Below are 72,089 nucleotides of genomic sequence, written 5' to 3'. Positions count from 1 at the left end.
CAGATGTGGTCTTCTCTACATCAGGGAGACCAAACATAAACTCAGGGCACAGTTTGCCAAGTATCTCAGTTGGGCCTGCAGGGGCCAACTGGACCTCCCAGTCACCAGCCATTTTAATTCCCCTTCACACTCCCTTTCCGACATGACCATCCTCGGCCTCTTCTATTGCCACAGTGAATCAGAACGCAAATTGGAGGAACAACACCTCATCTTCCACATGGGCAGCCTACAGCACAGAGGACTCAACATTGTGTTCTCCAATTTCAAATAACCTCCCTTCCCATCCCCTGACACACTTCCCAGCCCCTCCCCCTCCTTTCCATTCCTCTGACCGACCCTTCCTTCCAGCTACCAACCGGGTTCATTCCTCCCATTGACCAACCAGGTTGTATCATCTTCCTGAGTTCACCTATCCCATCTCACTACCAGCCCCCTTTATCTGCAGCTGCCCTTACACCCACTCCCAATCCTGAAGAAGGGATACACCTGAATGTTCTCCACCTCCTGATGCTGCCTGGCTTGCTGTGTTCTTCCAACCTCCTGCCTATCTACCTTGGATTCTAGCATCTGCTGTTTTTTTTGTCTCTAGCTAAGAATGTGACATGAGGACTAAAGCAATTAAATGGGAAGTGGGAGATTCTATATCACAAAGTCCAAGTTGAAAACACTGTGTGATTTCATGTGGGCACAAAGTTACTTGGAAAGTAACAGGAGTTCTTGTAAACAAATGAGGAATGTATTTATCGCTTTGATCATTGAAACTGAAATTTACATTTTACTTAAAATACCCATCACCTGCTAGGTAATATTTGAATTGCATTGAGTTTAGTTGGTCTGTTACAATGAAGTTAAAAATCACACACACTGGGTTATAGTCCAACAGGTTTGTTTTGAAGCACAGGCTTTTGAGGCGCTGCCCTTTCATCAGCCAACCCCCTAATGAAGGAGCAGTGCTCTGAAAGCTAGTGCTTTCAGAGGTGATAGACAGAGAGAAGCTGGCATGCTAGAGTGGAAAATGGAGGAGCTAGAGTTTCATGTTCGAGTTCATGTTAGTAATTTGAGATTATTTGTGAGACGACTTTCACAAATCCAACCAGGCCCTACAGGGTGTGGAGGTGTTCTTCAGTGGGTGTGCAAAACTTTACACAGCAGCCTATCCCTGAAAAGTGCCCAGTTGAGTCTTGATTTTTGTCCACCCCAGTCCATCACTGGCTCCTCCATATCACATTACAATAAAAGTTTTAAGAAATGAAACCTTACCCACTGGTTTTCTTTCCATTGGTGTCAGGGGGATTCCCTTCTCTCAAATCTGTACATTTTCCCATTGAACTTCTTCTCAAGTTCCTTGAATTGAAAGCATAGTGGTGTAGGTATGGCCAACGTGGTGCTGTATTATCCCGACAGTCATTGCAAAGTTGACTTTAGCAAATGCTGAGGCAACTCATGTGATAATACAGCTAACATTGTGCGAAGATATCATGGAATGCACTGTAGATTTTAAAGAAAATCAAGCATGCTATTTACATTCCATGTGATGGACAGTCACTGGATTATACTGACCTTGCTGCAGTTTATTGCTTTCCTGAAGCAATGCATTTTTCGCTGGTGTGCAGCAACTAAACATCTGATTCTCTGCTTCTACTAAATGCTGGACAGCACTTAACTCATTTTTGAATTCTCATTCTACCATCCCAAAGGATCTTTTGGAAACCTATGTAAAGGGACCTCCAGCTCCAGCTGCAAGTCCTAATTCAGTTAGTGACGCTCTTAGTCATCTTCACACTGATGACTGTGAGAAAGGTGATAGACAGAGAGAAGCTGGCATGCTAGAGTGAAAAATGGAGGAGCTAGAGTACGCAGCAGTGTATCCCTGAAAAGTGCCCAGCACTTTGATGAAAGTGAGCTTAAAGCAAAAGCATACCTGCCTGATGTAGACTAGGCAGGTCAAAATTAAAGGAAAGGAATGCCAAATACAGAGAAGTCACTGGAGGTGATGAATCTAATAATGAGAGAACATTCTCTGCAAGAGGCAAATTTCTTGTGAAACCTTTTATTCCTGGGAGTGGATGCACTTGAAATCAACTAAAAGATAAGAGCAATCACATTGAGCCTCCAGCCCCCTATCCCCAGGGATAAGTTCCTGTGTCACCATCCCATAGCTGCAGCTTGCTTGTCCCTCCCACCTCCCCCTTTTCCTTAGTTTCTCTGTTGGACCTAATGGACTAAACATGGCCAATCTCCTTCAGAGCATTGGTTGGATAGTCCTGGATAAGAAGTGTTGAGACTGATGCTAAACACTTCCCCTACTGCCTTAGCTCTGATCCCTGGACTGACTGCTCTGGAGCCATTGGACTGACTCTAACCCACAGCCTGGATTGACCACTATGGGAGCAATTGGACTGACTCTAACCCAAACCCTGGTTTAACCGCTACAGAGCCATTGGAATGACTATAACCCACAGCCTGGTTTAACTGCTACGGAGCCATTGGAATGACTCTAACCCAAACCCTGGATTGACTGCTCTGGAGCCATTGGACTGACTCTAACCCAAATCCTAGATTGACCGCTATGAAGCCATTGGACTGACTATAACCCACAGCCTGGTTTAACTGCTACAGAGCCATTGGACTGACTCTAACCCAAACCCTGGATTGACTGCTCTGGAGCCATTGGACTGACTCTAACCCAAACCCTGGTTTAACCGCTACGGAGCCATTGGACTGACTCTAACCCAAACCCTGGACTGACTGCTGTGGAGCCATTGGACTGAGTCTAACCCACAACCTGGATTGCAGAGGCACAGACCCCAAGATGAAGAACATTCCGACTTGACACCTGATAGTGGCCAATCCCCTGGACCAGTATCGGAGGCCGCTTTGAACTATACTGGGATCCCACTTAGTGACAGAATCCCTATGGACTTCAGTCATAAGTCTTTGACATATGGCTGTCTACATTTTTTTCCTTCATTTGTGGGATGTGGGCATCGCTGGCTGGCTGGCCAGCATTTATTGCTTGTCCACAGTTGCTCTTAGGAAGGTGGCGGTGAGCTAGTTGCTACACATGCAGCATGTTTGCCAAGTAAACTTCTCGAACGTGAGATTGGCATAAGTGTACAGCAAGATGTATGCCTCTTGACTTGCATGTGGAGGATCCTCAGAGTCTAACTTGCCCACATCTGGTGGCAGGTAGGAAGCTGCATATCAATGAGATAAAAATTACACGAATAAAGGTTTTAAACTGCAATCTTAACAGGCACCTTGCTCTAAACACAGGAAACTCAGTTAAAAAGTACAGCAAGTTGGCCATGATATCAAAATAGGTCAGGGTGGACTTCCTTGTGCAGTTCTGTAACAAATTTCATGATTGTCCTTGTCATTCAGGGCTGACCCTAACAAATTGCTCAGGAGAAAGGTCAATTTTGTAGGTGAAAAACATCAAGAATGAACTGTCAGCATTGAAATATAAGAACATAGAAAATAGGAGCAGGAGTAGGCTATTCAGCCCTTTTAGGCTGCACACCATTAATTATGATCACAGCTGACCATCCAACTCAGTACACTTTTCCCAGTTTCTCCCCATACCTTTTGATCCTTAATAACTATATCTAACCCCTTCTCAAAGGCATTTCATATTTTGGCCTCAACTGCTTTTTCTGTGGTGGAGAATCCCACCAGTTCACCACTGTGGGGTGAAGGAATTTCTCCCCTTCACAGACCTGAATAGTCTACCCCATGTCAATAGGCAGTGAACCCTGTCTTTGGACTCCCCATCGTTGGGAGCATCCTTCCTTTGTTTACCCTGTCTGGTTGTGTTAGGATTTTATAGGTTTCTATAACTCCAGTGAATACAGTCCTAACCAATTCAATCTCTCTTCATAATTCAGTTCTGTCATCCCAGGAATCAATCTGCCATCAAGAAAAACCATCCCCACAAAGTATAATGGGCACAGAAAATAATTAAGTTTGTAGCTTATCAGTGACTTTGCTGTCCAAATATCTTGAAGCAAAATGTTAAACATTTTATACAGTTTGCATTGCTGCTTCCATTTTGTTGATGCTCTTTGATTAGATTAAATTACTTACAGTGTGGAAACAGGCCCTTCGGCCCAACAAGTCCACACCAACCCGTCAAAGCGTATACCACCCAGACCCATACTCCAACATTTACCCCTTCACCTAACACTACAGACAATTTAGCATGGCCAATTCACCTAACCTGCACATTTTTGGATTGTGGGAGGAAACCGGAGCACCCGGAGGAAACCCACACAGACAATGTGCAAACTCCACACAGAGAGTCGCCTGAGGCGGGAATTGAACCCGGGTCTCTGGCGCTGTGAGGCAGCAGTGCTAACCACTGTGCCACCGTGTGTTGCTGTAGATTAAAAGTTTTCAAATATGCAAATTTAGAAATCATAAACCATTTTTATTTGAAAGTATTTCATAATGCGAATAGGTTTTTTGCAAGATATATATTTTAATTAGATGATTCATTTCTTTGTTATGGCTTTGCTAATGTATGCAAATATGAGGCTTTGATATTCCTATTTTAGTTGTCCTTTCTGTCAGAATAATACTTTTTTTTACTAATGTTATGGGACCTCGTAAGCCTGGACCTCAGCAAATTATAACCTAGCCCTGCCCAGCTTGCACGTTCACTTTTGTCAATTGTCCTGATGTCAGTGGAAAATCAGTAGAGGAAGAGTTATCCAAGAGGAAGTGAGATTACGATGAGTTTATTTGCTGGGATTCCTTGGACAAACGTGGAACTAGCTTTGTAGACTAACAAAGTGATTCATTAGATTCCTGAGTTCACTGACCTTAGGCAGGTTCATTCAATTGGTCACAGTACAACTGAGTCAAGATTAGAGTGGTGCTGGAAAAGCACAGCAGGTCAGATAGTATCTGAGGAGCAGGAAAATTTACATTTCGGGCAAGAGCCCTTCATCAGGGGCAGGTTGGAGCAGGGGTAAGGTGGGGGGAGGGGAAATGAGGAAACTGGTGAAGTCCACATTGATGCCCTGGATTGAAGGGTTCTGAGGCGGAAGATGAGGCGTTCTTCCTCCACTCATCGGGTGGTGAGGATGTGGCGATGGAGGAGGCCCTGGATCTGCAGGTCCTTGGCAGAATGGGAGGGGGAGTTGAAATGTTCGGCCACGGGGCGGTGGGGTTGATGATCTTCCCACCTATCCGCTCCACCCTCCTCTCTGACCTATCACCTTTATCCTCACCTCCATTCACTTATTGCACTATTAGCTACAACTGAGCCCGGACACTGGACTCTTAAACTGAAGTGGTAATGCCCCTTTTTCTGGAACAGGGAGCCTGGGAAGCCCACCTGCTTCTGAGGTGCATAACAACATGCCTGAGCAGGTTAATAAAAATATCTGCACATAGACACGAAGTTGGAAAGTGCACATGTGTGGACACCCACATATTTCAAGGAATGCTTCAACTGTAATGACCAACATGGTGAAAAAGTCTGCTGAGATTGAGAAGGCAGGCCTTGAGTAATTGCCTTCAGGAGATACATGGAAAAGTAAAAATTTGAGGAAAGTATCAGGTAACTCTGTTGAATTAACATCTTAGCCTGAATCGGGCACCTTGGTAACAGATGTATGGAATGTCTATTAAATAAGGTGTTCTAAAACATGCATATCTTGGAGCGGAGACATTGATTGAATGCCTCTCTTATGTGGAGCATTACACAGAGCACATTCATTGTAAACAAGCAAGCATTTTTCAGACATTTAGGAAAGGATTGCTTGTTTCAGGGTAATGGAGAGTGCAGAATATTAATATGATAACACATTGTATAGAACACAGTATAAGCCAGATTTAGCAAATGGCTTTAAAAATCACAACAATCTTTTTTTGAAATTAACATTAATATTCAACAGCCTGTGGAGGAGATCAGCTGTTCCCTCTGAACCAATGATCTTTCTCGGTTTCAGTCATCACCACAACAGACAGACATTTAACATCGTGTATTTAGAGCATCCTGTGTAAGAAATTGTTTGGAGTGTAAACTTCAATCTGTTTCAAAATAAGAAGAATATTTTTGCAGTTCCCCAGTTGCCTGGACACAGGTCAGGTAGAATATAACCGAAGTGTGGTTCAGCAATATAATTCTAAGCTGGATTTCAGGGCATTTAATACAGTATGCCCACATTAATGTTGTCATCCCTGGCTTGACGCAATCCTGCAATTTATACTTCTCCTCATCTCCAAAATCTTAATAATTACCTTTTCTTTTAAAAAAAGCGTTTGATGAAAATTTCCAAAAGCTTCAATTTTTAAAGTGCCCCCATTATAATTGTCCTCCTGAGTATTTCTGGTTGCAAAGTCCGAACAATGCAGTTTTAATTTTTGGAGACTTCAGGACAATGCTGCAGGGTTAGCAATTCCCTCTTGGCAAGGTCTTTGCACCTAGAAGTGGAAGAAGTTAGCCAATTGCTGCTGCTGACTTTGCAGATATGTAGCTGCGGCAACAGTGACTCGTTTCAAAATATGAAATACGGTGTTCAAAAGCAACAACGTTAACACGTCCACTTCAGATTCTGGTCTACTTGCACCAAAAGCAGGAGGGCTCTGTCTTTGTCTACATTGACTGAAGTTGTCCTTTATTGATATTTACAGGTGAATTAATGTCTCATGTCACTTGACCTCAAAACACTTACCTTCTCCATCATCAAGACTACTTATTTCCACCTCGATGACATCAGCTGACCCCATGATGTCTCTGCTCAACTGCTGCTAAAACCCTCAACCTTACCATTGTAACTTCTGGTCTTGATTGTAACAACATTTGATTGGACTCTCACCTTGAAACCTCCTTAAATATAAAATCATCCAAAACTCTGTCAATACTTTAATTTGATTCAATCCTTTTCATTCACAACCCCACACAGCTCTGCTTGCTGGACCACATTGGCCTTTGGGTCAGCTCGATTTTAAAATTCTAATCCTTGTTTTAAAATCACTCTATTGCCTTGTCTTGTCCCATACTTGTGACCTATTTCCAACCCTAGAATCTTTTAAAATCTCTACACTCTTGCCATTCTTGTGTCTTGCTTATCCTTGATTGCCTTTAGAACACTAGCTGCTTAATTCCAAAGCTCTAAAACCTCCTCCCTAAATCTCTCTCCTTCTCCACTTCAATTTCCTCCTTCAAGGCATGTCTTAAAACCTTCCTCTTCCATCAAATGTTTGGCCACATGTCCTTTATGTGGCTTGATGTCCATTTTCTCTCATAACTCTCCTAAGAAGTGCTTTGGAATGTTTTACTGTATTAAAGACAAAATATAAGTGCAAGTTGTTCTATGTTAGCAACAAAATTCCAAAACACTTGAGCTTTTTTCTGATATCTTGTGATTTCTACCCACAGCTGGTAATGGTGCCAATTCTTCCTCTTCAATTCATTTCAAGAAGAACTTGCACATTTTGCCTGTACTGAGTGGGATTGGAAAGGACGAGGCGGTAAGGGATTTTATCATCCTGTAGATTTTCAAACAACATATAAAAAAATTCTTTTTAAGTAAGGCAAAACATTCAATCCCCAAGCACCATCTGGAGGCTTGTAATAATTCCTATTACTAAGATGTGGATGCTTGTTCCAACTCGTGTTTACCAAAGCAGAATGTACAGCCAATATGATGAAAAATAATGAAAGGTTACAATGATTACATTCAGGACAAAGCGAAAAAAAAAGCTAGACACGCCACTCACTGAGAGAATTGAAACCTCCCATGTACTGACATGTCACCATCAATCTTGGGTTTTCTAAGTTCTGAGCAGAATCTAATTCCCTTAACAATTATTGGATAAGCGTAGCTCAAAACCCTGTCACCATCCATCCTATTTTAGCAACTGGAATGTATGTACCTTTGGAGCAAGGAAGGATGTATAATAACTTCTATTATCATGTGATGCATTTGACGTGTGGCATCTGAGTCACTGGTTTAACATGTACGTTGTAGTCTGAAGCTATAGATAGTGATGGTAGAGCTCTGATGTTATTCATCACATGGCTAACCAAGAACCCCTTCTACACATTGTTAGTGTGTGTCGGGTGCAGTTGTGAGTTAATACTTGGTTTGTTTGGTCTCATGATGTGATATATCTTCCTTGACCATTAAGACCTGGGTAAGGCTCGAACCCAGAGATTCTGGCTCAAAGGTAGAGGTGTTACCCACTGCACTACAAGCTCTGACAGCACCTAGAACAGGGTGAAGTATTACAAAGTAATTTCTCGGAAAATTATTGAAAAATATTTGACACTGGGCCACAAAAGGAGACATTAGAAAATAATTTAGCTCAATATTAAAATTCTAATCCTTGTTTTAAAGTCACTCTATTGCCTTGTCTTGTCCCATACCTGTGACCTATCTCCAACCCTAGAAACATTCGAAATCTTTGTGCTCTTGTCATTCTTGTGTCTTGCACATCCTTGATTTCCTTTAGGACACCATTGGCAGCTGTCCTTCAGCTGTTTAGCTCCAAAGCGCTAAAACCTCCTCCCTAAATCTCTCTGCTTCTCCACTTCAATCTCCTCCTTGTGATACGATACACCTTCCTTGGCCAGTAAGGTCTGGGTAAGACTTGAACCCAGAGATTCTGGCTCAGAGGTGAAGGTGTTACCCACTGCACCACAAGTTCTTACAGCAGCGAGAGCAGGTGAAGTATTCTGAAGTAGTTTCTGGGAAATTTATTGAAAAATAATTGACAATGGGCCAAAAAAGGAGACATTAGAAAATAATCCAAAAACTTGGTCAAGAAGCATCCAAAAGAGGAAGGCAGAGAGACTTTAAGGACTGAATTCTAGATCCTAGGCAGTGGAAGGCGTAATAAGAGTTCCAAGAATGAGAAGTTTCCGTTCTGAGAATAAATGTTGGGACTGTTACCCTTGGAGCGAAGAAGGCTGAGAGGAGATTTGATAGAGGTTTCCAAAATCATGAGTGGGCTGGAGAGAGTGGATAGGGAGAAACTAATCCTGTTTGTCAAAGCAAAACGCATGACAGGACACAGATGAAAAGGATGTGCAAAAGAAGCAAAAGTAAAGTGAGAAAAGCAATTTCTCACACAGCAAGTAGTTAGTGTATGCATTGCACTACTTGGAAATGTGGTGGCGACAAGGTTCAACTGAAACATCCAAGAGAGCATTGAATGATTATTTATAGAGAAATGGTATGCAGGTATATAGCAAAAAGGCAGGCAATTGGCAGTAGGTAATACAGCTGGTGTGGTCATGATGGGGCGAATGGTTCCTTTTGCCCCATAACAATTCTGTGGTTCAGTGAAGAGATCAAAAATTGGAGGACATAGGAATCTTTAGGGTTAGAGGAAATTACAGAAAAGAGGTAAAAAAAAATTTCAAGTGACATTAATCTCACTACAAAAGTTGCCCGATCATCATGAATTAACCCTAAGAATTACCAACCTCTGCAAATACAGCACAGAGGCAAGATATTTTCTGTACATTACTAAACATTGCTCACACAATGCCGAGAAGTAAAGGTCGGATTGTGAGGGACAGAGTGGTCTAGCAGAGGAGTGTATATCACTGGAGAATGTTGGGTGACGGTTTATTCTTAATTAGATGGCATCCAGCCCTTTTAGTCAATGATCCGGAATTTAGCAATCTCCCAGGTACAGCTTGGAGACTTAATCCTATTGTGTAAAGGTTGTTTCAGGGATTGAGCTGGGCGTGCCTGCATAATCATAACCCAATAATATGAAAAAGCATGGCTAATGCTGAAGCAGATTCTCACACCCAAGCATCACTTTGTCTGCAGCTGCTCTAATAATGTTGCATAGTTTCCATAAAGGAAATGCTGAACTGTGCTATCCAACAATCCTTCAGAATTAGTTATTGTGAACTTGGCCTGCTCTCACACCATGTTATCGACATATGACTAAACCATACTTGGATTTAATGAACTGGCTGCCAATCCACACCAATGTTCGGTTAATTACAACTGCTGCACCTTCTTCATTGTGGGCTGGGGGGAGTTTTTTCAACATTTCACAAAAGTATTTTCAATTGCATTTTGAAATTCTGTAACCCACTTTATTTATTTGCTTCATTAAGAGCTCTGGAAGAAATGTTATTGTCTGAAGTTAGGATATGATTCACACAGCCTGTCCTTCCCAGATGTGATTAGACAAGGCAGATGGGTTGTATCACCATTGAGTATATTATTACAGCCACCTAGAGTCTGTCCTCATCTGAATCATTACTGAGGATGGCCCGCCACACAGCCAGATTCACAGACAAGGTGGGAGATTCTGTATAGTTTAAACAGTGCTGAGACCAGACTTTACTTATGTCCCCAAATGTTTATGAATCAGAAACAAATGTATTTTCACTCTTTGTAGGAAGTGCTCATGAAAAAAAACATTAAGAACGAATGAACCAGCTGAATCAAAAGTTAGGATTTCTTTTCCATGGTTGATCAGCAGCATTTAATGTCCATCCCCAATTTACATTCAGTTGCAAAGCTGCCAGTGATACTGAGATACATTGACCTGGAATTCTCAATAAAGCAAGAAATCTACACCAACACTAAACAAATTTAACACAAAACCAGACCTGGTTACAGAGACCTCTGACATTGCTAATTCAAGCAATATATAGTCACTTTTAAAACACCTTTGAACACAGTAAAAGGTTTGAAGACACTTCAGAGACATGTAATCTGATGAACTAGAAGCTAGTAGTTATGATACAGTGCTAGGTCAGGACATGCAACTTCAAATTCCATCTGGACAACTGGGGAATTTTAATGCAGCTAATTTAATAAATACAGAATGATATACTAATCTCATTAACCATGATCATGTTGTAAATGAAACATCCATTTCAGAATGTCCTTCAGGATAGGCAATCTGTCATCCTTACCTGATCTGGCCTATATGTGACTCCAGATCCAAAGCAATGCAGTTGGCTCTTAACCAACCACTGAAACAATCTAACACACTATGCATCTGTAACTTTTGGTGCTAAACATTTAAATGAATTAAACAGGAGGGATCACCTGGCATTGACGGAGTACTAGAAATGACAAAGCCAAGCCCTGTCTGGTCGATCCTGCTGGAGGTCCTATTTGTGTCAAAATTAGGAGAACTGTCCCATAGGTTAGTCAAGCAACAACCTAACATGGTCATACACAGCACCATCGCTGGGTATGTCCTGTTCCACCAGCATGGCAAACCCACCTGAGGTGGCAATGGTGTTCAGTTGACAAGATGCCTTGGGAGTCCTCAACTTTGATTACAGATGTCATGAAGTCCCATAGCATCAGGTCAAACATGAGCAAGGAAACATCTTGTTGATTCCAAGCTCCTGTACCTCATTTGATAAAACAGCACTCATACCTCTTAGCAGAAGCACAGAGGGATAGCAAGGCAACAGGTTGCCTTGCAACCCTCAGCATCACTTTTCAAATGAGACTGCCCCTCACCAAATTTGAATAGGCATGCAGCTCCAATAACACTTATGATGCTCAGTGCCATCCATGATAAAAGCAGGTCATTTGATTGGCAAACATTCACTCCATTTGCCCCAGTGCACCGTGCCAGCAGTGTGTACCATCTACAAGATGGAGTGTAGGAACCCAATAGGGATCCTTCGACAGCACTTTCCAAGCCAACAACATCCACTATCTTAAAGGACAAGGGCAACAGATGCATGAGAACACCAATACCTTAAAGTCACCCTCCAAGCCACACACCATCCTGACTCAGAACTGTATCAATGTCCCTTTATTGTCAATGGGTCAAAATCCTGGAACTCCCCCCCTATCAGCACTGTGGGTGCACCAATCTACACCAGAAGGACTGCAATGGTTCAAGTGGCAGCTCATCAACACCTTCTAAAGCAAAATTTGGATGGACATTAAATGCCAGATTTCCTAATGATGCTGTTTCCCATTAATCAAAATAGAAATGATTTAAATAGACTGGTCACAGTTGACTGATCTGTGCCCCTGTTGAGATATGATCACTCTACATGAGGCTGCAGCATTTTAGCAGCTATGTTTCATGGTGTTCAATGTTCATTACGAGGGGGCTGGGAATGAAAACTATGAGGCTTGCAGGAATGACGGTCTCAGGGTGCAAATGGGGCAATGAGGGGGTGCCTGAAGGGTCTACTTTGGGAAATTCTGTTCAAAGTCAAGGGAGAAAAAGTCTGAGGCACATGGTCTCATTAAGATGGTCAAATGTGTGATCCACCTTCTGGATTCAGGTTGGTCACCCAACCCTGTCCTGCCTCCTTTAAAACCAGAGGTGAGTGGAGTCCGGTTGTCTTTGGGTCTTGAGGTATTTGAATGTGTATCCGGCTTGAGTCAGTTTGTGGTGGTGGTGAAGAGGGTGAAGTGGGGAGGTGGTGTTGAAATTGCCTTTTCTAGCCCTCTTTCTTTTTCTGTAGGTTCTGCCTGACTGTCTGAGTACTTTCTTGCATTCAGCGGTTTTTATTTCTCTTGTGATACTTAAGATATCTTTATAGAATCAGGTATTTAACTGAGTCTTTAAATAGGGTAAAATGTGCCATTCAATGGCGAGATCCTTACCTATTGCTCTGTGAGGCTTCTTATTTTAAAACTCACCTGCTGATCTTCTTGAAGTTATACTGCATGGCCCATTTGCACAACTGCAATGATTACTGCCTTATTCACATGGACTGTGGAACTACTACTGCAGGACTACATCAAACTTTCTAGAAATTGAAGCTTCATCTGCAAGACAATAACTGGAACAAGATCTGTACAGAGAAAACAAATCGCAAGGACTATTGATGAGGGAGTAGGCATTAAAAATTGTGTTTTCACCATTTCCTTTCAATTTATCTGTTCAATAATTATGAAAAAATTGGAAATAGGAGAATAAATAGCAGGTTGACTAAATCATCGAGTCAGGTGGTAATGAATCTGTTCACTTTCTGATTGATGTGGTGTTGGACTGGGGTGGACAATGCTAAGAATCAAACAACACCAGGTTATAGTCGAAGAGTGCAGTGTTGGAAAAGTACAGCCAATTAGGCAGCATCTGAGGAACAGGAGAGTCGACGTTTCGGGTATAAGCCCTTCTTCAGGCTTTTGCCCGAAACGTCAACTCTCCTCCTGCTCCTCCTGACGGACTGCTCCATCAGACTGTTACCTGATGAAGGAGCAGTGTTCTGAAATCTAATGCTTCCAAATAAACCTATTGGACTATAATCTGGTGTTGTGTGATTCTTAACACTTTCTGATTGGCAGAGAAGGCGGAGTACCTAGAGGAGAGCCATGTCAGATGACCAATGGTAGGGGAATGGGTGGTGTACTTAAGAGGCAGGAGGCCCCATGCTGCTGCCTTTACGACCTCACCCAAGTAGAATTGGCAACCTGTCTCCAGAAGGCATTAAGCTGAAGCAAAATTAAAGGGAGCACAGAAAATACTTGGTCTGTGAACACTATCCCTGAAAACAACACTTTGTACTTTGAGCGCAATCAATTAAACACAAAAGCTATTTTTTTTCCTCACATAGTTTGCAAACATGATATTTCCTTGGAATCTTTCACCAATAACCCTATGAAAGCTGAAATGAGGAAAACAACAGCGTAACTGTGCTTTAAAATTAACAAAACTGCTGTGCTGTGGTCATAGATAACACTGGCTTATTTGGGCCATATTGTAGAATATTGTAGCTATGGTGGATTTTTCCAGAAAGACTTTATTTGTGCATCTTGATTCTGTTAATCAGTTGAAGTAGTCATCAGTCATCTTTTTTTGCACTTTCTTGCAGAACCAAATCTGGCATCAGAACATTTGGATTGGTGCTTTTCAAATTTCTAAATTGAATTGGCAAAAGAGCCCCCATAAGTAGAAACAACTGTGCTTTTGAGTTTAACCATTTTCATGGCAATGCTCGACCAATTTGCCAAAGTTCTCTCCTTGGGTCAGGTCTACAGCTGTCTGCTAAAAAAAAAGCCCGTCCTAAATAAAATTAACAACTCGGTAAATGATTTGCTTAAAATATGACTTGAGTAACAGTCACTGTACCAATCTGGGTGTTTAAAACAGAAATCAGTGTCCGTTAGACACAAATAGTCAGGTGAACTTAAGTTTTCTCACCCTCAAAGTCACAGAACAATCCTTGAATTGAAGATGCAAGATGTAGGATTTAAATTTGGTGCACAGCAATACTCAGGTGTCTTGCATAATAAGTATCACTCAACCAACATCAATTAACTAAAAGTTTTTTGGTCTTCATCACTTTGCTCTTTGTGGGTTCTTGCTGTGCACAAATTGGCTGGGAATCTTCTAGCACAGCCAAGGAGACTATAATTCAAAAGTACTTCATTGTTTTTAAAGTATTTTGAGGTAGCCTGAGGTAAATTTCGTACATTAATCCAAGCCTTTTGTTCATATTTTCAGATAAGAACAATGAGGCAAGATGACATTCCTAATGGCATGCATACATATATACATGCATGAATTAGGAGCAGGAGGCCAGTCAGCCCCTCTGGATAGTTCTGCCATTCAATAAGATCAAGGTTGATCTGATGACTCAACATTTCCACCTACTTTTGATAACCTTGCACCCCATTTCTTGCAAATTCTTAAAACACTTAAAAACTATTCTTCCACTGAACTTACAGAGAGTGGGAGAGTTCGAAAGATTCAGAATCCCCTGTGTGAAAAAATAGTCACCTTTCTGTCTTAAATGAGCAACTTCTTATTTTGAAATAGATGTCCCTTTTGGAGAATCTCCCACAGGAAGAAACATTCTTTCCAAATCCACCCTGTCAAGACCATCTAGGATATTATATGTTTCAATCAAGTTGCCTCTAAACCTCAGTGGATACGAGCCTTACCTGAGCCAAGTTTCCTCATAAGACAACCCACCCCTTCTAGGTATTAGTCTAGCAAACCGTCTCTATTTGTGTTCTATACTTCCTTTTATAAGATGACCTGTACATACACAGTACTGCAGATAAGTCTCACCAGTGTCCTGGCTGAATGAAACATAACCTCCCTATTTTTGTATTCAATTGTCTTTATAATCATTGAATCTCTGCAGTGTGGAAGCTGATCATTCAGCCCATTGAATCCACACCAACCCCCCAAAGAGCAGCCTTCCACTCTATAAATCTATGTTGCCCCATGGCTAACCCACCTAGCCTGCATATTTGTGGACACTATGGAGCAATTTAGCATGGCCAATCCACCCTAACCTGCACGACTTTGGACTGTGGGAGGAAACCAGAGCACCTGGAGGAAACGTGCACAGACATGGGGAGAATGTGCAACCTCCACACAGACAGTCGCCTGAGGCTGGAATCGAATGTGGGTCCCTGGTGCTGTGAGACAGCAGCGCCAACCACTGAGTCACCGTGCCACCCATGTCGTAATAACTGATAACATTCTTTTCCTTTCTTAATTACTTGCTACAGCTGCATATTAATCTACTGTGATTCATACTCTCATTCAGGAATTTCTAATTATTTAGATAACCTTTTGATACTCATCATGTCAAAGTGAACCATTTCACATTTTCCCTCATTAGATTTTTATAAAAAAACAATGAAGGAGATAGAGTTGACTGTTTTAGTGGGGCATTCCGGAGTCTCGGGTGTAGACAATCAAAGGTGTGGCTGTCAAACTTGGGGAATGGAAGTTTCAAGAAGCCAAACTTCTAGGAACACAAGGACTTTGGAGGGTTGCCCAGGGGTTACAGGAAGGACTGAGGTCAGGGAAGAATTTAAGGTCAATATTGAGCACTTTATCATACTATTTAAGATGAGATTGTTGATAAAAGTTGGTAGAAATGGTAGAGGACAGAGAATAAACAAATCAGTTAGCTCCAATGAGTATCAGAAAAGAATAGGAACCATAAGCATAGCTGCAGAGACCAAATATTCAGACAGCATCAAAAACGAGACAAAAGCTTTGAGGATTGAAATGAGAATCACACAGTAACAAGATGTTACAATGTATATTAATTTAATAGAGTCTTGTGGTGACTATGGTTGTACTGCACTAATTCCAAACACAACCATACAGACCTACTCTATAATGCTGTAACAACACATCCTCAACAATCATACGAGAGGGACGAATTAGATTAATGTTAAGTAAATTTTTTTTGCCCAAAAGAGCTTGACATTGTCACTAATGAATTAGACAGGCCTTGACTTACTTTCTCAACGAGCAGAGTAAATGGACCAAATGATAGGGTTTTTTGTAATCTGAGACTTCTAGTGTGGAATGGTGCACATCTTAGAAAATGCTGGGCATGTGGCCCACAAATGTTTCATCAGCATCTGTCACACATCTGGTAGTCTGCAAAGAAGCATAATGCTAATCTAATTCACCCAACAATCCACTGGTGCGATTGAATCGCAAAGCTGTTTTACATCACCCACCCGATTTATTTTTAAATTAGTAAATTGAAATATGGTACATGGATTCATTACAACACAGAGGAAAGGCGTTCAGAGCATTGAATGTACTGGATTGTTCTCTGTAGAACAATCCAGTACCACCAGCTAATGGGAACAGCCCCATTCCATGATCTATCTTTATGTTGGCGACAATTTTTAAATTGGGTGAAATTGTCTGCAAAATAACTCTGCAGAGGCCAGTATCCAGTCACCAAGTCACCCTCTATTTACACATGCTAAGTACTTGACATTGCTCCGGTTTCCTCAGAGCCAGCACAGAGTGAACAGAACCCCTGACACTCCTGTTTATATCTGTCAGCCAGAGCTCCCTGATCAGACCAGATTAACAGCCCCAATCAGAAAATTAATAATCTATGAGGTAATAGAGTCATAGAGATGTACAGCACGGAAACAGACCCTTCACTCCCACTCGTCCATGCCAACCAGATATCCCACTCCAATCTAGTCCCACCAGCCAGGACCCAGTCCACTTCCCTCCAAACCCTTCCTATTCATGTACCCATCCAGGTGCCTTTTAAATGTTGTAGTTGTATCAGATTCTACTACTTCCTCTGGCAGCTCATTCCATACACACAATACCTGAGACGTGAAAATATTGCCCCTTAGGTCTCTTTTATATCTTTCGCCTCTCACCCTAAACTTATGCCCTCTAGTTCTGGACCTCCCCACTCCAGGGAAAAGACCTTGCCTATTTGCCCTATCTATGCCCCTCATGATTTTATAAACCTCTGTAAGGTCACCCTTCAACCTCTGACACTCCCAGGAAAACAGCCCCAGCCGATTCAACCTCGTCCTCGAGCTCAAATCCTCCAACCCTCACTTCAATCTGCATAACACCTAACTCATAAGTTCCACTTGCTGCATTGTCTAATGACAACACCAATTATAGTACCTTTTGAAGTCCAGTTGGACTTCAACTAGTAGGCTGTTTTGCGTGATTACATCATTAATTGCAATTACTAAAAGGTCTCTCAGCATCTCATTAAGGGTAAAACCAAAGTCAGATACCTCTGCCAATCATCTTAACCTCATCAAAAATCCCAACATGGATTCCCCTAGTTTTCAAACTACTGGCAAAACCATCTCAGAATTAGAGGAGGCTTGGGTTCATAGTATTCCTTAACTAAATTCATCAACTCTTGAAAGGTTTTAGTATCTGGTGCCTCAGGGAAAATTAGGCTTCTGATAAATGAAAAAGCTGTGAATCCACAAGCTGTCAGGCGAATTACTCATTGCTTTTCATCTGCCCCAATGTCATTTGCCTGAAAATAAAACATATTCTTTTCATTTACCGGACCCAGTCTTTGATGGCAGGATCAACATGTCAAGCTTTCCAAATAACAGCAATAATGCCAGAAATGCCTATCCCAACTCAAAGACAAATGTAGTGACATGGTGGCTCAGTGGTTAGCACTGCTACCTCACAGCACTGGGGTCCTAGGTTCAATTCCAACCTTGGGTGACTGTCTGTATGGAGTTTGCACATTCTCCCCATGTCTGCTGGGGTTTCCTCCCACAGTCCAAAGATGTGTATATTAGGTGAATTGGCCATGCTAAATTGACTGTAGTGTTAGGTGCATTATTCAGGGGTAAATGTAGGGGTCTGGGTGGGTTGTTCTTCAGAGGGCTGGAGTGGACCTGTTGGGCCTGTTTCCACACTGTAGGAAATCTAATCAAATCTAAAAATGTCTCCAGCAGCATGCTTTTCTCTTATTGCCACTGAAATAGTTCCACGGAGGCCAGTATCCCATCTCCATGTGAAGTCCTTGACACTGGTGCAGCTCCCTCAGAGCCAGCTCTCAGAGACAACAGAACCTCTAGCACTCCTATTTATTTTTTAACTTTTTTTTCCCTTTTTCCTTTTTTTTCTGCTAACCCCCACACTACCACCTAATTGTGGTAGTGCTTATTTTTTACCCAGCACCCATGGTGTGTGTGTGCAGGTGTGAAACACAGTGAGAGACACGAGGTGCACGAATCTTTATTCAATTTCCACCACCAGGAAGATAGGAAAACACCCGAGTGGCCAGTGACAAGCACTGCCCTTCACATCAAAGGGCAATGCTGTGTGATCAAACAGTGAAGGGAGGGCAGGGATTAAATCAAAATAGAGTTAGAGGGGGAAATAATGCACTCCACTCCCTCCGGCACCCACCTCTGAACAACTCCAGGGTGTTGGTGGACACCGCGTGCTCCTTCTCCCGGGCTCTAACGTAACCCCGGAAGAGGGGCAGGCAGTTGGCCCTAACGACCCCCTCCACGGCCTGCTGTCTGGACCTGTTGATGGCCAGTTTGGCCAGGCCCAGGAGCAGACCCACGAGGAGGTCTTCGGACCTGCCCTCCCTCCTCCGGACTGGGTGCCCGAAGATCAGGAGCGTGGGACTGAAGTGCAGTCAAAAGCAGAGGAGGAGGTTTTTAAGAAAATCAAAAAGGGAGTGCAAACGCCCACACCCAATATATACATGATCCACGGACTCCACAGCGCCACAGAACAAGCAGTTGGGCTGGGAGTCCGTGAACCATCGCAATCTGCGGTTGCAGGGGACTGCTGCGTGCAGCACCCTCCACCCCAGATCCCCGAGAGAAAGGGGGAGGACTCCCGCGTAGAGAGACCTCCACTGGGGATCCCCACCGCCCAGTGGCAAATGGGCACGCCAAGGCGTGTCCAGGCGGTGGATGAGGGAGAAGAGGTGGACGGTGTGCAGCAGCAGTCTATACAGGGCCTTCCTTTTTATATCCCTGAAAGAAACCAAATTAAAATTCCGGAGGCGGCTCAGGTTGTGGGGCACAGGCTCCCACGGGAAGTACGGGACCTTGGGGCCAATGTGAAATTCCGTCCGGGCTGGGGTGAGCGCGGACGGGATCCCACTGCACACCTGAGCGCCCTCCAACTGGTACACTACGTTGGGTCCAAGCACCGCCGTTTTAAGGCGTCGGATGGCGGTGGCCCCGTACTGGAAGTCTACCGCTGCCTTGCTCGCTATGTCCTGTGGTAGCGTTCAGCCCAGGCCCCCAGCACCCAGCACGTCCCCGACCCTGGTCGCTCTCGCCGCCACAGCCCTCCCCTGCAACAGCCACTCGTACCCATGAGTTCGGAGGTGCGGATTAACTCCTGTTTGTATCTGTCAGCCAGGGCTCCCTGTTTGGATCAGATTAACAGCCCCAGTCAGGGAACTGATATTCTATGAGGTCCACCTGGCCAACATCATTTTATTCACTGCAGTCTGAAGGGGTGATATTTGGGGTGGGTCGCATCAAGAAATTACCTACCTTTTGAATGTAGAGTAGCAAACAGACCTCGGAGTACACGTTCACCAATCATTAAATGTGTGCACAGGTGAACAATGCCATAACCCAAGCTAGTATCTATTTCAGATGCTCATTTTCTTTTTCATTTCGCCTTCACTTTCTGACACTTTGTTGGAATAGGTATTTTCCCTTTATTTCTAATTCCGGACGTCACCAAGTGAACATTTATTTCAGTATTACTCTGCACTTTTTACTTTCTATCCACTCAGGTCAATGCTGGGACGATATTCTGTTGCTGGGAAACAGTTGATCCAAGTACATTGGATCTGTGTTCCCCTATGATTAATTATTATGTTTTATAGTCTTCAATGCTTTATTCGTGTTTTTCCAGTTATGGCCTTTGTAAATTTACATTTTGTCAGATTTGGAAAAACTTCTGTAAGGTTAGGTTAGGTTATTGAGTGCTTTTAGAGATGCTAAAACTCAACTGAAAAAAAAAGGACTTGCATTTACAAACCAAATTTATGACCTCAAGATGCTTAGAGCTAATGAAGTACATTTCAAAGTAGAGTCATTTTTGTAATCTCAGCACTGCTGTCAATTCCTTCACAGCAAGCTCCTACCAACAGCAATGTGATAAATGGCCAGATTGGGACTTCTTTCACTGGAGTGTTAGAAGTTGAGAGGTGACCTTATAGAGGTTTATAAAATCATGTTGGGTCTAGAAGGCTTAATGGTAGCTGCTTGTTTCCTTAGGATGAGGTATTTCAAGACTAGGGGGCGCATATTTTAAGTGAGAGGAGAGAGATTTAAAAAAGACACGAGGGGCAAATGTTTTTACAGAGGGTGTTTCACTTCCTCAGGAGATCCTGAGGAAGTGGTGGATGTAGGCACCGGGACAACATTTAAAGGACACTTAGAAAATGTCACACTTATTCATTGGCCACTGATCAGCCCACCTGACCAGTCTGTCTGCATCATTCTCGAATCTAAGGCTATCCTTCTCATTATTTACCAAGCCACCATTTTTCATATCATCTGCGAACTTACTGATCAATCCTCCTACATTCAAGTCTAAGATGTTCATATGTAACAACGATCCAGCAATGATCCCTGCAAAACCTTACTGGACATAGGCTTCCAGTGACAAACACAGCCCTCACCCATCACACTGCTTCCTGCCACTCAGCTAATTCTGGATCCAATTAGCTAAATTTCCTTGAATCCCTTGGGCTCTTACCCTGGCTATTAATCTCTCAAATGCCTTGCTGAAGTCCCAGCAGATTGTGTTCAATCCATCGCCACACCTAGTCACCTCTTGGAAAAATTCAATCAACTTGGTAAGACATAATTTCTCCTTAACAAAATCATGCTGACTGCTTATGATTAATTCCTGTCTCTCCAAATGCAGATTAATTCTGTCCTCAGAATTGCTTCCGACTGTTTCCCCACTGTTGCTGCTAAACTGTCTGACCTACAGCTCCTTGTTTGTCCCATGGTCCCTTCTTGAAGAATGGTACCACATTGACTGTACTCCAGTCCTCTGGTACCTCTCCTGTGGCCAGAGAGGCATTGACAATTATTGCGAGCTCCCCTGTTATTTCCTCCCTTGCCTCACTCAACAACTTGCAATACATTTCATCCAGCCCTTAAACCTGCCAGACCACTCAGAGCCTTCTTTCTGAAGATACTAGCTTACTTAAATATAGTACAGTCCTTCTCCATAATTTTATGCTCACATTGTCCCCTTCACTAGGGAACGCCAACTAAAAATATTCACTTAGAAACCTACCTATGTCCTCCAGCACCAGAAACTAAATACCACTGTAGTTCTTAATGGACCCTACTCCTTTGCTAATACTTTTACCCCCAATGTACTGATAAATTAACTTAGGACTTTCCTTTATTTTATTTGCCAATATTCTTTTGGGGTTTTTTTTGCAATCCTACTTTCCTTTCTAAGTTACTGCTTGCACATTCTGTACCCCTCTGAGGCTTCTGCTATTTTGAGTCCTCAGTAGTTGACATAAGCCTCCCATTTTAGAACATAAGAACAGTAGAACTAGGAGCTGGAGTAGGCAATTTAGACCCTTGAGCCTACTCCAACTTTTGAAATGATCATGGCTGGATCTCATCTGGGCCTGGGGACTCCACTTTCCTTTCTGCTCTCCATAACCCTTCAACTAATTTAAAATGTAATTCCTCCTTAAATTTACTCAATGTCCCAGCATCCAGCACACTGTGGTAGTGAATTCTACAGCTACATGATATTTTGAGAGAAGAGGCTGAGGGGTGACCTTATATAAAATCATGTGGTTTGTAAAATCATGAGGAATGTGGATGGGGTCAATTGACAAAGTATTTTCCCTGGGGCAGGGCCGTCCAGAACTAGAGGGCATAGGTTTAAGGTGAGAGGGGAAAAATTTAAAATGAACCCAAAGGGCAACTTTTTCATGCAGAGGGTGCTGTGTGTATGGAATGAGCTGCCAGAGGAAGTGGTGGAGGTTGGTACAACAATAACTTTTAAAAGGCATCTGGATGGTTATATGAATAGGAAGGGTTTGGAGGCATTTGGGCTGGGTGCTGGCAAATGGGACTAGATTAGTTTAGGATATCTGGTGGGCCTGGATGAGTTGGATCAAAGGGTCTGTTTCTGTGCTGTACATCTCTATGACCCTATGACTAGGTAATTTCTCCCCGTCTCTGTTTTAAATCTGCCACCCCTTTATCCTAAAACTGTGACCTCTCACTCAAGATTGACCCACATGAGGAAACATTCTTTCTACATCTGCTTTGTCATTCCCTTTAGCAGCTTATATACCTTAATTAGATCACCTCTAAACTCCAGAGAGTAGGGCTGAACACTCTCTCGTACACATGCACACAAGCGCGTGGACGCACACGCGCGCACACTTACACACGTACACTCAGATTCCTCCAGACCTACACACTCACGCAGACCCTCTCTCATACACAAGCTGTCTCTCATATGCTTACACACACACACACACACACATCTAAGTTTGTGGGGTGAATTTCTCTTCACAAGGCAAACCCGTCATCTCTGGAATCAATCCAAAGAACTTCTTTGAACTGCCTCCAGATTTCTCTTGATATAACGTTGTGTATCCATTGATATCCAGGATTCATTAGATTTGTTACTCTCATCTTTTGTCTTTGTTGGAAAATGTTGGCCCTATACTCTCCCTTTTTCCTGCTTGAATAAGTCCCACTGCACTAACACAGATTTACTTAGAAGTGTCTGCTCCCAGTCTCGCTCCTGATGCTGCCTAACTTGCTGTGTTCTTCCAGCCTCCTGCCTGTCTACTTTGGATTCCAGCATCTGCAGTATTTTTGTCTCTAACCCTGTCGACTCTGGCCAAATCATACCTGATCTTATTAAAACTGGCTTTCCCTCGTTTTAGAACTTTGATTTCAGGCCCATCCTTGTCTTTTTCGATAGCCGTTTTCAATCCAATGGTGTTACGATCAATGTCTGCCAAGTAATTCCCCACAGATCCTTTAACCACTTGCCTGGCTTCAATGCCTAAAATTAAGTCCAGGATCACCCCCTCACTTACAGGGCCTTCCAAATAATTGCTTAAAAAGCTCGCCTCAATGCATTTTAAGAATTCATTCCCTCTAAACCTTTCACACTTTGACAATTCCAATTAATGTTGGAAAGTTGAAATCTCCTACTACCCTGTTACTTTTACAAGTCTCTGGATTTTGTCTCCATATCTATTCTTCTATTCCTTTTGAACTGTTCAGCATCTGTAGTAGACTCCGAGCAATGTGATTGCTCTTTTTTAGTTTTTACGTTCTACCCATGCAACATCAATTAAGGAGCCGTCTAAGATATTATTCCTCCTTACTGCTCAGTATCCATGGGGGTGGCCTCAACCAGGACCTTGGATTCATCAGGTGACCACACTACGCTATACACTCTCTCACACACATGCACACATGCGCGTGGACGCAGACGCGCGCACACTTACACACATACACTCAGATTCCTCCAGACCTACACACTCATGCAGACCCTCGCTCATACACAAGCTGCCTCTCATATGCTTACACACACATCCCCTACACTCACACCCTCTCACAGACTTATACCCCATTACACACACACACACACACACACATATCTAAGTTTGTGGGGTGAATTTGTACTTGCAGAATTACACTGTATTTTGCTCAAAAACTGCATAAATCCATGTAAGTTTCTGTAACTCCCACTTTAGAAATAGAATCAGTCTGACCTAACATTGGGACACAGACAGATTTTAACTTCGCACCTTCAATGCATTATCTGAGCTGAGATGACATTTATTGTTAAAAGCTATCTTGAGAATGTAACTTTAAAAAAGTTCTGGGATTTACATATGAAGAAACCAAAACTAACATAGTCATTTGAAAAGATGAAAGACATAAGCTAAATTTTTTTAAAATATTACATTCCGTGATACTGCAATCCTATTGCTATAAAGTCTGTGTTTTCTGATTCTGCCCCACAATCATCTAGTGAAGAAGCAGTGCTTCGAAAGCTAGTGATTCCAAATAAACCTATTGGACTATAACCTGATGTTGTGTGATTTTTAACTTTCTCCTTACTGCTGTAGTTGATTCACAGACCAATATGGCAAAAGTGAGGACTGCAGATGCTGGAAACCAGAGTTTAGAACAAAGTGGTGCTGGAAAAGCACAGCAGGTCAGGCAGCATCCGAGGAGCAGGAAAATCGATGTTTTGGGCAAAAGCCCTTCATCAGGAATATTCCTAATGAAGGGCTTTTGCCCGAAACATCGATTTTCCTGCTCCTCGGATGCTGCCTGACATGCTGTGCTTTTCCAGCGCCATTCTGATCTAAACTCACAGGCCACTACGTCTTAACACCTCCTGCTTTACCTCCTTCCCTGTCTCACCTGAAGACCCTGTATCCTAGAATGCTGAGCTGCCAATCTTACCTCTCTTTCCACCATGTCTCAGTGACAGCATTAACAATATCTAATGTCAGTTAAGGGATGAATATTGGCCATGGCACTGGGGAAAACTTCCATATTTTCTTATAAATAATGCTACAAGATCTTTCCATCCCCCGGAGGACAGCCAAGATCTCAATTTTAATGCCTCCTCTGAAAGATGGTACCTCTGACAATACAGCATTCTTTCAGTATTCTAAGGAGCTTGGAGCCTTGTGGAGTGGGCCAATGAACTCACAACTAAGAGGCAAGCATGCTACCAACTGAGCCATGATTAACACTAGTATACTTTCAGCACTTATGGAAGGTAGTGATGAGATGCTCTAAGCCTTCTATACATCAAGGGAATCTCTTGATATGCAGTAGACAGGAGATCTTTCCACACAGTGTTAGGTGCAGGCAGTGAGTTATTGCTTATTAATTTATGCTTTCAGCACTTAGACCACAGACCTCTTTGAAAGCTTTTGTTCCTGAAATAATTGCACAGAGGCCAGTATCCCATCACCAAGTCATCCCTTACTTACATGAGCACAGTACACAGACTTCAACAGTTTCCTCATTTCCCCTTCCCCTGCCTCACCCTAGTTCCAAACTTCCAGCTCAGCACTGTCCCCATGACTTGTCCGGACTTGTCCTGCCTGCCTATCTCCTTTTCCACCTATCCACTCCACCCTCTCCTCCTTGACCTATCACCTTCATCCCCTCCCCCACTCACCCATTTTACTCTATGCTACTTTCTCCCCACCCCCACCCTCCTCTAGCTTATCTCTCCACGCTTCAGGCTCACTGCCTTTATTCCTGATGAAGGCTTTTGCCCGAAACGTCAATTTCGCTGCTCCTTGGATGCTGCCTGAACTGCTGTGCTCTTCCAGCACCACTAATCCAGTACATAGACTCTGACAAGCTATCTCAGTGCTAGTCCCAACAGTGACCATAAAGCCATAAGACATACGAGCAAATATTAGGCCATTCAGCCCATCAAATCTGCTTGGTCATTCAATCATGGCTGATAGATTTTCAACCCAATTTTCCCTCTTTATTCCCATAACTTTGGTCCTCTTGGCAATCAAGAATTTTGTTTTAAATGTACTCAATGACCTGGCCTCCACAGCCTGTTGTGACAATGAATTCCAGATTCACCACTCTCTGGCTGAAGAAGTTTCTCCTTATCTCCCTTCTAAAGGGTCTTCCCTTTACTATAAGGCTGTGCCCTCGGTTCCTCATCTCTCCTGCCAACGGAACCATCTTCGCAACATCTAATCTGTGCAGGCCATTCAGTATTCTGAAAGTTTCAAGCAGATTCTCCACCTCATCCGTCTAAACTTCATCAAGCATTGTCCCAGAGACCTCAAACATTCCTCAAATGTTAAGCATTTCATTCCTGGGATTATTCTCATGATCCACCTCTGGATCTGCTCCAGGGCCAGTACATTCTTCCTGAGATATGGGGCCCAAAATTGCTCACAATATCCTAAATGTGGTCTGACCAGAGTCTTATAAAGCCTCAGAAGTACATCCCTGCTTTTATATTCTAGTCCTCTCGAGGTGAAGTACAACATTGCATTTGACTTCCTAACTACTGAATCAACTTGCAAGTTAACCTTAAGAGAAACCTGGACTAGGATTCCCAAGTCCCTTTCCACTTAAGTTTTCTGAATTTTCTCCCCATTAAGAAAATATTCCATGCCTCTATTTATCCTACCAAAGTGCATGACCCCACACTTTCCCAATTTGTTCTCCATTTACCACTTCTTTGTCCACTCTCTGAACATATCCAAATCTTTCTGCAGCCTCCCTGCCTTCTCAATACTATCTGCCCCTCCACCTATCTTTGTATCACCTGCAAACTTAGCCAGAGTGCCCTCAGTTCCTTCATCCAGATCGTTAATGAATAAAGTGGAAGTTGTGATCCCAACACTGACCCTCGTGGAACACCACTAGTCACCAGTTTCCATCCTGAGAAAGACCCTTTTATCCCCACTCTCTGCCTTCTCCCAGACAGCCAAGCTTCTATCTATGCTTATATCTTGCCTCTCACACTATATGCTCTTATCTTACTTAGCAGCCTCCTATTACCTTAAAGAATTCTAACAGATTTGTCCAGGATGACCAACCTGTTAGAATTGATGAAACCATGCTAACTTTACCTATTTTACTATGCACTTCCAAATATTCAGAAATCTCATCCTTCACAATGGACTCTCAAATCTCACCCACGACCGAGGTTAGGCTAATCAGTTTGTGATTTCCCATCTTTTGCTTACTCCTTTCTTAAACGGGGTTGGGGATGGTGAGGGTGGGAGAGGGGATGGGGGTTTACTGGCAATTTTCCAGTCTCCCTCACTCCAGTGATTCCTGAAAGCCTCCACTATCTCTTCAGCTATCTCCTTTGAACTCTAGGGTGGAGCCCATCTGGTCTGGGTGATTTATCCATTTTCAGAGTGAGGGAGCTCTCTGAGATGACTGCTCATATCTGACAGCCAGAGGTACCTGATTGGTCTCAGGTTAACAGCCCCAATCAGGGATCTCCTACTTGACAAGATTGGCTTGGCCAACATTGTTCCAATCCCTACATTTTCCTTTCAATGCATAGAATGAATGTTCACTCAGCTAAAAGTCCATTGAGCTGCTTGTTTTTGTATTCACATTTCAAGTTGGCAAGTTTCTCAAGTTCCTGACAGCTTTCTTTTGACTGTTGGCTTGCTTTTGTTGCTTCTCATTGTAAACACCCTCATGAAGGATAGAACTGACAAAGTGCATTTACACAGCTACCACTCAGTAAACATCATAAACAAGGAAAAATATATCTGAGGCTGCAAGTGCATTTGTAAACCTGTTGTGCATTAAAGAGTTCAGGGTCTAAGCTGCTGATGGCACAGCGACAAATACATGTTATATTATAGTTGCCAACTATTTTCCTTCTAAAATCAGTACTCCTTGCAGAATTTGGTAGAAAACAGGGCAAGGAAATATATTTAGAATGGAATTTTTTGACAAGAGCTTATTTTCATACGAATTCTAACAACTAAAGCCTAAATGTCATGCTTCAACATTTTGGAACACAACGTGGTAATTTTTTGGGATTATGCCCATAGTTTTCTAACTGCTAAGCTTCCTGCCAAGTAGGGGTGCCGAACCAAGAAGACCAAGTGCCCAAGTCAGTTGCCCTTTCGTTGAGATTTTAATACAGCATTTCTTTATGTTGGGAACTTGAAAGCCTGTTCCATTGCACCAACTGAGATGTATGAAACATTCAATGAACTTGCCTGATATTAGAGCTCTCTCAGAGGTAAATGTTAGTACCTGAGCCTCAGATTCAAGAAAATGGAGCATTAAAACATCAATGGAACTTCCTCCAAGGATGTCTATCTGCCAGTCTGATTTCCTGCTCCTTGTGTATGTATCATGAGTTTTGGTAGAAGACTGAGAAACTACAGAATATTTGTTTAGACATGGCGGGGTCTGACAAGTGACTTTCCTGTGGGTCAGGACCTTAATTACCTTCGAATCACATTTGACTGACGTACATGAGCTTTCACTATGCTCACATTGCAAATTGCTTTCCTGACGCCCTGAGGGATGAACGTCTCTGTGACCCTTTAGACGCTGATTAAATAAATGTAATGCTAATAGGGTTATAAGACAAAAAAACTGGAACTGGAGCTGGAAATGTTCCCAGTCAATTCAGCCCATGCAGCACACAGCCTTGACCAACTCGTTTAAAATGAAACTTGTCTCTAGACTGTTCATAATTAAGCCTGTCCTAAATGTGCAAATTGGTTAGAGAGAGTAAATAACTCCCATCTGTGGATAAATAACTCCCATTCATGTATACCATGAATGAACCTGACTGGTTCACCTGCATATTGTATGTGCTGGCAGAATTATACACTATACAAATACTTTAAATCAACACATGAAGATTTTTTTCACCATTTGTAACGTGTGAACCTCTTGAAACCAAACTTTTAGACTTTATTGTGAGTAAAATAAATGATCAGAGCAAAACATCTAATGGGGGGGCAGCGAAACCTGACAAATGAATGAAGAAGATGTATTTACATACTGCTTTTCAACGACCTTAGAAAATTCCGCATGCTTTTCAGCCAACATAATACATTTAAAGTGGACTCACTGTTGCAATGTATAAACACAACAACCAACTAATGCAGAGGAATCTCCAGAAACAGTAGAGTGGTAATGATCCAGACTCTTTGTTTCTGGACCCATGAAATCCCTTAAAGTCCTCCTGACAGGGTGGATGGGACTTTGGTTTAACATTATCTGGAAGGCAACATACTTAACCATGTTGCATTTCCTCAGTACTGCACTGGGATCTTCAGCCCAGGTTATGTACTCAAATGTTCTGAAATGGAGCTTGAACCCATGACCTTCTAACCCCAGGTATTGACTGCACTGAATCATTTTCTATCTTTCTGCCCCACATTCTGACTGTCTAGGATGAGAAATTGGGGGGAATCTGTAGATGTGAGAACATGTCTGTGATGGAGTAATGTGAAGATGAGCTTAGTTGCTACCTGACTGATTGGATGATGGTACTATTACTCATAGGATTAGCAGCTACTCAATGAGGTCCAAGCTGACACAACACGTCTGTTAATTTTAAAGAGTTGAAGATGGTGTTAAATGGCACAGTGGGTTAGCACTTTGCCCCTTTACTTCTGTGACCTGAGTTCAAATCCAGTCAGATTGATGGATTGAAATCCTCTGTTAAAAACTCCAAAGGTCCTAACTGATGTGAAAATAAAAACAAGAACTGTGGATGCTGGAGATCTGAAGCAAACAAAAACAGAAATTGCTGGAGGAACTCAGCAGGTCTGGTAGCATCTGTGCAGAGAAAACTGAGTTAACCTTTTAGGACCCTGTAACCCTTCTTGTGAACTAGATGCAGCTGGGATGTTTATATTGATGATAGGGTAAGTAGTGGGAGGGAAGGGGTCGTTGGAATAAGCAGATAGATGCAGAGGGAGCCCTGAGAGAGCAAGACAGAGAGAGAGAGAGAGAGAGAGAGAGAAGATAGGATATACAGTCAGGATTGTTGATAGTAAGCCAGGGATGAAGAGAAGCTACGTAGGTAATAATAGGGACCATGATATTTTGCCAAGGCAGAAAAGTTTAGTTTGCAGTGTCTCAACTGCCTCTAGTCTAAAGACTAATCGTTGGTGCTAACTGGGAGTGTTGCCACATGGATGACTGGCGAACATCATTGATTTGAATTTTGAGAGAAAGCATTGCCAAGCTACATTTATTCTGCGTTAGACCGGCAAGTGTTCCGAACATTGTGAGTAACCAATGCTGAAAAAGGAAATTCATATTCTCTTTTACAAGTACTACATTTTCACACACACATAGCAGGCTTTTCTATTACAGTACTCAAGTGGTCTAATCCAATTGCTCTGTTAGAAATAAAGACTGCAATTTACTTCAAACTGATTCTTTGACTTAGTGGTATGGTTCCATTTTTCTCTGGAATGCATGCTTGTACTTGTGCATGCGTTGGCACTCTTTATGCCAGTTGTGTTTTAATAGGTGCAGTTATTTACTATACCATCACTGCATGAACTTTTCTGAAGGATACAAAGAGTGGCTTGAAATGAATGAAACATCATCAGGTAATAGCAGAACCCCTCCAGAAGAACACCCCTCCAAATATGGTGCACATAACATTTGCAGCAACTCGACCAGTGGAAATCAGATAACAAAATTATATTTGAAACAGCAGTTGCTCCAACATCAAGAACAATAAAGCATCTGTGAGAACAACATATACAATGTTCCATTTTCCTGTACAGCACTAAAGCCTGCCAAGAAAGAACCTTATGCTCTCCCGTTGTCAGATGTTTTCATTGCATTTTCAGAATCGATGGAACAGTATTGTTGGGAGATAAAGCAACAAAACTGCTGAACAATACAAATCACAGAGCAAATGTGCTTCCATTGTCTCAAAATACAATGCAAAGCAAAACAGACAAAAGTCAAAGTTTTGAGGATTGAAGGCAACAAAAGTAATTACACTTCAAAAGTCCTTTGACGGTAAAATAGTTGTAACATTCTGAGTTGCGAAAAAAGCCTTTTAATACAAGTCTTTCTTCTACTGTACTGCACTTGACATCAAAACTGCACTTGACTGTGTATAGCATCAAGGAGCCCCCAATAAACTGAAGTCAATGGGAAGCATGGGAAAATTTGCCACTGTTCATAGCTAGTATGAAGGAAGGTCAATAGACAATAGGTGCAGGAGTAGGCCATTCTGCCCTTCGAGCCTGCACCACCATTCAATATGATCATGGCTGATCATCCTTAATCAGTATCCTGTTCCTGCCTTATCTCCATAACCCTTGATTCCACTATCCCTGAGAGCACCATCCAACTGTTTCTTAAATGAATCCAGAGACTGGGCCTCCACTGCCCTCTGGGGCAGAGCATTCCACACAGCCACCACTCTCTGGGTGAAGAAGTTTCTCCTCATCTCTGTCCTAAATGGTCTACCCCGTATTTTTAAGCTGTGTTTTCTGGTTCGGGACTCACCCATCAGCGGAAACATATTTCCTGCCTCCAGAGTGTCAAATCCTTTAATAATCTTATATGTCTCAATCAGATCCCGTCTCAGTCTTCTAAACTCAAGGGTATACAAGCCCAGTCGCTCCAGTCTTTCAGCGTAAGGTAGTCCCACCATTCCAGGAATTGACCTCGTGAACCTACGCTGCACTCCCTCAATAGCCAGAATGTCTTTCCTCAAATTTGGAGACCAGAACTGCACACAGTACTCCAGGTGTGGTCTCACCAGGGCCCTGTACAGCTGCAGAAGAACCTCTTTGCTTCTTTACTCAATCCCTCTTGTTATGAAGGCCAGCATGCTATTAGCCTTCTTCACTACCTGCTATACCTGCATGCTTACCTTCATTGACTGGTGTACAAGAACACCCAGATCTCTTTGTACTACCCCTCTACATAAATTGATTCCATTTAGGTAGTAATCCGCCTTCCTGTTCTTGCCACCAAAGTGGATAACCATATATTTATCCACCAAAGTGGATAATCACATTAAACTGCATCTGCCATGCATCTGACCACTCATCTAACCTGTCCAGGTCACCCTGTAATCTCCTAACATCCTCCTCACATTTCACCCTGCCACCCAGCTTAGTATCATCAGCAAATTTGCTAATGTTATTACTAATACCATCTTCTATATCATTAACATATATTGTATAAAGCTGCAGTCCCAGCACTGATCCCTGCGGTACCCCACTGGTCACCGCCTGCCATTCCGAAATGGAGCCATTTATCACTACTCTTTATTTCCTATCAGCCAACCAAATTTCAGTCCAAGTTAGTACTTTGCCCCCAATACCATGAGCCCGAGGTCAATCATCTCCATCCTTGCACTTCACTACAGGAGTTCCTCAGGGGAGTGCCCTAGACCCAACCGTGTTCAGCAGCTTCGTTAATGACCTTTCTTCCACCTTAAGGTTAGAAGTTGGGACACTATAACGGTGTCTGAAAGAACTTTTGACGAGGACTCATCCACTGAGGTGGTATGGGCTGAGATTAGAAACAGGAAAGGAGAGGTCACACTGCGAGGAGTTTTTTTTATAGGCCTCCGCGGAGTTCCAGGGATGTGGAGGAGAGGATTGGCAAGATGATTCTGGGTAGGAGTGAAAGGAACAGGGTGGTCATTGTAGGGGACTTTAACTTCCCCAACATTGACTTGAAATACTATAACTCTAGTACGTCGGATGGATCAGTTTTTGTCCAATGTGTGCAGAAGGGTTTCATGACACAGCATGTCGAAGGGCCGACAAGAGGGGAGGCCAGACTGGATCTGGTGATGGGTAATGAACTAGGCCAGGTATTTAATTTAGTTGTAGGTGAGCACTTTGGAGAGAGTGACCATAATTCGGTTACATTTAGTTTAGCAATGGCAAGGGATGCCACAGGGCAAGAGTTATAGATGGGGAAAGGGCAATTATAAAGTGATTAGACAAGACTTAGGAGGCATAGAATGGGGTAGCAAAATGCAGGAGATGGGGACAATGGAAATGTGGAGCTGGTTTAAGGAACAGATATCGCGTGTCCTTGATAGGTGTGTCCTGTCAGGCAGGGAGGAAGTGTTACCTGGTTTACTAAAGAAATTGCATCTTTGTTAAGCGGAAGAAGGAGGCTTATGTGACGTTGAGACAAGATGGTTCAGATGAGGCAAGGGAGAGTTACCGATTAGCAAGGAAGGATTTAAGGAGAGAGTTAAGAGCAAGGAGAGGACATGAGCAGTCTTTAGCAAGTAGAATAAAGGAGAACCTTAAAGCTTTGTATAGGTATGTGAAGAAGAAAAGGATGACTAGGGTAGGAATGGTGGCACAGTGGTTAGCACTGCTGCCTCACAGCGCCAGAGATCCGGGTTCAATTCCCGCCTCAGGCGACTGACTGTGTGGAGTTTGCACGTTCTCCCCGTGTCTGCGTGGGTTTCCTCTGGGTGCTCCGGTTTCCTCCCACACACCAAAGACGTGCAGGTCAGGTGAATTGGCCATGCTAAATTGTCCGTAGTGTTAAGTAAGGGGTAGATATAGATGTAGGGGTATGGGTGGGTTACGCTTCGGCGAGGCGGTGTGGACTTGTTGGGCCGAAGGGCCTGTTTCCACACTGTAAGTAATCTAAATCTAAGAATAGGGCCAGTCAAAGACAGAAATGGGAAGTTGTGTGTGGACCCTGTGGAGATCGGAGAGGTGCTAAACAGATATTTCTCATCTGTTTTCACTCAGGAAAAGGAGAATATTGTAGAGGAGAAGAATGAGATATGGGATATTAGACTAGAAAGGGTCGAGGTTAGTAAGGAGGAGGTGTTATCAATTCTCGAAAGAGTGAAAGTAGACAAGTCCCCTGGGCCGAATGAGATTTATCCAAGGATTCTCTGGGAAGCTAGGGAGGAGATGTTGGAGCCTTTGGCCTTGATCTTTGAGTTGCCATTGTCTATAGGTTGAATACCAGAGGACTGGAGAATTGCAAATGTTGTGTCCTTGTTCAAGAAGGGCAGTGGAGATGAACCAGGTAATTATAGACCAGTGATCCTTATGTTTGTTGTAGGAAAAGTTTGGAAAGGATTCTAAGAAATAGGATTTATAATCATCTAGCAAGCAACAATTTGATTGCAGATAGTCAACATGGCTTTTGTCAAGGGCAAGTCATGTCTCACAAACCTCATTGAGTTTTTTGAGAAGGTGACCAAGCATGTGTGTGAGGGTAGGGCAGTTGATGTGGTGCACATGGACTTCAGTAAAGCTTTTGATAAAGGTTCCACATGGTAGGCTGTTGGAGAAAATGCAGAGCTTAGAAATGTGTTGCTGGAAAAGCGCAGCAGGTCAGGCAGCATCAAAGGAGAAAGAGAATCCCTGTTTCGGGCATAAGCCCTTCTTCAGGAATGAGGAGGGTGTGCCAATCAGGCTAAGATAAAAGGTAGGGAGGAGGGACTTGGGGGAGGGGCATTGGGAATGCGATAGGTGGAAGGAGGTTAAGGTGAGGGTGGTAGGCCGCAGAGGGGTTGGGGGTGGAGAAGTCGGGAAGAAGATTGAAGATCAAGAAGGCGGTGCTGAGTCTGAGCGTTGGGACTGAGAAAAGGTGGGGGAAGGGGAAATGAGGAAGCTGGAGAAATCTGTATTCATCCCTTGTGGTTGGAGGGTTCCCAGGCGGAAGATGAGGCGCTCTTCCTCCAGGCGTCGTGTTGCCATGGTCTGGCGATGGAGGAGGCCAAGGACCTGCATGTCCTTGGCAGAGTGGGAGGGGGAGTTAAAGTGTTCAGCCACGGGGCGGTTGGGTTGGTTGGTGAGGGTGTCCCAGAGGTGTTCTCTGAAACGTTCCACAAGTAGGTGGCCTGTCTCCCCAATATATAGGAGACCACATCGGGTGCAGCGGATGCAGTAAATGATGTGTGTGGAGGTGCAGGTGAATTTCTGATGGATATTGAAGGATCCCTTGGGGCCTTGGAGGGAAGTGAGGGGGGAGGTGTGGGCGCAAGTTTTGCATTTTTTGCGGTTGCAGGGGAAGGTGCTGGGAGTGGAGGTTCGGTTGGTGGGGGGTGTGGATCTGACAAGGGAGTCGCGGAGGGAGAGGTCTTTCCGGAACGCTGATAGGGGTGGGGAGGGAAATATATCCTTGGTGGTGGGGTCCATTTGGAGGTGGCGGAAATGATGAAGGGTGATCCGATGTAACTGGAGGCTGGTGGGGTGGTAGGTGAGGACTAGTGGGGTTCTGTCCTGTTGGCGATTGGAGGGGCGAGGTTCAAGGGCGGAGGTGCGGGAAGTGGAGGAGACGCGGTAAGGGACCCCACCACCAAGGATTTATTTCCCTCCCCACCCCTATCAGCCTTATCAATTTCTCCTTTGAATCCTCCCACTTCCTCCAGACCAAAGGGGTAGCCATGGGCACACGTATGGGCCCCAGCTATGCCTGTCTCTTTGTTGGCTACGTAGAGCAGTTGATCTTCCGTAATTACACCGGCACCACTCCCCACCTCTTCCTCCGCTACATTGATGACTGCATTGGCGCCACTTCGTGCTCCCGCGAGGAGGTTGAGCAATTCATCAACTTCACCAACACATTCCACCCTGACCTTAAATTTACCTGGACCATCTCTGACACCTCCTTCCCCTTCCTGGACCTCTCCATCTCCATTAATGACGACCAATTTGACACTGACATTTTTTACATACCCACCAACTCCCACAGCTACCTGGATTACACCTCTTCCCACCCTACCTCTTGCAAAAATGCCATCCCGTATTCCCAATTCCTCCCCCTCCGCCGGATCTGCTCCCAGGAGGATCAGTTCCACCACAGAACACACCAGATGGCCTCCTTCTTTAGAGACCGCAATTTCCCTTTCCACGTGGTTAAAGATGCCCTCCAACGCATCTCATCTACATCCCGCATCTCCGCCCTCAGACCCCACCCCTCCAACCGTAACAAGGACAGAACGTCCCTGGTGCTCACCTTCCACCCTACAAACCTTCGCATAAACCAAATCATCCGCCGACATTTCCACCACCTCCAAACAGACCTCACCACCAGGGATATATTTCCCTCCCCACCCCTTTGCACCTTCCGCAAAGACCGTTCCCTCCATGACTACCTGGTCAGGTCCACGCCCCCCCTACAATCCACCCTCCCATCCTGGCACTTTCCCCTGCCACCGCAGGAACTGTAAAACCTGCGCCCACACCTCCTCCCTCACCTCTATTCAAGGCCCTAAAGGAGCCTTCCACATCCATCAAAGTTTTACTTGCACATCCACTAATATCATTTATTGTATCCGTTGCTCCCGATGCGGTCTCCTCTACATTGGGGAGACTGGGCGCCTCCTAGCAGAGCGCTTTCGGAAACATCTCCAGGACACCCGCACCAATCAACCACACCTCCCCGTGGCCCAACATTTCAACTCCCCCTCCCACTCTGCCGAGGACATGGAGGTCCTGGGCCTCCTTCACTGCTGCTCCTTCACCACCAGATGCCTGGTGGAAGAACGCCTCATCTTCTGCCTCGGAACACTTCAACCCCAGGGCATCAATGTGGACTTCAACAGTTTCCTCATTTCCCCTTCCCCCACCTCACCCTAGTTCTAAACTTCCCGCTCAGCACTGTCCCCATGACTTGTCCGGACTTGTCCTACCTGCCTATCTCCTTTTCCACTTATCCACTCCACCCTCTCCTCCCTGACCTATCACCTTCATCTCCTCCCCCACTCACCCATTTTACTCTATGCTACTTTCTCCCCACCCCCACCCTCCTCTAGCTTATCTCTCCACGCTTCAGGCTCACTGCCTTTATTCCTGATGAAGGGCTTTTGCCCAAAACGTCGATTTTGAAGCTCCTTGGATGCTGCCTGAACTGCTGTGCTCTTCCAGCACCACTAATCCAGAAGGTGACAAATGGAGTTCAATGCAGCTAAATGTGAGGTGATTCACTTTGGGAAGAATAACAGGAAGGCAGATTACTGGGTCAATGGAAAGATTCTTGGTAGTGTGGATGTGCAGAGGGATCTCAGTGTCCATGTACATAGATCCCTGAAAGTTGCCACCTGGTTGTTGGTATTGTTAAGAAGACATACGGTGTGTTAGGTTTTATTTGTAGAGGGATTGAGTTCTGGAGCTGTAATGTCATGCTGCAACTGTACAAAATGCTACTGCAGCCGCACTTGGAATATTGTATACAGTTCTGGTTGCCCCATTACAGGAAGCATGTGGAAGCATTGGAAAAGGTGCAGAGGAGATTTACCAGGATGTTGCCTGGTCTGGAGGGAAGGTCTTATGAAGAAAAGCTGAGAGACTTGGGTCTGTTCTCATTTGAGAGAAGAATGCTAAAAGGGGATTTGATAGAGACATACAAGATGATCAGAGGATTAGATAAGGTCGATAGTGAAAGTCTTTTTCCTTGGATGATGATGTCAGTTTGTACAAGAGGGCATAGCTACAAATTGAGGGGTGATAGATTTAAGACAGATGTCAGAGGCAGGTTCTTCACTCAGAGAGTGGTATGGGCATGCAATGCCCTGCTTGCCAATGTAGTTAAACTCAGCCACATTAGGGAGATTTAAACAACCCTTGGATAAGCACATGGATGATGATGGGATAGTGTAGGGGGATGTGCTTAGATTAGTTCACAGTTCGGTGCAACATCGAGGGCCGAAGGGCCTGTTCTGCGCTGTATTGTTCTATGTTCTGTGTTTACTGATGATTGCACAATGTCAGCACCGTTTGTAACTCCTGAAGCAGTCCATACCCATATGCAGAGAGACAGGACAATACCCAGCCTTTGACCGATAAGTGGCAGGTAACATTCATATCACACAAGGATCGATGACCACCTCAAATATGAGAGAATCTAACCAGTGATATTTAAGGCACTACCATCACCGATTCCCCATTACTAGGTTGGGGAATAGGGAGGTGGTTTTACCAGTGGCCAGGAACCGAATTAAATTAGCCGTATACTGTGGCAACATGAACAGGTCAGATGCTGGCAATTTGCGATAAGTAACTCAGTTCCTGAATCCCCAAAGATTGTCTACCATCAAGATGGAAGTATGATTGAATAATCTCCAACAACATTCAAGGAGCTTGACACCATCCAAGACAAAGCAATCCAATTAGCAGTCCATTTATCACGTTTATGTTCACTCTAACGCTGATAGTGGCAGCAGGGTGTATCATTTACAAGACGCACTGCAGCAACTCAACAAGGCTCCTTTCACAGCACCTTCCAAACCCATGACTATGAAGAACAAGATACATTGGAACACTGCCTTCAAGTTCCCCTCCAGTCAGATACTTTCCTGACTTGGAAATAAATCACTGTCCCTTCACTGTCACTGGGTCAAACTCCAGGGACTCCCTACCCAACAGTACTCCTATCCAAGATGGCTCACAACCATCTTCTCAACAGCAATCACAGCTGAACAATAAGCCCAGAACCACTTACATCCCATCATTTCTCTTCATCCTCTTTGTCTCTATTCTCTCCAATTTCCCTGATTCCATACATTCTTCCTCCTTCTATCTGTCCTGCATCCTTTTCTCTCTTTCGCCATTTTCAAGTCCTCTGTCCACATTCAAATTTCTCTGATTCTCGGTCCCCAATTCCAAGTCCATCTCCATCCATCCTGAGTTCGAAGCTCTGTCTCTCTCTCTCTCGCTCTTTGACCGTTCTTAGTCCTACTCCCCTCTCAATCTTCAATAAATTGATGGTCTACATGACTGTTGGAAAAAGAACACATCCCTACTCAACATCAGCCTTTAATTCTTATGTTTAAAGCCTTTTGTTTTGCATTGTACTCTATCTTAAAACACATTTCCTTTCTTATTGTGTGTCTCAGTGATCCAGATGACTATTAATTTAAGTAGTAGCTGGATAGCAAGCATGGATGTTGAGGAGTGGAGCTGACAAAGCTATCCCAGAGATGAACTAAAGGTACAATGCATCACCAAAGAAAAGGGGAACTGCAAGTGGCTGCCTGGTTGTTGAAATCTCTAGAATGGCTGGATATGTGCATTACTTTCATGAACGTTATATTCTGAATAAATCTGCTCCCTAGCCTAGTTGCAAAATGGTGAACTTCTTTTCAAGGGCGATTTAATTTGATCAGTGAATGGTAGTGGAGCTAACACTGGATACAGGTGGACACATGGACAGACGGTTCAATGATATGTATTATTTCTTTCAATTCAAATTATTTCCTCTCTCCAACTTCCTGCCCTTAATACTGGATTAGTGGTGCTGGAAGAGCACAGCAGTTCAGGCAGCATCCAAGGAGCAGCGAAATCATTCTAAGTGTGACAATGACTGTGACGCACAAACCCAACACCAACACAGCAACTTGCCAACAATGGTGACCAGGAGAGGTGAACCTCATGAATCTTCTTTTCCTGAAACTAAAGAGACTTTCAGAACAATTTCAATACAGATGATTACACCAGAGCTAAGGGAGTGAGGAATAGATGGATTAATCCCCTCATCACATGACCACCATGTGATCATTCCCTGCCACATTTCTAAGCAGATGGAGCTTGGCTGCTCTTAAAACATTTGTTCCCTCCTGCCCCTCCTCTGCAAAGTCTTTTACGACCATTTAAGTCTCCTCTTATCCATCTTTTGTTTCTTTACTTGTGCCATTAATGTCTTCATTTTACACTTGGCATTAAAATCCTTTTTATCATTCCTGCCTCCCACCTGATCACTGACACTCCCTTTTGATTCTTCTCTCTTTCCTTTTTGATTCAGAATTTCTTTTAAAACTCTCAAAAGTTTCCAACAGCTCCCACCATCTAAAAAAGACCAACCTGCCATCCTGACCATCGGTTGAAACATTCACACCCTCTTCCACCACCCCTGCATAGTGGCTGCAGCAATGTGTGTAACCATTCAGCTGCACAGCAGCAAATTAACATGACACCTTCAACAGCATCTTTCAAATCTTTGCCACCCAGACAGATAAGGGCAGCAGACTCATGGAATACCATCTGCAAGTTCCCCTCCTAGCCCCCTCCCACCAAGACATGGACTGCATCAGTTCCAAGAAAGCAGCTCATCATTACTTTTTCAAGGGACAAGTAATGAGGGACAGTGAAACTGCTGGGATGCGTGACAGAATGTTTTTGAAATTGGACAGTCATTGTTTCCCTCTCCACAGATGCTGCCTAGCCCACTGTGGGTCTGTTCAAACTGGGGCTTTTGTGAGCTGCACAGGCCAAGCGTCAAGCCAGGAGGCTATTGGGACATCGCTCGCCTCTTACATTCTAACTGGAAAAGAATAAACAACTGTGTTGTCTTATCAAAAATATTTATTCACGTAGGAATCATAACTTTATCTATTACAATCTGTATTTTGGAATATGTTGCAATATTGCTTAAATAAATACAGGCAGCTGGGTTAACATTCTACAACGAGTGATATAGGCTACGTAAGACTTCCAAATGTTTGCAAATTTAAGAGATTTAATGATTTGCATGTACATTTTTGGTTATTATTTGCAATAACATGTCAAAAATTATCTTCTAATAAGAAATGTAATAATGCTGAATACATCAAGAAAGTTACCATTCATTCTATTTACTTCAGAAAATGAAGTCAATTCTAACCAGGAAATGTAAACAAAATTTCAGCGTCTAGCAGACGCAATATAGTTACTCATAATCCCAGATGTAAACCTATGGATTCCACCTCCTACTAGAGTGTCTTGTTCACTTATGACAGTATGTTCACAAACTTTATTTTCAGTGACAAAGATGAGAATCTCATGTTTCTTTAAAAATGTCATTTGCAATGTTGTTATCAGCATTTAACATTTTCAGTTGCTATTATGTGTGTGTTATGCCCATAAATGTGTTGTAGAAATGTCAAGTCGTCACACAGAAGCTGAGGGGACTACAGCTGGCACTACAGCCATTGACTTTATTGTCTTGCCAGACATCATTTCACATTTCTTTTTCTAAGCTAACGTTTCCTTTCTTATAGTGGTATGGGATTATTCCACAACAATCCATTTAAATCCATGCATAATTTCAAGACTTTGGAAAAGATGAATCACTTTCTGTCAAAATTGTTATTAAGTCGGCCCACAGGATTTTTGGTTTTGCATTTTCACTTAACTTCAGCAGACAAGGATATGTTGAAACAGACTAGGGCTACAATATATCTTTCCCATTATAAGCTCACACTTGCAATAGTATGAACAGAAACAATTTTGATTCTTCCCCACATCTCCTTAGCCCATCCCTTGGCAAGTTGGGAGAGTTTAGATTCCCATGTAACACTTCCTAGTCTAGCCAAGATCCAATAAAGCTCATCCCACTTGGAACAGTTAATGCCAAGCGGCAGTTAACAGTGGGACCTTAATTCCAATTGCCTAGCTTGAAATCTATCACAGAACCTAGTACTGACATCTCTCTAATTGCCTCTTTAGGAACAAAGAAACCAAGAGACAGATCAACTGCAAAGATGTTCTCTAATTCCACTTTAGTCCATGATCCAAGGCCAATTGTTTTCTTGATGACACTAGACATTTCTTACTGCAATACATCAAAATTGTCATTGGTATAAAATCAGCTGTTGCAACAATTCACATTTTCATTCACATATTCACATAAGTCACTCAAGGAAAGGTTTAATAATGGCAATAAATCTTTGGTTTGATTATTAAAATAGAAACAAACAATCATTAAGATAGGCAGAATTCGGTCTGCTGGTTCCCGTGAAAATACAAATATAGGTAAACTTACACAAAATACTACAGCGTCAGCCTATGTTCTGAAAAACATATATATAAAAAAAGTCTACTTCCAGGCCTGGAAGCCAATAGTTGTGAAGGAGGAAGTATAGTTAGGGCCCATTTACTTGCACACAGTCAATATGGCTTGGTTTGAAGAGACATCAGCTGAGGTTTAATATAAAGGAGTGGGCAGGAGAATTGTTTCAAGCGTTCAAATGTTAAGGTTCACCCCGCCATCCACAAGCACTGCAGGTGAGGTATTCCGAGACACCATCAAGCATTTTGCCCAATGAAAGATTTTTTTAAAAAGTGCAGACATCAAAATGGTCACAATTGCTCCACACAGATTGGTTCCTTCAGCCTGAATTGTATGGCAGATCAAAGGTACTTTCGTTTCTTTGGCACAACCATATGAATACTTATTGCATTTCTTGAAGTGACAGCAGCAATGATTCATATCCTTTGGTGACAACCACCTGTTAATGCCACCAGATGCTCAAGATTTTGTGACGTGTCAATAAGACTGACACATGTGCGTGTAAACATCATACATCGAGAACCATGTCATATTGCTGCTCGCTTCGCCGCCGGCAGCATTTGGTGATAAGCACGACGTACAGAGTTAACAGCAAGACCCAGTAGCAAGCATAGAGGATCGCCCCAATAATGAGAACTGTCTGCTCAGAATCAGAGAATGGATCTCGGGTCTCGTTGTATATAGTATACATGACCCCTCCCAGAAGTATGCTGAACCACACTGAGACTGGGATCAGCCCAATGAAATTCACCACAATGGTCTTCCTTCCCGACGTCCCCCAGCCCGCTTTGTTTATGGTAGCGATTGCAAACATCTTTGCAGGCAGTAAGCTGGACATGTACAGTACAGAATAGAGAGACATGAAGATCATCACAATGTTGCCCCTCAGGCAGCTGGCAAAAGACGACTTGATGAGACCCACGAGTTGGACAGTGAGGAGAAACAGAAGAATATTCCAAATCCTTCCCCGGTAAAAAAGTTGGATGACAGTGGCTATGAGGAAGAAAGGGAAGAATCCAGTGATTACTGCTTCGTACGTCATCCACAAATGATGCTTGTGGAACCACAGGGCATTGTACAGCCATTCCCTGAAATAGGATTTACTCCAGCGGGTCTGCTGGTTTAACCACCTCAGGTATTGTGTTGGGGTTTCAGTCAGGCATTTCGATCTCGCTGTGTATTTTGTGGCATATCCTAGACTGAGGACACGGTTTGTCAAGTGCCTGTCATCGCCAAAGCTGCACTGTGAACCCAGGAACTCCTGGTTGTACCAGTCCTCCATAAATTCATGGAGTAAGTCATTTCTGTACATCCCTAAGGGACCACTAATGCACTGCACACAGCCAAAGTAGGACTGACAGGCTCTTTCAATGTTAAACGCCATCCAATACCTGACGCTACTAAGGAATGAAATCCAGGAGTCATATTTGTTGAGAATCTGTCAATTGATAAAGAGAAACAGAGGTTATTAGGTCTTACATAATTTATTCCAAGAACAATGTTATGATTAAAGGCACAAAGAGTAGGGGGATCTATTTGTCCATATTTCTCCATCCTTTTTTGGAGGAACAACAAATTAAATAATACCACTAGCATTAGACAAATCATCATGATAGGATTAAATGCTTCTGTCAATGACAATAGGGCTTGATGTCTAAAGCCTGACAGGTGAATAACAATATCCTGACTGGTCCACTCGTCCACAAGAACTGAATCATCCACTTCTGCAGCTTTTGGCACATCTGGTTGGCGATATTTGTCGGGAGATTTGTTTTCTCACAACTCACCATAAGCCCAGCTGCTTAAGAGACACACAGCGTACAAAGAGCAATTCGATTCCATTTCCATTTTCACCCTGCTCTTTTCCCGTATTCCTTTTCAAATACTTATCTAATTCCCTTTTGAAGTTTGCTATTGAGTCTTCTTTCACCATCCTTTTGAGCATTGTATTCTACAGTTTGTGCAGAAGAAAAAATCTCCACATCTCCTCTCTGGCTCTTTTGTCAATTCTCTTCAGTCTGTATCCTCTGGTTACTCCCTACTACCACTAGAAACAGTTTCTCCCTGTTTACTCTGCCACAACTGTGCACTATTTTGAACATCCCTATTGGAGCTCCTATAACCTTCTGTGCTCTAAGGACGGCAGCCCCAGCTTCTCCAATCTCTTCACAGAACTGAAGTTCCTCGTTCCTTGTATAATTCCAATAAATCTCTGTCTGCAATCTCTCCTAGGCTTTGACTTCCTACTCACTTCCTCAGGAAAGGATAATGGACAAATGTAATTACATTATCTGCCAACGAATGAAATTTCAATTAGAATCATACAGTCATAGAGACATACAGCATGGAAACAGACCCTTTGGTCTAACCCGTCCATGCCGACCAGATATCCCAACCCAATCTAGTCCCACCTGTCAGCACCCGGCCCATATCCCTCCAAACCCTTCCTATTCATATACCAATCCAAACGCCTCTTAAATGTTACAATTGTACCAGCCTCCACCACATCCTCTGGCAGCTCATTCCATACACATACCACTTTCTGCGTGAAAACGTTGCCCCATAGGTCTCTTTTTATATCTTTCCCCTCTTACCCTAAATCTATGCCCTCTAGTTCTGGACTTCCCGACCCCAGGGAAAAGACTTTGCCTATTTATCCTATCTATGCCCTTCATAATTTTGTAAACCTCTATACAGTCACCCCTCAGCCTCCGACGCTCCAGGGAAAACAGCCCCAGCCTGTTCAGCCTCTCTCTGTAGCTCAGATTCTCCAACCCTGGCAACATCCTTGTAAATCTTTTCTGAACCCTTTCAAGTTTCACAGCATCTTTCCGATAGGAAGGAGACGAGAATTGCACGCAGTATTCCAACAGTGGCCTAACCAATGTCCTGTACAGCTGCAACATGACCTCCCAACTCCTGTACTCAATACTCTGACCAATTAAGGAAAGCATACCAATTCAAAAAACTCAATCAAGTTTGTGAGACATGATTTCCCACGCACAAAGCCATGTTGACCATCCCTAATCAGTCCTTGCCTTTCCAAATACATGTACATCCTGTCCCTCAGGATTCCCTCCAACAACTTGCCCACCACCGATGTCAGGCTCACCAGTCTATAGTCCCCTGGCTTGTCTTTACCGCCCTTCTTAAACAGTGGCACCACGTTTGCCAACCTCCAGAGTTCCGGCACCTCACCTGTGACTATCGATGATACAAATATCTCAGCAAGAGGCCCAGCAATCACTTCTCTAGTTTCCCACAGAGTTCTCGGGTACACCTGATCAGGTCCTGGGGATTTATCCACTTTTAACCATTTCAAGACATCCAGCACTTCCTCCTCTGTAACCTGGACATTTTGCAAGATGTCACCATCTATTTCCCTACAGTCTATATCTTCCATATCCTTTTCCACAGTAAATACTGATGCAAAATATTCATTTAGTATCTCCCCCATTTTCTGTGGCTCCACACAAAGGCCGCCTTGCTGATCTTTGAGGGGCCCTGTTCTCTCCCTAGTTACCCTTTTGTCCTTAATATATTTGTAAAAACTCTTTGGATTCTCCTTAATTCTACTTGCCAAAGCTATCTCATGTCCCCGTTTGGCCCTCCTGATTTCCCTCTTAAGTATACTCCTACTTTCTTTCTACTCTTCTAAGGATTCACTCGATCTATCGTGTCTATACCTGACATATGCTTCCCTTTTTTTGGGAGGGGCAGGGTCCAATTCCTTCGCCTCCGCCACACCCAATTCCTTTGCCTCTGCCGCATCTGCTCCCAGGAGGACCAATTCCAATACCGAACAACCCAGATGGCCTCCTTCTTCAAAGACCGCAATTTCCCCTCAGACATGGTTGACGATGCTCTCCACCGCATCTCCTCCACTTCCCACTCCTCCGCCCTTGAACCTTGCCCCTCCAATCACCACCAGGACAGAACCCCACTGGTCCTCACCTACCACCCCACCAACCTCCAGATACATCATATCATCCTTCGTCATTTCCACCACCTCCAAACAGACCACACCACCAAGGACATATTTCCCTCCCCACCCCTATCAGCGTTCCGGAAAGATCACTCCCTCCGCGACTCCCTCGTCAGGTCCACACGCCCCCACCAGCCCAACCTCCACTCCCGGCACCTTCCCCTGCAACCGCAAGAAATGCAAAACTTGCGCCCACATCTCCCCCCTCACTTCCCTCCAAGGCCCCAAGGGATCCTTCCATATCCATTACAAATTAACCTGCACCTCCACACACATCATTTACTGTACCTGCTGCACCCGATGTGGCCTCCTCTACATTGGGGAGACAGGCAACCTACTTGTGGAACGTTTCAGAGAACACCTCTGGGTCATCCGCACCAACCAACCCCATGGCCGAACACTTTAACTCCCCCTCCCACTCTGCCAAGGACATACAGGTCCTTGGCCTCCTCCATCGCAAGAACATGGCAACACGACGCCTGGAGGAAGAGCACCTCATCTTCCGCCTAGGAACCCTCCAACCACAAGGGATGAATGCAGATTTCTCCAGCTTCATTTCCCCTCCCCCCACCTTATCTCAGTCCCAACCCTCGAACTCAGCACCGCCTTCTTGACCTGCAATCTTCTTCCCGACCTCTCCGCCCCCACCCCCTCTCCGGCCTATCACCCTCACCTTAACCTCCTTCTACCTATCGCATTCTCAATGCCTCTACCCCAAGTCCCTCCTCCCTACCTTTTATCTCAGCCTGCTTAGCACACCCTCCTCATTCCTGAAGAAGGGCTTATGCCTGAAACACCGATTCTCCTGCTTCTTGGATGCTGCCTGACCTGCTGTGCTTTTCCAGCAACACATTTTTCACCTCAATTTCTTTCGTCAAATCATATCTCACAAACTTGATTGAGTTTTTTGAAGAAGTAACAAAGAAGATTGATGAGGGCAGAGCAGTAGATGTGATCTATATGGACTTCAGTAAGGCGTTCGACAAGGTTCCCCATGGGAGACTGATTAGCAAGGTTAGATCTCATGGAATACAGGGAGAACTAGCCATTTGGATACAGAACTGGCTCAAAGGTAGAAGACAGAGGGTGGTGGTGGAGAGTTGTTTTTCAGACTGGAGGCCTGTGTCCCATTTGCCATCACTTGGCCCATAGAATCATAAGAGTCATAGAGTTGTACGCCGTGGAAACAGACCCTTCAGTTTAACTCATCCATGCTAACCATATATCATAAATTATTTTGTCACATTTGCCAGCACCTATCCCGCCAAACCTTTCCTATTCATGTACCAATCCAGATGCCTTTTAAATATTATAATTATACCAGCCTCCACCACTTCCTCTGGCAGCTCATTCCATACACACATCACCCTCTGTGTGAAAAAGTTGCCCCTTAGGTCTCATGTAAATCTTTTTCCTCTCACCCTAACCCCTGTGGTTCTAGGACTCCTCCACCCCAGGGAAAAGACTATTTATCCTATCCACGCCCCTCATGATTTTATAAACCTCTATACAGTCACCCCTCTGATGCTCCAGGGAAAACAGCCCCAGCCTGTTCAGCCTCTCCCTATAACTCAAATCCTCCAACCTGGCAACATCCTTGTAAATCTTTTCTGAACCCTTCTGAGTTTCACAACATCCTTCTGATAGGAGGGAGACCAGAGATGCACGCAATATTCCAAAACATTGGCCTAACCAATGTCCTGTACAGCCGCAACATAACCTCCCAACTCCTATACTCAATGCTCTGACCAATAAAGGAAAGCATACCAAACACCTTCTTCACTAACCTATTTACCTGTGATTCCACTTTCCAGGAGCTATGAACCTCCAAGGTCTCTTTATTCAACAACACTCCCCAGGACCTTACCATTATGTGTATAAGCCCTGCTCTGATTTGCCTTTCCAAAATACAGCACCTCACATTTATCTAAATTAAACTCTATCTGGCAGTTCTCAGCTCATTGGCCGATCTGATCAAGATCCCATTGTACTCTGAGGCAATCTCCTTCACTGTCCACTACACCTCCAATTTTGGTGTCATCTACAAACTTACTAACTGTACCTCCTATGTTGACATCCAAATCATTTATATAGATGATGAAAAGCAGTGGATTGAATAGTCTATAATCATGATATGCAACATTTACTGAAGCAATTTGTTTAACAATCCCACCATTTTTTCCAATTATTTCTTGCACAGGAATTGGATACGTATTTGAGCTGAATTCTAACCAGTCATGGATTAAAAAGGTTAATTCAGTTTACAAGAAGTTAAGTTGAGTGAACCTCAGAATAAAACGGAACCAATTTAAGGCTGAGATTTGGAGGAATTTCTTCTCTCAGAGGGTTGCATGACTTTGGAACTCCCCGCCATGGGAGAGCTGTGGGAGCAGAGCCCTTGTGTATATTTAAGGCTGAGATAGTTAGATTCCTGATCAGTAGGGGAATCAAGGATTACTGGGAAAATGCAGGAAAATGGATATGAGGAACGTCAGATCAGCCATGGTCCTATTGAATGGGTGGAGCAGGCTTGAGGGGCTGAATAGCCTATTCCACTCCCCATTTTTTATGGTCTTATGGATTTATTATCTGCTGTAAAGATCATAACTGTATCTACATGGTTGATAGTGTAACGATAGATTGCAGCTTTAAGTGTTGCCTCATCTTTTTGCAAATGATCCAATGCCAACCTATAGAAATTATATCACAAAATGGAACAATGGGCTGAACTCTAAGTACCTTAAACAGGAGGTCTGCCTCTCCCTGGGGCCATAACATGAATTCAGGGCTGAGGGAAGCAGAGAGGGAATGAGAGCTAAATTGCTCAGCAAGATCACTGGAATCTTGTGCTTTGTGTCTCCTTGCCCTTTTAGTCCTGGCTATACTGACCATAGGTTGAAATATTAACCTTGAATCTCTCCTGAACTGTACCAATTTCGCACTTCTCACTCCCTCCCCCATTCCCTTTATAATCATCTGAATCCATTTAACATTCATTTTCTCTTTTGAATAATTATTGTGTCTCTATACCTATCGAAATCAGCACCAGGAGCGATGCATAGTTATCGCAATGAGCTAAACCATGGATATTTGGGTCCTAACAGCACACTTTCATTTGAATCAGTATTTTAAACTGGTTGAATGCTGGAAAAATAAAGTCCCTTCAGGGTCCAACATTCAATATCAATAACTTCGAGGCTCCACTTTCCCTATGCTTATATGCTTTCCTGAAAAGACTTCTAAAGTTCACCCACTCTCTCCTACAACTTACAGACAATTTCACAAAGAGCATACTCCAGTTTTAGGAAGTAGACAAGGACAGTGCTCTATACCTGAACATCACCACCAACCCCTCCGACCATTGGATCCTCCTCCAGAATTTTAACCATTTCCACAGTTGCTGCAGGATCTAGCATCGTATCTGAGTCGCATACCTGATGAAAGAAATGCAGGCATGTTATACAGTTAAAAGTGCATCCATACAAAGTCTGCAGCTACAGAAACTAACTGGTTTATCCTGGCACTTACGCTAGATGCAAACCTCTCTTCAGCTATCTAATAATCTTGGGGGGGGTGGCTCAGTGGTTAGCAGTGCTGCCTCATAGCACCAGGGTCCCAGTTCAATTCCAGCCTCGGGCATCTGTCTGTGTGGAGTTTGCACGTTCTCCCTGTGTCTGTGTGGGTTTCCTCCGGGTGCTCTGGTTTCCCCCCACAGTCCAAAGATGTGCAGGTTAGGTGAATTGGCCATGCTAAATTGCCCATAGTGTCAGAGGTAAGTGGGTCTGGGTGGGTTACTCTTCAGAAGGTCAGTGTGGACTGGTTGGGTTGAAAGGCCTGTTTTCACACTGTATCTAATCTAATCACGATTATCTGAAATGATGATTTATAATAACATAATCTGTGATTTGTAAGGAGGGTGGGGGGGGGGGGGTGAGGTGTGGGAGTGGGTTTTATCCATATTGATGGATCCACTGATAAATAAGATGCGAGATTTTGTCCATATGTTTACGCGCACCCAGGCCCATGAGACAAGGAGGTTTAAATGAAAGTTAAAATATAAATCAATTTATGTTCTGTTTGAAATGTTTTTGCCTAGATCTGCTTTTTTTTTTAACAATTCCTTTGTTGAACTTTACTAAGACTTCTCCCTGGTTAAATGACACTATTTCCCTGCTTTCACATGAAGGAGTCACAATCCATATTTGAAAACAGCTGAGTAAAACACCTAAAAGCCAAGAGTTCAATGTAGTGGAACTTAATCGGCAAAAGGAGCCCCAGCCCACTCCCCACCACTGAGCTTCCCAGGATTCAATCTCATAGCTTAAAACAGCAGAAAAAGATTTTGCTCATGATTCCTATTGGAAATTAGGGTGTTGAAATGAGAAAAGAATTAGGGAGTATCTTACTTAGCCTCCGATGTCAGATAGGTCACAGATGGCCAATGCCTGGGGTTCCATCTGAAGAAAATCCATTCAAGTGAGCACTGTTGCAGTAGCTGTGCCAATGCTCACTCTCTTCAGGATGTCATATGGGACAAACATAATAATGTACCTGGTAATTAATGCCCATTGATGATGTGTAAGGTTCTCATGAACGATCTAGATTAAAATTCCCAATAACTATTCTAACCATTGCTTCTTTATGAGGACAATCTAACTTTCTTTGGCTACAGATAGCCCACAAATCTTTCCCTGCTTGCGCTAGGCTCCCTAACACTGACACTTGCCTCATCCTGCGGGAGCTTTGGTCAATCTTTAATAAATGTAATGGGTGCCCTATTTTTACCAAAATGTCTAGGTCAAAACCACTGAGGACAGGATGGAGGTAGGTGGTTATGCATTTATTATTGTTCGCTGCCAATTATGTAGCTGTAAGTATTCTACTCTGCCTTTCTGTGATGAGTCCTCATTGTGGTATGGTTCTACAAATTGCACCCACCTTCTGGCACCTTTTGTAATGACTATTATTCATGATTGCTTAGAAGCAATTTAATCCGTAGAGCATCACTGATCCTCTGCATGTCCACTCCCAGCACAAGAGGCATTAACTGAAAGCTGGTCACTAGCAACAGTCTCAACTAATCTTTTTCCAACCATTTTTTATCTGTTCATTCACGGGATGTGGGTGCTGTTGGCTAGGTCAGCACATTGACTCTGAGAAGGTCCTAGTTGGAACCACTGCAGTCCACGTGGTCTGCATTTTGACTCAGTGACAGTGAAGGAACGATGATATACTTCCAAGTCAGGTTGGTGAGTGACTCAGAAAGGATCTCATAGGTCTGTCGCATTTGTCCATTTAGTGAGTAGAGGTTGCAAAGTTTGGAAAATAGTGTTGAAGGAGCCTTGCTTAGCTACTGAATCCTTGTAGATGTCACACTGACTGGCACAATGACTGCACAGTTGTGATGACAAGAGTAAATATTTAAGGTGATAGTCTTGACTTTTAGATATTTTACTCAGCTATTTCTAGAACAGTATATCATAAACCATAAGGCATTTTAATTCACTGATCCATAAGAGCCCCTTTTCAAATTCCTATGGATTGTGACATCTTCACATGAGTTTGAAAGTAAGGAGATAATGTAGATTAAGTTGGCTGCTAGATTGAATTGAGCATCTTGAATATTTGGAGTTCCACTCTTCAAAACAAATGGAGATTATTTCATCAGACGTCTAATTTCTGTCTTGCAGCTGATGGACAAGACTTTGGAAGTCAGGGGCTGAGTTACCAACCTGTTCAGAAATGCTTATTACATACCTCAGGAGCTGGTTTGTACTTGAACTCAGGCCTCCTAGAGGTGAGTTCCTATCTGTAGAATGTTCATGGTATACTAATTACATTATTAAGATATACAGATGAAGAGTATTGCTTTATTAAGTACTTAGAACAATAAGGTTAGGGTTAGAAGGAGTTCTTATCGTGCAGTGGTAGTGACCCTAGTTCTGAGCCAGGAGATCTGGCTTCAAGTTCCATCTGCTCCAGTAGTGTGTAAAAACATCTTTGAACAGGTTGATTAGAAATTACCTTGGAACACAAGCCCCTTTTTTACAATGTATTAATTTTTTGTGGGGTGTGGGAGTTCCCTGGCTGGCCCAGGATTTATTGCCTGTCCCTAGTCCTTGATGTGGTGGTGGTGCTAAGTTGCTTTCTTGAACTGCTTCAGTCCACCGGCTGTGGACTGAACCACAATGCCATTAGGGAGGGAATTGCTTAATTCAGTTGGTGTGTGGTTTGGATTAATTTCGGTAGCACAGGGTTCAGTCCGCATTCCCACTGAGATAATCTCAGGATGTGTCCCTTTGACTTACCCGTAATAAAAATCTTGGAGGACTTACAGCAAGAGATTTCTGGGATACGAGTAGGAAGCAGACATAGTTAATGCTACATTGTGTCATCAACCCAATATCAAGGAAAGTATGAGTGTCATGCTTCACTAACTGACTTGGAATCAAATTTAGCACAGAATGCCCACCCTCTGACTTGCTCTTGTAGCTACACTATTTATTATAGCTAGTCCAGTTACGTTTTGGATGAAATGTAACCTTCAGGATGTTGATGGTGGGGAATTCAGTGATCATTGAGTGTCAATAGAAGGTGGTTAAATACCCTTTGTTAGATCAGCACTTTTGTGGCATGAATATTTTTGTTTCCTCATTATGAGCATCTTACAGTAGAGAAACAAAGTCAATCAAGACCAAGGATGAAACTTTGTGACATTCCTGGTCTCTGGAACTATCTACTCAGCAAACAAATTCCTCAAGTGCTTGAGGGAAGCCTAGGGGTAAAGTGTGATCAAATGTTCTGGAGAAAGGGTTCAGAGTAAGGAAACTGGATTTAATTTGTTCATATTGAATACTGGAAATTGGCTCCATCGTTGTATTACAGGCTGAAATCATTGACAACTCAATGGTTGATAAAACTGAGCTTTCAATCTGACTATTTCGTCCTGTAGCTGCTGACAGAGTAAACCTGGAAGACATTACAGCAGGAAGAATCACTTTTGCGAGATCGAACATCTTACACATGTCACTGTAATTCAGTGTAGGTGAGCAAGAATGAGCTCACTTTACTTATGATGGTACAAGCAGAAATCTTATATGAGGCAACAGGAATTTTATTAGCTGAATATCAAGGCAAAAAGAAAAGGAAATGCTTTCAGATCATGTTGGAGTTCTTCCAAGATCCAGATTATTTTTTGCGGATCTGTATATCTTGTAAAAAGGAAAGTCTAAAATGCACTACCTGGGTCTTGATTTGAGTATTATACCCAATTCTGAACATAGCACTTCAGGAAGGATGTGAAGTCTTTGGAGAGGGTGCAGAAAAGATTTATGGGAGTTGTTTGAGAAAGAAGGGACTTTGGTTGCATGGGTAAGTTAGAGAAACTAAAGTACGCTCCAACAGAAAAGAAAATTGAGATTTATCAAGTGTTCAAAATTATGACTGGTCTGGAAGGTGATAGGGAAAAACTGTTCCCTTTCACAAATGGTTTGGAAACCATAAGACCAGTTTGAAGCGTATGGCAAAAAAATCATCAGCAACGTGAAGGAGAGTATTTTGCAGTGAGTAGTTAGGATCTGGAATGTGCAGCCTTAGTGTGATGGAGGCTTATTCAATAACATCTTTTTGTCTTTCCAAAGGGAATGGGACAAGCACCTGAAGGGGTTAAAAGCTGTAAGGTTACAAGGGATAGGGCAGAAGACTGGGACAAGCTAAATTGCTGTTCCAGGAACCAACAGGCCTCCTTTTGTGCTGTAACCATTCTATAATCCTATACTTAGCTGCAATTCTTCAGGCAATTAAATAAGTCAGCTAAATCAAAGGCAAATAATGGAATGCATACATTGAAGGGATTCTGACAGAAATGTGTAACCTTCACAATTTCTATAATAACACTATAATGATGACAAGACAAACTACGAACATGTTTACCTTCTCAGTCGAGAGTGTGTTGCTGGGAAGCACAGCAGGTCAGGCAGCATCCAAGGAGCAGGAAAATCGACGTTTCGGGTATAAACCCTTCATCAGGAATGTTGAAGGGTTTATGCCTGAAACGTTGATTCTCCTGTTCCTTGGATGCTGCCTGACCTGCTGTGCTTCCCAGCAACACACTCTCGACTCTGATCTCCAGCATCTGCAGTCCTTTCTCCTTGTTTCCTTTCTCAGAATTGTTGTGTTACATGTACTGACCTGAGTGAATGAACTCTTAGTAATTCTGGAGCGAATAATGGGCACTTGGGAATGTTTGCAAGGCATGTATTTACCTGGGGTTTTCACATGCAGTCCCTGCCTGGGAGAGGAGGCTGATTGGTTTACTATGTTTATCTGTGCCCTCATCATCAACTTATTATTTTGAAATCATATCAGAGAATGGTGTTTGTTAGAATATTTGTACTGCCAGTTTTGTTTAGAATCAGTTTCATTTTTTCCACCTTTAAACTCACCCTTAAATGTGTCATGTGTGGTGTTATCCATACAAAGAGAGTCATTGCCATGAAGTCATTATAACAATCTTATCAAGAAATAATTCTGAGTTGTTCCCTTAAGGATCCAACAGCTCTCATAACATCATTATAGTTTGGAGAGGAAAAAGAAAGACTACACTCATCAGGAGTGACTGATCAGACAGAAGCTTCATTTACTAGAAAATAGTCTAAGGTTATTAAAGATTATACAAGTGTTCAATAGGGAGGAGGTGGTGAAAATACTTCCACTTGTGGGCAACTTCAAATGTAAAGCCATAAATACAAAGGTGAGGAATACAGCCAAAGGAAATTCAGAAAGAAATTTTATTGTTCAGAATGTTGAACTCACTCAGACATAATGGCTGAGCTGATAACATTGAAGAGAAATCTAGATGGGGGAGAAAGATATAGAAGGAGAGGTCGATGAACAATGGTGGGAAGAGGCTTTATGTGAAGCATACACACCAATATAGATCAGTTGGGTCAAATGACCAGTTTTTGTACTCTGCAATTCTGCAGTATGAAAGCTCATTTTTGTGAGAATTGAATCACATTGTTTTGATTGATTTCAGGCTCCAAGGAGAAGTACAATTTAAAAATGAAACCACTTCAGCTGGCATTTTTATCATGGTATCAAACCCTGTGGATGTTACAGGTTCTGTGGGTAAATATGCTGCCGACTCAGGCTTGGCAATCCAAAGATCCCAACATTGATCTTACATACTCAGCTGATTTCAATCCAAGTTCTCAAAGGGGCCTAAGGGTTAGTGGAGGTGAAAAATGAGCACCATTTGCACTCCTGATTCATATCCAACAATTTCAATTGGACAAGCATGTTAAGAAATGACTAGGCACTGATGCTGCCTATTAATGACTGTTCAGCAGACATACTGTGTCTAGACCCAGAGTACATAATGACCACATGCTTCAGGATGTAGGGGAAGAAAGTGAAGAGAGGGAATTTCATTTCTTTCACTGAGAAACTACACTGAGAGAGGCAGATCACAGCATCTGTAATGCTATCTGAAACTGGTTTCAATCTCAGTTTAAGAAAGGATTTCCAATCAGTGGCTATGATCATAGAGTCTATTGGCAAATGGGCCATGTCTTGGATGTTTGTTATGGAATTTGCTGGGATTCTTTCCGTGACAAGTGTGAGAATTCTTGCTGAAACCTTTCCATGGGGTTTACATGACATGATTGGCCAAATTTAAAGCACCTCTATTCCTGTAATTTATTTCCAAATCAGTGCAAGGCAGCTTAGTTTACTGTGCTGGGTGTATAAGATCTAACTTTCCTTTGTAAACAGCAGAATTCCCTTAAGTGCGTAATGTGTGTGTACATGAGGGAGGGTTTCCCTTTAAACATTTACTAAGTGGACATAAGACATTTAATTAGAACATATACAAACCATCTATAATAGTACTTTTTTTCTGTCTCTACTGTTATAGTTGACCCATGGACTCACTATCTGGTTTGGAACAATGAGAGTTTGAGAGTCTTACTTGCACATAATCCACAGTGCGTCCCAGTGCCTTGAATGCAGTGTACATCACTTCTCGCTTGCCTCCCCACTTCTGCATTACACACACGCTCTTGTTAGACCTGATCAGCCTTGTGAGATATTGCATGCTCTCCCCATGGGACTCATCGCTTTCGCCTGGGCCCTTCTCGTGGAAGTTGCTCTTCCACACAAAGCTGGCTGATCGCTCCCTCCCCATGACCTCGCCAAAGATGTCCATCATGTACAGATCATCTTCACTGTTCCCATCTATAACCATGATGACGATCATCCCTGGGTAGGTCAGCCTTTTGACGGACAGCAAACACTTCCTCAGATAATCTGGGTCCTCTTGGTAGGCAGCAATACACAGAGCCACCGATTTGTTTAATTTGATGGGGGTTTCCAGGGAGCGCTTCATTTTCCGGTGCTCCAAGAATGCAAAGAGGCTTTGAATCAGGAGATGCAGGGCTAGAATTGCTCCATAGAGTCCAAAGGAAAAGTAATAATTGTCTGTGGCTATGAACTGATATCCTACGATATAGGCAGCTGCGATTCCCAGCAAAAGAGCAAGACCGAATAGAGTTGTCCCCACAATCCGCAGGATGGAGGTCAGATTTTTACAACGCATCTGTAACATCACAAATCACAGGGAGGAAAAGAAAATATAAAAGTTTACATCTTTGTAAATTAAATGTCATTGATTAAGCACTTTCTCGTATTTAATATGAAAGCCAGATGCTAACCTTTTATCATGTGACCATTAGCAAAACAACTGCCAGATTAGGTTCAGCATTCCTCTGAATGAGTAGACTTTTGTTCCAATCCATTTGCAGGTCTCTAAATAACATTTGTAATCATCCTCTTCAGACACATTATGACATATCTCAGTGGTAGATGGAATTTGAACCCAACTGACACTGTACCACAAGACTCTCTTCCAAATGTCCCCCTATATTGCACCCGGCCTGGCAATGTATTGTTACTCCACAGACAACTGTTAATAGCTTAATTTCAAACTGAAACTAAAGAGTTAAATAATATGGGCAAGTTGCATAGACTTAAGTTTACATTTCCTTAAATTATAAGATTAAGAGATAATTCAACTGAGTTACGTTTTAAGGTGATTGAAGGAGTTAATAGGATAAGCAGAGAAAAACTATATCATCTGTTGGGTGGGTATCTTAAAATTAAAACTACACTGTTCAGATAGGAACACAGGAACAGGAGTAGGCCATTTATTCCCTTGAACCTGTTCCACCATACAAAGAGATCATGGCTGATCTGTGGCCTAACTCTGTATACCTGCCTTTCACCCAGAGCCCTTAATGTTTTTGCTGAACAAAAATTACCTACCAAAGATTTAAACTTAATAACTGATTCCGCATCCACTGTCATTGTGGAAGAGAGTTTCAAACATCACAAATCACCATTCCGCATATGAAAGTGCTTCCTGACCATCTCTCCTGAATGGTCTGGCCCTAATTATATCCCCTAGTTGTAGAATCCATAACCAGTGGAATTGGTTTATCTTTATCTATCCTGTCTTCTTTTGTTAATATCGTGAAGGTATGATATCACAATCTACTTTATTAGAGAAGTGCACGAAAAAGAAATGTTTGGAGGGATATTGGCCAAGCAGGCAGGTGGGACTAGTTTAGTTTGGGATATGTTTGGCATGGACTGGTTGGACGGAAGGGTCCGTTTCTGTGCTCAATGACTCTTAAGACTTCTTCATGCAAAAGGTGGTGGGAATCTGCTTCTCTCTCTCTCTCTCTCTCTCTCTCTCTCGCTTACCCCACCACTCTGCCAAAAGCTTCTGAGGTTGGGAGTCAAACATCAGCATTTGTGTTTTACTTAGGTGAGGATCTATTTAAGGGTTAAAAGTTAAATGGAGCCATTTTACTGATCAACCATGATTTAGTTAAATATTGGGTCAGATTCAAGGGGCCGAATGGTCCATTCCTCTTCCTACATTTCTACTTTGGCAAAAACTGTAGCTGGCACTATGAATAGTGAAAAAATTCAGAGAATGTCATGGTTTACCAACATCAGCATTACCAATAGGAGGGGTGGCAGATTATCATGATGAGCTATTCACGACTGATTAAATGAGACAGGAAGACCAAAGTGCTATTTTGGCTCCCCTTGTGTCAATGAACTGAAGAGTGAAGAGGAGGGACTGTCAGTACAGTAACAGCAGTCTGAATTGATTCCATGTCTGGTTGGGTATATTTATTGCTCATTGGCCAGTACTTTATGCTCTCATGTTTGCTTTTCCATTTGTCTCTGTTTATGTTACCTTCGAAGGGACAGTGCTCTTTCTGTTGGCTCACACATGCTGGGTTTTAAAAATGTTTCAGAATTAAACTAGTCGATGTCTTGCAGTCATGTAACACATTTCAGGGTCTAATGTTTTTATGACAGTGGTGACTGTTCTATTCCAAGTTCAGCTGTCAGGGCAATCTTTGCAGGTAGCCTTTTGGCTATCTCTTTAACTGAACTTCTGGTCACCTGTCTCAAAGTCTTCTAATGTCAAATTTAGTTAGATAATGATCCCGTGAAGGGCCTTGGGGCATTTTTGCCATGCTAAAGGCATTATATAAATTCAAGTTGTGGGTTCATGCAGTAAATCTATGTGAAGTTACAATAAGCAATGTATTCTTTTACTTCTTTTTTCGAGAAGGAGACACATATATCTCTTATGGCTAAAGCAACCGAGGGATATGGGGGAGGGTGAGATTAAGGTATTGAACTCGATGCTCAGCCATGATCATAATGAATGGAGGAGGAGGGTTAAGGGGTCAAATGGCCTACTCCATGGTAAACCATGACATTCCCTGCATTTCTGCACTATTCATAGCACCAGCTACGTTTTTTGCCAAAGTGGAAATGTCGGAAGAGGAATGAACCATTCGGCCCATTAAGTCTGACCCATCATTTAATTAAATCATGGCTGATCTGTAAAATGACTCCATTTAACTTTTAACCCTTAAATAGATCCTCATCTAAGTGTAAATGCTGATGTTTGACTTCAACATGGAACCCACACGCCTGCTCCTATTTTTCCATGTGGCATGTGGGTTGCTGGCCAGGCCAGCATTAATTACTCCTCTTGAATTACCCTCAAAGGTGGACATGAGCCATCTTCTGTGGAACTGTCATCCTTGTGACTCCTTGGAACTGGGAGAGGAAATAGGTATGTCCCCATGAATCTCCTGGCCCTTGTTGTTCTGGCTGGTCAAGGATGGGGAATAGAAGGTGCTGTCGTGGTGAGTTGCTGTGCTGCACCTTGCAAATGGTACACCCTCTGGCCACTGTGTCCATGATGGAGACAGTGAATGGGAACAGATTTCCAAACACGCAGTTACTTTGTGTCGAGCTTCTTAAGTGTTGTTGGAGCTGCACCCTTCCAGCAAGTGGGTCATTACTCCTTATTTGCACTGTATAGATGGTGGACAGGCTTTGGAAAATGAGCCCAAGTTTCCTGGTCAGGATAACTTTCAATCAGTTCTGCCGGGTCTGAATTTTCTGACCATGGAACAGTGCAGACTAATCGAGGAATGCTCTCAGGCAGCAGCGGAGTGGATCAGTATGGAAACCACAGCCCCCTTGCTCAGTAGCACGTTTGCTGTCTTCTACAGTTTGAATATACAGCAGCCACTTCAACAGCTACTAAGGGAAGATAAGTAAGTAAGGTAGAGTGCCAAGGGAGGGGATAAGTGGATGAGTGCTGAAGTTAGATTGAGGGGTCAGGTTGGGGAATGGTCTCTACTCCAGTGGGTCTGAAGTTCTATGGGAGGTGAGGAGAAACTGTTGTGTGTGACTGGTTAGTTCAGGGGTAGTGGGAATCTTGGGGAGGCAGGTGTGAGTGGTGAGTCGAGAGTGTGTTGCCGGAAAAGCACAGCAGGTCAGACAGCATCCAAGGAGCAGCAGAATCGACGTTTCGGGCCAGAGCCCTTCATCAGGTATTAGGCCTCTTGGCTCTGATCTCCAGCATCTGCAGTCCTCACTTTCTCCTAATTGATTTTAACCTTACTGCAAAGCCTCTTCCAAGGATACCGACCTTGAAGAAGTTCTCCTCCTCTCTCTACAAAGATCTCAGTGAGTCCCTCTTTCACTGTACACCCCAAGTGCGCTCAAACCTCATTCCTGATGAACGGCTCTGGCCCGAAATGTCAATTCTGTCTGACCTGCTGTGCTTTTCCAGCAATACACTCTCGACTCCAGCATCTTCAGGCCTCACCTCACTTACTTCCAGTGTGAGTGGTGAGTCAGAGGTTCAGTTTAATAGTTACCCTGGAGTTAGAGGAGGTTTAAATCCCCTGACTGTTTCCTCAGTAACCATTAAGCTTGAGTCCAAAATCTCTGTCTCTAACTCAGCTGGGGATTCTTTCTGACCATTCTCAATCCCAGGTAATTACCTGGTGGAAGTGAAAGTTGCAGGGTAATTCCTGCTGAGTGAGCTGTGTCAGGATTTCTGCATGGTCCTGTCTCACACAACACCAGTCTACACAGGATGCAATGACTATCAATTGGTCTGAGACAGTATATTAACACCCTCGTGACTTTTTCCATTTAATGCAAAACGGCCCAATAGATAATTTTAAAACTGTCTACAAAATATCCCAGGGGTCCTTAGAAGAATCACTTCATCTTGTCCAGTCTGGAGAATAAAATACTTCAAATGACCCAGTAGTTATTACTTACACTCTTCTGTTAACTGAAAAAAATGATAGGACAGAACTGTGATCAAACTGCTTGAAGTTTCTACCAGCAATGGACTCAGCAACATTTGCTACCTTTAAGCTCTCACATGGGGATTCCAACATTCACCCACTTTAATCTTGCTTGCTTTAATTGCCACTTTTCTGTGTGTGATTCTTCTGACCTTCTGATTAATGACCAGAAGACACATCAAAGTTGTGATCTCTGCTATGATACTGCAGTTCTGTTCGGTAGTTCCTCGGAATGATGATGGTGCTTTGCTCTTGGCAAGAACCCATGGTGCCTTTTAATGCACAACTGCTACCAAGATGCTGCTAACCAGCCGAGTCTCATGCTGCCTGCCATAGGCATATCAGTAAAATTTATGGATTAATAATCTACACCTTCAGTGACCATTAAATCCTGAGATGGGACATGAACACAGCTTCGTGTCCAGCATAAGGACAGCACCCCCTCTACCACAAGAATTCTGATGGTCCACTATAGCTGTGTTCAGCCACTAGTGATGGTTTTTTAAAAAATGTATTCATTCAATGAGGGTATCACTGGCTGGACCAGGCATTTATTGCCCATCCCTAATTGCCCAGAGGGCAGTTAAGAGTCAACCACATTGCTGTGGGTGTGGAGTCACATGTAGGTCAGACCAGGTAAGAATGGCAGTTTCCTTCCCTAAAGGACATTAGTGAACCAGATGGGATCTTCCCCCCCAAAAATTGCAATGGTTTCATGGTCATCATTAGTCTAATCTTCATTCCAGATTTTTATTAAATTCATATTCCATCTGCCATGGTGGGATTCAAACCCGGGTCACCAGAACATTACCTAGGTCTCTGGATGAACGGTTCACCAACAACACCACCAGCTTGTAGCCTCCCCGTTAAGTAAGAGGGCTACAGTGCTGCCTCCCAAACAGTGAATGCATTCACATTGTTGACTTAATACTGGGGGAGGCCAGCGAAATATAAACCGTTTGCACTGGGCAATAATCCTTCAAAGCGTCAAATACAACAAGGTCCATCCTACATTTATGTAGCAACATTAACACTGCAAAACATCTCCAGGTGTTTCACAGGAGCAATTGCCAAACACAATTTGACAGTGAACCACAATGGGAAACCATAGGACAGGGTCATGGGAGCAAGTTTTAATGTGCAACATCAAGGAGGATAAAGAGGGAGAGGGATGGAGAGATTTAAAGAGGGAATTTCAGGGCCAAGGGCCCAAGCACTAGGAAGGTACAACCGCCAATGTTGGGAGGGGTGAAATTTGGGAATGTGCCAAATGGCGTAGCAACCTTGAAGGGTTGTGGAGCTGGAGCAGACTAGTGATAGGCGGATGCAAGGCCATGGGGGGCTTTGACAAGTTGCATGAGGATTTCAAATCTGTCATATTGGATGATAACACAGGTCAGCCAGTACAAACAGTGTAAAGTGAACAGAAATTGGTGTGAGTTAGGAAACAGGCAGCATTACATAGGTAATGGTGGATCCCGTGTAGTTCCTCAGTCATTCACAGAATGTACACTACATTGGCTGATCGAGTATTTATTACCCATCCTCTGAAAATAATTCTTTGGAGAATGGGATTTTCAATGGCCCTTGTAAACATTTACCTTTGTGTATTTGGGACAGACAATTTCAGTCCCTTGAATTTGTTCCTCCATTCGGCATAATCGTATTTGATTTGCACTCTCCCTCTTTCCACTCATCTTTGGCCCACATTGTTTAGAAGGGCATGAGTGTTGGCTTCTGTCTTGGTCTAGGTGTGTGGATGTTGCGGTAGGGTAGAAACCAGGCATTGTCAACAATGGAAGGACGACTATGTGGATCTAACGTGAATTGCAGCTACCTGTTCTCAAGTCTGTGTCCCTGTACCATTTCATTCCAAAAGTTAATGCTAGCCCCACTATAGGTTTACAAGGCAACCTTTAGCATTCTTATAGCACCTTTCATGATTTCAGGAAGTGCCGAATACATTACTGTAAAGAGGTACTTTTGATACTACTGTTGCAGTGTAGGAAACCTAGCAACCAATTTGTGAACAATATTCCACAAAAAGCAATATGATATTGGCCAATCAGCTGTTTTTGAGTGTTGGTTAAGGGATAAATCAAAATTCCAAAACACTAAGAGAGTTGTTCCTATCCTACTTCTTCAAACTAATGACATCTTTTTAAATTTACCCAAGTGGTTAGACAAGGTCTCAGTTACACATCTAATCCAAAGGTCAGTGCCTCCAACAGGCGAGTGTTTGTACTTGCATGACTGCAATGGGATTCTGAACCCAAATTTGAGTGATTGTGTGACAGACTAAGTCACAGCTTATGCTTATGATTAGCAATGTGGCACTGATTCTATGCTGAACACCTGGATTACAAATGATGTGACTGTGTTACAAAGTAATAAAACCCCAGTTGAGCTACAATGAATAATCCTGCATGCTGCTACGCTAATCCAAAGCACCTTGGGTCATTTTTGTTGGTAAACCAATATCTGGATGTTTTGGCCTTTTAGTCATTTGTTTGAAACTTTATGAATCATGAATTCTTAAATTTTACAAATATTGAGAATGCTTGCTTTTTTTTAAAACAAAATGGCTGATCTCCTGCAATTCAAAACAGGGCCAACTAAGAACGGTTGACATTTCACTGGTTTCCCCCCGACATCCCCCCCCCCCATCAAATAGGGGCAGCTCACCCCACCATCAAATGGATTCTGGACTTAATTATTCAACAGCAGCTACATTTCGGCAAACATTTCATTTTTCACTCTTCGTTTGCCCACTCGGATTGTTTATTCATGTGTTGCTGTGGGAACGGCTTGCACTGAAACCTCACCGCCCCCATCTGGTGGCCAGGCCTCTGCTCCAAATTGCTGCCCCTCTCATTTTGTTGATGAGAAAGAAAATCATCTCATGGTTGTGAACATGGGAGTGTGTTACTCCCAACTGTGAGTCCCTTGTCTCCCTGACCTCTTGGTTAGTGAGAGAATATTAATCATGCTGAGTGTTGATTCCTTATATACACAAACAGCTTTTCTCCATTACCTAATGCAGCTAAGACTAAATTTATATTCATCAATAAACTTATATTCAGGTGAGGAATGATAGAGGATGAGATATGCTAATAAATACAAGCGAAATTGTGTGCAAAGGAACTAAAAGCTGCAAAATTCATTGAACAAATGTCTTTTTTATTTAATGAGCTCTTGATTACGCCTCTTCAGTGTTCTCTCATTTTATTTTTAGATGCTCCATAAACATTGCCTCATTTATCAAGTATTTAATCTTACTATCTTCTTTGTGTGGCTTTGTCACACTTCTGTCAAAAAATACTTGGCATTCATTTAGCACTATTCTTTGCCCCTGGATGTCAGAAAGTGCTTTACAGCAGGTGTAGTACTTTTGAAGTGTTATACTGCTAGTTTTGAACTGCTGTAGCAGTCAATTTGCACACAGCAAGCTCCCATCACAGAAATGTGATTAATGACAGAACAATCTCTCTTTTTGTGATGCTGATTGAGGGGTAAATATAATCATTAGGCAGGACATGGAACAGAACTCCTCTTCCCTTCTCCAAAATAGCACCAGGGAAGTATTTCCCTTGATCTGAGAGCAGATATACAAGAAAACAGTGGATTATCAGCATTGATTTTATTTTTTCACTTAGAGTGGGTCTTGAATCTAAAACCTGCAAAGTCAAGAGGAGAAAGTTCTACTGATTGAGCCTCAATAGCCTTAGTGTTAAAGTTGCAATATAAATGAAGTCATTGTTATTGTTGAACTGGTAATGCATACAGCTGGGTACTTGCTTTATTGAGAACTTTTGTCAAGGGGACCCAGAAATGATGGAGACATTTGAATAGGTATTGTAGGGTTAATGGGGGAGGCAGCTCTTTCCTTCTTTCCAGGAAATGAAGGCAATGGAAACAGACTGGAGGTTGGTGCGCTGCCAATAACTGAAGATATCGGCAAGTGGAGTTCAGAACCTTCCTCTCACTTGTTTAATACAACAGCTCCCTCTCTTCTGTATTATTTGTGTTAATGATCTTTGAGAGGAGTTATTCTAGAGCCTCTCCACCTTTTCAGCTCCCCCCTCATTACATAATGATTTAATAAGACCAAAACAATGCCAGATTTTACATCAACCCCACTACACCAACTGTTCTTTATGTTACCCAAGTCTCCTCTCAGCCATATTCATCTCACCCTGTTAACCTTTCTTTCTACTTTATTTCTTACTCACGTATTTATCCAGTTTCTCCCTTAAATACTGTTCACCTCAACCACCCCCTGTGGTAGTGAATTTCACATTCTCACCATTCTCTGGATACATTTCTACAGAGTTCCCTGCTGGACTTGTTAGTGACTATTATATATTTATAGTTCTTCATTTTGGACTCAGCTAAATAACTGGCAAGTATCAGTGAATAGAACAGACACAAGCTCCTTAAGGATTAAGATGAGTAGCCAAGTCCATGTAGACCAGGAAGGGCCTTCAGCATTAATGTCGACTCACTTACTTGGCCTTGAGCCAAGTAAACGGTATTCTGGATCCTCAATGGGGAGTCCATTTGTTTCCCCAGTCCTGATCCTTATGAAGTGTCCCCTCACCTTACACACATCAGAGGCTAACATGTCACGTAAAGACAGGCTGGGGTTTCCCATGGTAGAATATTGTAATATTTACTACCTAAACTTGTGAAATATAGAATTGAACAGGATCTAAGAACATGTGAAATAGTAGCTGCAATACGCTATTCAGCCCTTCACTCCTGTTCCATCATTGAGTAACATCATGTTTCCTCTTGCTCCAACTGTATTTTCTCACCCTATCTCCATAATCCCTTAAGTATCTTTGTGCCCAAACTCATTAATCTTGAATATATTTAATGACAGAACATCCACGACTCACTGCAATCGATAATTCCAATGATTTACAACTGAAAGAGTGAAAAACTTTGATGTGAACTTGTCAACCATGTATACTGACATTATGACCCTTAGCTCTGCCCTCTCCAATCCCCTGTATCTGCCCTCTCCAATCCCCCTGTATCTGCCCTGTCAAATCCATGCATCCAGATGAGGCTTTTTTCACTCGTTCATGGGAATGGCCAACATCTACTACTCATCCCTAATCGCTATTAAGATGGTAGTGGTGAGCTGCCTTCTAGAGCCATTATAGGCCGTGTGGTGTAGGTACACCCACAGTGCTCTTGGGGATGGAGTTGTAGGATTTTCGCCGAGCAGCAGTGATATAACAGTGCCAAATAATTTCTAAGTCAGGATGGAGTGTGGATTGGAAAGGAACTTGAAGTTGGTGGTGTTCGTATGCACCTGTTACTGTTATCCTTCTAGACAGTAATGTTTGTGGCTTTCGGAAGGTTTTGTCTAAGGAGCTGTGGCAAACTACTACAGTGCGTCTTGCAAGTGGTACTACGGTGGAGTTAGTGAATGTGGATATGCTGCCAATCAAGTGGGTTGTTTTGACTTGAATGATGTCAAGCTTTTTAAGTGGTGTTGTAGATGTTGTAGGGAGTATTTAATCACATTCCTGACCTGTGCCTTGTGGTGCATGGCTGAGTAACCACATCCTCCCAAAATCAAATGTCAATTAAGTTGGATGCAATTTGTTTAGAACTAGGACTATGAACATTGAGTGCAACACAATGACTGGTAATACGTACAGATACACAGCACTTTTTCTAGCTATTGCATAGTTTGATATGAGCCTGACTATGGTCTATGTCAGTGAGATTCGAACTCTGAAAGACAGCATGAACATTGCTACATGTCATTTCATTTTCTTCCCCATGCACTATATATAGGCTGTGTTCAAACAGTTGCAATCTTGGTACTGTTTGATCATTCGAGTTATCTAAAACTTAATGAACCCATGCACAAAGATGTTATTGAAGTGATGATGTCACATGGTTCAAACTGAAAATAAATTTATCACAGTTAAATACAAAACATCATTTAAAGTGACACTCTCTCCATGAAATAACAGGCTTGCTAAAAAGGTAGGACTCTCATTCACTGCTGTCAAGCTTAGCAGGCAATGAAGCAAAGTAACACAATAAATTGTATTTTTATAGCACTTCATACATCACAGTAAAACATTCTAAAGTGATTTACTGGAGTATTATCAAACAATTTAATACAAAGCCCGATTAAGAGATACTAGGTGAGATCTTTTCTTTCTTAAGTTTTTTTTCAGAAGTATCACTTAAAGAGTAATATGGGGGGGAGAGATGGACAGGGTGAGGGAGGGAATGCCAGACCTTAGAATTCAGGTACTTAAATACATGGCCATCAATGATACATCAAATAAAATAAGGTATCAGGTGGAGGCCAGACTTGGATGTGTGCAGAGATCTGGGAGGGTTGTAGGTTGGGAGGAGATTACAGTAAAAGGGAGAAATGAGCTCATTGAATGAGATGAAAACATTGCTGAGAATCTTAAATTTAAAGCATTGTCAATGAGGAGCCAATGCAAGTCAGAAATCATAGGTGATGGTTGATAGAAACTTAGGTGTATTGAGGATAGAGACAGTAGGATTTTGGAAGATTTAGTTTGTTGCTCTTTTGGTTTGTGAAATAGCTGTGGTTCTCCTTCTGCTTGGCAATCCAAGATTTAAAAAGTTAATTTGGTTTCAAGCACATTGTACAACAAGAATCTCTAGTATAGAGAATATGTACAATATAATGATAGAGACAGTCTTGCAGATTTGGACTCTGTTTCTGATGAACGGTAACTGCATTAGCTTTGACCCAGTGGTTAACACTCTTGCTTCAATGTCAGCAGGCTATGGACTACAGTCCTACTCCTGTGAGTGGAACTTACATTGCAGTGGAATGGAGTATTGTTGTTGGTGCCGTCTCTTGGAGTCATAGAGCACAGAAACAGACCCTTTGGTCCAAGGTGTTCATGCTGACAACAATCCCAAACCAAAAGATCTCTTAGCACTAATTTGAAGGAAGAGGGAAATTAAACCTAATGATCTGGCTAATCACTAACAACTGATTATCTGATCATTAACACATTGCAGTTTATGTGAACCCTGGCTGCCTAACCTCTGATATTGCAACATTGATTGACTGGCTTATCTTTTCTCCTGAGAGTCAAGCAGAGTGTTAGGCCGTGGACTTGCATTAGACTCCTGGGCAGAGTTCTGCCATGGTTTATCACTGCCTTCTGCAGGATGGTTGACCAGGAAACTCTTCCACTGTGACTGCCTGCCTTCAGGTGTACTGAAAGGATTTACAGACTGATCAGTGACCATGTTACCAACATACCTCCATGACCACTATCCATCAGCTGGTGTGCATCTTCAATCTGTAGCTTCTGGCCCAGAGCTGGTGACATTACCCACTGTACCACATGACCTTCCAAAACATTAATCATACTTCAGAAAAAAAATACAAAATGCTTTGGAATGTGAATGGTGCTATCTAAACGTTGGGCTTGCTGAAAGTGCTTTAACTGACTCTTAGGCCACTGCAGTGTTGTTGCACTGAATCATGGCATTTTTAATGCCAGAGGTGTTACTAATTTATTAAGAGTAGAATAGGGATGGTGTCTCTATGGATGGACAGGAGTATGACTGTCCCCAAATAATTAAACCAGAATACCTCATGTGGTTACTGTAGGTTATCGCTCCCATCCCGACTAAAGCCAAGGGAAACTCGTATTTTTAATAGCATTCAAATCATGGTCCACAGCTAATCACGTCCATCTGGGCCCAGCAATCCTGACTTCACTGAGTCCCACCCTGCAGATGCAAAGTGAAGGGTTACATCTGGAATTGGTTTACTGAACTAACCGAGCAACTGTATCTAACAATCAGGACACTATACCTTCTTGCTAAAACAATCCCGTACAATTTCACCTCCAGATAAGGAGGGCAGTTGATTTCTCGTAGCCAACTGAAGAATGGTGCCTGTGTCAACATTTAATATAGGGTTAGCTCCACGATTGATGGAAGGTGGGATAAAGAAAGTGGGTGGAATCTGGGGAAGCCCCGTGGTGTTAGGAGGATTGGAGGATAAACGGTGACTGGTCTCTCTCAATAGTCGTTTGTATTTGAGATCATTCTATAATGGCATGTTGTTTGACTTGACCACATCTCAATGATGATTTTATATATATATATATAATTGAACCAGAATATTTTGCCCACAGCGATGAAAGGATTAAATGAAAAGTTTTGCTGAAAATGTTATAAAACACGGGCTTCTGCACATTGCCTGCGCCTCACGGATCTCGGGTCATTGTTAATAACACGATCCTGTGGCTTCTTGGCCTTATCCTGTCTGATAGCCAGTAGCATATTAAAAGCTTCACCAATATCAGCGGCTAGAGAGGCTGCAAACACTACCCAAAAGCAAAGTCAGATGGCCACAGAATTCTAAAACGCTGACGAAAAAGGAAAGACGCGTCTCCAACTTTTTTGGGATGGACACAATTGCATCAATGTTTCACTGAACTGGGCTTCACATCTACACATCCCTCTCTCGCTCTCCGGGAAACAGGGCTTTCTTTGTAACGCCTTTAAAGCCAACAACAAAAAATTCATTTGACAGAGGCCGAGATGGTTTGTCAATGCACAAGGCGGCTTTGGTAAATGACTTGACTGTCTGAGCGCAAGTCACAAGTTATACCACTCACGGTTCACCAGCACCTGACCAGAAAGCGATTCCAGCTTTGCTTTACCATTCAAGCTAATGTTTAAATACCAATTCAAGTGGAGTATCTGTTAAGTACACAAATCTGACATGGAAGGTGGAATGTGTGTTCTCTTCCAGTGTGTTGAATCTTGCAGAGTGTTTAGGGTAAGTATCGAGGTGTTAGCCTGACGTTCCATTTCCCCAGGGGGTGACACCCCGCGAGCCAGGCGCGTCACTCCCGGGGAGCTCCCAAATCCCCAGGGGAAATCCCTCGCCAGCCAATCGGAGCGCCGCGCGTGACGTGGGCCGGCATTGTGACGTTGCAGGAGGGGGTGTTTCCCCCTGGCTGCCGCCACGAGGTTGCAATCTCCGAGAGAGCCTGGAAATTGCAGCCATTCACTCCCCTCACCCAGTTCATAGCAGGCGCCGTGGATTCTCATATGAATCAGGACCAACACACGCACACCCCGAGTCCTCAACTTGTTTTGTCCCGCGAAACTAAAGCATCCTACCGTAATTTATAATTACATCGTGCTCCCTTCGCAAAGAAACTCCCAGTTAGACTCCAACTTAATGTTGGCTATTCGCTTTGCCAATTGCAGGATGTAAAGGCTACGTTTGAAATGTGTCGTTCATTCAACACATCGGCAACGTTAAACATCAGGCATTAAAACAGACCGAGATTTATTTCGATGAGAGAGCATTGCAGAATGCATTGCTGCGTGCTCTACCTGTGTAACTTGATCCTCAATCCCCAAATTTACCATAAACATACACTTCAGCAATTTGTTTTCAGAACAAGGGGCCACATTTCCCGGAAAGGTTGCCTGTGCCACCTTTTGCTTCTTAGTTTGCATTGTGACCTTCGGAGCAGATTGTGCATTGAGAGGGAAGAGTTCTGTGGAGATCTGTCCCCAGCAGTAAAACTAGCAGCGAACCATCTTCATCCACTGTTCAAAAGTCAACCCAAATCTTCATTGAAACGAAGATTTCGCCGTTCAAAACACCCGTACTCATTTTTACTAATTGTTGTACCTGGCACCGATCTCTTTCCAATTCGTCATTTGAAATAATAATTCAGTGATCCACCAATACAGCATTTTTTTTTGCAATGAAAAGCCATCTGGTTTAACGTGCTAGTAAAAAGGTTTCGACCTACCTTTGATGCTGCGACGTTGGAGTTGCCTTGCTTCTGTTATATTTTAAGCTCACTTGGCCCCGTGTGTGTGTGGTCTACAGTCTGTTCTGTCTCAATGTTCAAGTCTTCAGGATAAAGTCAGTGCTTCATCGTGTGTGCAAGGAGCATTTGCAGAGAACTACAGCGATCGGAGATTATGCAGCAATAAAGCAGCCAGTTCCAGATTTTTTTTTAAAAACTGCAAAAATCTATTTTAAGGAAAAACTCTTGAGGTCAGATCTTCAGTTTGAATATCAACTTTTGTTTCAAAAAATACAAAATTTCCTCAGTCCTTATTGCAGCGTCAGACATCACTCCTGAACACCTATCCTCACGAATAAATATTTAAATATTGTTTTCTTTTTAAAACAAAACTGATTCACTCGCATAAGTTCTTATTTTAAAAAAAATAAATTCACAATTTAGCCCCTACACGTACTGGTGTAAAACCAGCCCTGATGAGGAAAGTAACTGCAAGTTCCCTTACGCTAAACGGTGTGTAAATCCTCAGGCACGCCAAACCTTTCCTCTTTTTTGGTTGGGTGGGGGGGGGGGGGTTCGACTCTACTATGCTTGCGTTTTTTTTACTAACTCAAGTGCAGCCCAGAGGAAGTTTCGCGGACTTTTATAACAAGGCTAACTGTTTTTTCTGTTAATGAATAGAGGGGGTTACAGGGGAGGAGGGGAAGTTTAAACCCGCCCACTGAGCTCAGATAGGAGAAAACTCACTCAGCCGGTTCAGTCATCCTAACACACATGGAGCCCAACTTTGAGGAGTGTACCCCCACCCACAGACATTTCTATTTCAGCACACTGGAGCAGTTACATTTTACACTGCCTCATTTCCAAACATACAAAGGCTGCTATTAAACATTATCCCTGTATCCTAAATCAAACTCACTTGCGGTTTTTTCTTTAAAAGGCAGTGTATTTCTTCCACAGAGCCAGCCTTCTCGCGATGGGCCGAATGGAGTCTTTCTGCTCTTTTCCCATTCTGTTTTAGTCTTCCTGGGTCAAAATGGTAAAGGGAATTTAGTGTTTTCTTTTTTCTCTCATACATACACACACAAGAGCATGCATAGAATCTCACAGCAGATAAAGTGAATATTTGGCCCTTCGTATCTGTACTACCCCCTCACTCTCCCGATAGCCAGGCAAAATGTTCTCCCTTCGCACTTAATTCATACTATGGATTTCAATGGTTATAACGTGAAGCCAGCTTCTCATTTTATTGTCTATTGTCTTTTTTTGGGGGGGGGGGGGGGCGGGGGCGGGTGTGCAGCTAAGAGACCGATTCTATAACATGACAATAAAACGAGATTCCGAATCCGGCTGTCCAGTTCATTTCGATCAGGCTTGGCAGTGTGTCCTGCAGCATTCACTCAGTAATGATCAACAGAGGGCGCCGCCGGCGATCACTGCATACACTAGAAACCAGCATCGGAAGCAATGTCCTGGAAATTGGTTTCCAGCAGAAAGTCGTCAAATCGAATTAATACTTTAATGCCAGCCAGGAGGTGAATTGCATTGAATGGTACAGCAGAGAAGCCGGCCATTCGGCCCGACTGGTGAATGCTTTCATGTTTCACACCAGCTTCCTCCGAGCATCATTAATCTCGTACTATCAGCGTGTTCTTGGATTTCCTCCTTCGTCATTTGTTTGTCCTGATACCCCCGAAATATATCTGCACTATTTATCCAAACCACTCCCTATAGTTCCATATTCTTGCCCCTCTCTGTGTATCAGTTTCCACATTCTCCCCGTGTCTGCGTCGGTTTCCTTCGGGTGCTCAGCTTTCCTCCCACAGTCCAAAAATGTGCAGGTTAGGTGAACTGGCCAGGCTAAATTGCCCATAGTGTTAGGTGAAGGGGTAAATGTAGGGGAATGGGTCTGGGTGGGTTGCGCTTCGGAGGGTCGGTGTAGACTTGTTGGGCCGAAGGGCCTGTTTCCACACTGTAAGTAATCTGTAAATCTGTAAGTCAAGTTTCTCCTGAATTCTCCATACTATTTTTGAGGGACTATCTTCTATCTTCAGCAACTGAGGACTGCAGATGCTGGAGATCAGAGTCGAGA

At 43.0% G+C, this 72,089-nt stretch overlaps 1 protein-coding gene across 1 annotated transcript; it reads right to left on the bottom strand.

The window, feature by feature from the left end:
• Nucleotides 1–40,011: 40,011 nt before the first annotated feature.
• Nucleotides 40,012–70,582, bottom strand: has2 (hyaluronan synthase 2). Its single transcript, XM_072570934.1, has 4 exons — nucleotides 69,998–70,582; nucleotides 55,448–56,074; nucleotides 48,810–48,911; nucleotides 40,012–42,930 (listed from the first exon to the last, which is right to left on the bottom strand). Exons 2-4 carry the CDS (start codon nucleotides 56,072–56,074, stop codon nucleotides 42,001–42,003), a joined length of 1,659 nt encoding a protein of 552 aa, XP_072427035.1. The 5' UTR covers nucleotides 69,998–70,582; the 3' UTR covers nucleotides 40,012–42,000.
• Between the last annotated feature and the right edge of the window lie 1,507 nt (nucleotides 70,583–72,089).

This window comes from Chiloscyllium punctatum, chromosome 5, assembly GCF_047496795.1.
Source record: "Chiloscyllium punctatum isolate Juve2018m chromosome 5, sChiPun1.3, whole genome shotgun sequence".
NCBI lineage: Eukaryota > Metazoa > Chordata > Chondrichthyes > Orectolobiformes > Hemiscylliidae > Chiloscyllium > Chiloscyllium punctatum.
This window is presented reverse-complemented; position numbering and strand designations above follow the sequence as displayed.

Bases quoted from the DNA above. Each gene is read 5' to 3' on its own strand.
- has2 (XM_072570934.1), bottom strand. From the start codon at position 56,074: ATGCGTTGTAAAAATCTGACCTCCATCCTGCGGATTGTGGGGACAACT. The intron at 48,912-55,447 runs GTAAGACTCTCA...TTCTTTCATCAG, and splicing joins GCACTGTGGATTATGTGCAA to GTATGCGACTCAGATACGAT. The intron at 42,931-48,809 runs GTATAGAGCACT...ATCAATTGACAG, and splicing joins GGGTTGGTGGTGATGTTCAG to ATTCTCAACAAATATGACTC.